The 72089-nt window shown below is 49.9% G+C and overlaps 2 protein-coding genes across 6 annotated transcripts; one reads left to right on the top strand and one right to left on the bottom strand.

Moving 5' to 3' along the window:
- The first annotated feature begins 28443 nt into the window (after positions 1 to 28443).
- Positions 28444 to 34550, top strand: DPM3 (dolichyl-phosphate mannosyltransferase subunit 3, regulatory). 2 transcript variants are annotated; one of them, XM_073552361.1, is made up of 2 exons: positions 28444 to 28658; positions 34021 to 34550. In XM_073552361.1, exon 2 carries the CDS (start codon positions 34029 to 34031, stop codon positions 34305 to 34307), a length of 279 nt encoding a protein of 92 aa, XP_073408462.1. In that variant the 5' UTR covers positions 28444 to 28658; positions 34021 to 34028; the 3' UTR covers positions 34308 to 34550. The 2 variants fall into 2 exon arrangements, with proteins under 2 accessions (XP_073408462.1, XP_073408461.1); XM_073552360.1 differs by having other exon boundaries at positions 28455 to 28625.
- A 10431-nt stretch (positions 34551 to 44981) lies between these two features.
- SLC50A1 (solute carrier family 50 member 1) lies at positions 44982 to 63865 on the bottom strand. 4 transcript variants are annotated; one of them, XM_073552356.1, is made up of 6 exons: positions 63683 to 63865; positions 63490 to 63567; positions 60921 to 61044; positions 60670 to 60831; positions 45596 to 45715; positions 44982 to 45525 (listed from the first exon to the last, which is right to left on the bottom strand). In XM_073552356.1, exons 1-6 carry the CDS (start codon positions 63748 to 63750, stop codon positions 45427 to 45429), a joined length of 651 nt encoding a protein of 216 aa, XP_073408457.1. In that variant the 5' UTR covers positions 63751 to 63865; the 3' UTR covers positions 44982 to 45426. The 4 variants fall into 4 exon arrangements, with proteins under 4 accessions (XP_073408457.1, XP_073408460.1, XP_073408458.1 ...); XM_073552359.1 differs by having other exon boundaries at positions 60921 to 61064; positions 63472 to 63567; positions 63683 to 63860; XM_073552357.1 differs by lacking the exon at positions 63490 to 63567 and having other exon boundaries at positions 63627 to 63858.
- Between the last annotated feature and the right edge of the window lie 8224 nt (positions 63866 to 72089).

Genomic DNA, 72089 nt, shown 5'->3' with positions numbered 1-72089 from the left:
TAAGGGACAGCAATATACATAATAAGGGAAACTATGTAATATATATACATGTATGTGTGTGTGTGGCTATATGTATATACACTCATTGGCCACTTTATTAGGTACACCTGTCCAACTGTGTGTTAAGACTTAATTTCTAATCAGCCAATCACATGGCGGCAACTCAGTGCATTTAGGCATGTAGACATGGTCAAGACAATCTCCTGCAGTTCAAACCGAGCATCAGTATGGGGAAGAAAGGTGATTTGAGTGCCTTTGAACGTGGCATGATTGTTGGTGCCAGAAGGGCTGGTCTGAGAATTTCAGAAACTGCTGATCTACTGGGATTTTCACGCACAACCATCTCTAGGGTTTACAGAGAATGGTCCGAAAAAGAAAAAAAATCCAGTGAGCGGCAGTTCTGTGGCCGGAAATGCCATGTTGATGCCAGAGGTCAGAGGAGAATGGGCAGACTGGTTCGAGCTGATAGAAAGGCAACAGTGACTCAAATTGCCACCCGTTACAACCAAGGTAGGCAGAAGAGCATCTCTGAACACACAGTGCGTCGAACTTTGAGGCAGATGGGCTACAGCAGCAGAAGACCACACTGGGTACCACTCCTCTCAGCTAAGAACAGGAAACTGAGGCTACAATTTGCACAAGCTCATCGAAATTGGACAGTAGAAGATTGGAAAAACGTTGCCTGGTCTGATGAGTCTCGATTTCTGCTGCGACATTCGGATGGTAGGGTCAGAATTTGGCGTAAACAACATGAAAGCATGGATCCATCCTGCCTTGTATCAACGGTTCAGGCTGGTGGTGGTGGTGTCATGGTGTGGGGAATTTTTTCTGGGCACTCTTTGGGCCCCTTGGTACCAATTGAGCATCGTTGCAACGCCACAGCCTACCTGAGTATTGTTGCTGACCATGTCCATCCCTTTATGACCACAATGTACCCAACATCTGATGGCTACTTTCAGCAGGATAATGCGCCATGTCATAAAGCTCGAATCATCTCAGATTGGTTTCTTGACCATGACAATGAGTTTACTGTACTCAAATGGCCTCCTCAGTCACCAGATCTCAATCCAATAGAGCATCTTTGGGATGTGGTGGAACGGGAGATTCGCATCAGGGATGTGCAGCCGACAAATCTGCGCCAACTGTGTGATGCCATCATGTCAATATGGTCCAAAATCTCTGAGGAATGCTTCCAGCACCCTGTTGAATCTCTGCCACGAAGAATTGAGGGAGTTCTGAAGGCAAAAGGGGGTCCAACCCCTTACTAGCATGGTGTACCTAATAAAGTGGCCAGTGAGTGTATATATGTAGCTTTGTCGCCATAAAAAGGAAGGGGGTCCAGACACATTTCTCGCACAGGGGCCCCAAGCTGTCAGTGTCCGCCCCTGCATTGCAAGTGGTGACTGGGTCAGCATGGATTCCCCGACTGGTCAGCCACATAATCACCAAGCTGCGATGCTCTGCAGGTGTGTTTTCAGGGCTGATCGGTGCACTATTGTTCATACCAGAGCATCTTATAAACAAACTCCTTTCTAAACACTCAGGGCGTATCAGTGATGACCCCTTTAGGGGTCCCCTGTTCGCGTCCTCTGGTTCAGTGGGCACAGCACTGATGCCAGCGAGATCACCGGCGTTTCACCCTCAGGCTACAGAGACTTCCCTAACATCCAGGACGTGGGAAATGTTGGCTCAGTGTTGTCCCACCTGCCATTTATGTAACTACTGAGGTTCACAGAGTTGCGCAGGGGGTCAGACCGCGTCTGGAGAAAGTGCTGTGTGTTGTTGTGGAGGAACACTAGGAAGAAAAATATAGTGGGAACCACTCAGTCCAGGAAAAGCATTGGTTTCCTGCCTCACACGCTGCACAAACACACAGATCCTGTTATTGTCGCCAGGGCTGGAGAACGAGTGCGGGGTCACAGGACATGGAGGGGGTACGCTGCTGGAATCCAAGCAGGGCAGACACTAGGCGGCACTGCTAGTGTATGGAGATGAGCGATCCAATGCGTTGAAACAAGGCGGCCGGAGACATCTAAGCTGAAAAGGAAGAAATTGACTCACCAGGACAAAGGCGGAGGAGAAACACTGGGGCTAGACGGTGGCTGTGGACTCATAAGGACCAAGGCCAAGGAGAAAGACGAGGGCCATATGGTGACTCTGGACTCATCGGGACAGAGGCCAAGGAGAAAGATGAGGCCAGGTGGTGACCGTGGACTCATCAGGACAAAGGCCAAGGAGAAACACTGGGGCTAGACGGAGACTGTGGACTAATCAGGACCGAGGCCAAGGAGAAAGACGAGGGCCATATGGTGACTCTGAACTCATCAGGACAGAGGCCGAGGAGAAAGATGAGACCAGGTGGTGACTGTGGACTCATCAGGACCGAGGCCAAGAAGAAAGACGAGGGCCATATGGTGACTCTGGACTCATCAGGACAGAGACTGAGGAGAAAGATGAGGCCAGGCGGTGACTGTGGACTCATTAAGGCAAAGGCCAAGGAGAAACACTGGGGCTAGACGGAGACTGTGGACTCATCAGGACCGAGGCGAAGGAGAAAGACGAGGGCCATATGGTAACTCTGGACTCATCAGGACAGAGACTGAGGAGAAAGATGAGGCCAGGCGGTGACTGTGGACTCATGAGGACAAAAGCAGAGGAGAAACACAAAGGCAAAAAGGGACTGGACTTAGGACACAGGCTGAGGAAAAAGACGAAAGGCATATGGTGAGAACTCTGGACTCATTGGGAAAGAGGCCGAGGAGGAAGATGAGGCCAGGCAATGACTGGGGAGAAATCAGGACAAAGGCAGAGGAGAAACACGAGGGCCAGAAGGTGACTGGACTTATCAGGACAGAGGCCGTGGAGAAATATGAAGGCCATATAGTGCCTGGACTCATCGGGACAGAGGCAGGAGACTGCGGATGCATCAGGACAGAGGCCAGGGAGAAAAACGAGAGCCAGTCTGTGACTGTGGACTCATCTGGACCGAGGCCGAGGAGAAAGACTAGGGCCAGATGATGACTGTAGACTCACCTGGACAGAGGCCGAGGAGAAAGACGAGACTAACAAATAAAGTAGCGATCTGTAGAGCTATAGCATGTAAACATGAAATATGTGACATTTGAATTGCATTACTGCTCTATACCTTATTTTTTTCCTATTTTACAGAGGAGTAATGCAATTCAAATGTCATATATTTCATATTTACATGCTATAGCACTACAGAGCGCTACTTTGATAGTTATGTATAGAGATGGCTGCTCTTAGTATGCTCTTAGTATGCACCTGTTCAGACCAGTACACTGTTTGGAACTGACGGTCAGTCTTTTGATATGATATTTGCGTACAAAAAAGAGAGCCAGAAGATGACTGTATACTCATCAAGATCCAGGATGAAGATGAAAAGGAGGGAAAGATGGTTACTGTGGACGCATCAGGTCAGAGGCCAAGGAGAAAGAGGAGCTCCAGACGGTGACTGTGGATGCATCAGAACAGAGGCCGAGGAGAGAGACAAGGATAAGATGGTGAATGCGGACGCATGAAGACAGAGGCTGAGGACAAAGACGAGGGCCAGAAGGTGACTGTGGACTCATCAGGACAGAGGCAGAGGGAGAAACAAGGACCAGACAGTGACTATGGACTCATCAGGATACATGCAGAAGTAGAGAGATGAGGGCCAGGTGTCTACTGTGGACACAACACGGCAGAGGCTGAGGAGATAGATGAGGGCCAGAAGGTGACAGTGAACTCATCAAGATAGAGGTCGAGGAGAGAGACGAGGGCCTACTGGTGACTGTGGACTCATCAGGGCAGAGGCTGAGAAGAAAGGAGAGGACCAGACGGTGACTATGCCTCATCAGGACAGAGGCAGAGTAGAAGGACACGGACCAGATGGTGACTGTGAACTCATGAGGAAAGAGGCTGTGGACAAAGACTAAGGCCAAACAGTGACTGTGGATTCATCAGGGCAGAGGGCGCCGAGAACAAAGAGGGTGAGACGGGGACTCTAGACTAATCACGACAGATACTGTATGTACACTAAACACCCATCTATGAACAAATAAATATGAACTGGGCATAAACTCAAGCAAAATGGTGAACCAAAAAAGGGGAAATAAACCCAAAGAGTGTATATGACTTTAAAATAACAACTTTATTTCACCAACAGACATAAAATGTTAAAACAGCGTGCAATAACAGAGTCTGTGAAGCAATGCTGCAAGGATCTATGTTGCAAGAAAATGCATGCGTACAAGGGTTAGGTACGGGAGTAAGAGAGAAATCGGAACTTTATGTGGTTCAACCCGTGATTGACTGGTTAGCCATATACAGTGGGGAAAAAAGATATCTAGTCAGCCACCACTTGTGTAAGTTCTCCCACTTAAAAAGAGGAGAGAGGCCTGTAATTGACATGATAGGTAGACCACAACTATGAGAGTCAAAATGAGAAAACAAATCCAGAAAATCACCTAGTCTGATTTGGCAACATTTATTTTGCAAATTATGGTGGAAAATAAGTATTTGGTCACCTAAAAACATGCAAAATTTCTGGCTCTCACAGACCTGTGACTTCTTCTTTAAGAGGCTCCTCTGTCCTCAACTCATTACCTGTAGTAATGGCACCTGTTTGAACTTATCAGTATAAAAGACACCTGTCCACAACCTCAAACAGTCACACTCCAAACTCCACTATGGTGAAGACCAAAGAGCTGTCGCAGGACACCAGAAACAAAATTGTAGCCCTGCAGCAGGCTGGGAAGACTTAATTTGCAATACGCAAGCAGCTTGGTGTGATGAAATCAACTGTGGGAGCAACAGTAAGAAAATGGAAGACATACAAGGCCACTGATAATCTCCCTCAATCTGGGGCTCCACGCAAGATCTCACCCCGTGGGGTCAAAAAGAAAAATTATCTTTCACAATTGGTGCAGAATCCAACCAGAGGAACAGCACTTTTAGACCTAATACTATCTAATAGACCTGACAGAATAACAAATCTGCAGGTCGTCGAGCATTGGAAATAGCGACCACAACATTGTACACTTTCACTTGTCTTTCGCTAGGGGGAACATGTCAAGGAGTCACAAAAACACTGAACTTTAGGAAGACAAAGTTTGACCAGTTTAGAGATGCCCTTAATCTGCTTGACTGGGACAATGTCCTCACAAATGAGAATACAGATAATAAATGGGAAATGTTTAAGAACATCCTAAAAAGACACTGTAAGCGGTTTATACCTTGTGGGAATAAAAGGATAAGAAATAGGAAAAACCCAATGTGGCTAAACAAGGAATTAAGAGGGGCAATTAACAGCAAAAAGAAAGCATTTAAACTACTACAGCAGGATGGCACCGTTGAAGCTCTAAAAAACTATAGGGAGAAAAATATTTTATTTAAAAAACTAATTAAAGCTGCCAAAAAGGAAACAGAGAAGGACATTGCTAAGGCTAGTTTCACACTAGCATTCGGCAGACCTGCGGAGGGCTGCGTAGTTCCTCCATGAAGCTCCGCCCACTGCAGCACCTCCTCCATTCAACTCCGTCTACGTCTGCATGCAGCCTGTGTACCTATCTTTAACATTGGGTATGCAGGCCGTGCGGATGTATGCGGATGCCTCCACATGCATCATTTTGACGCTGCAATGACCGCAACAAACTGCAACATGTTGTGTTTGACGCAGGTTGCCGCAGTGTGAAAACGATGCATGCGGAGGCATCCGCATACATCCGTATGGCCTGCATACCCAGTTTTAAAGATAGGTACGCAGGCCGCATGCAGAAGCAGGCGGAGCTGAATGGAGGAAGTGCAGCAGTGGGCGGAGCTTCACGGAGGAACTATGCAGCCCTCCGCAGCTCTGCCGAACGCAAATGTGAAGCCGGTCTAAGGAGAGTAAAACTAATCCCAAACTGTTCTTCAACTATATCAATAGTAAAACAATCACAACTGAAAGTGTAGGCCACTTAAAAAATTGTGAGGAAAGAATGGTTGTATATGACGAGGTAAAAGCTAATATATTAAACACCTTCTTCTCTACGGTATTCACGGTGGAAAATGAAATGCTAGGTGAAATATCCAAGAGACAAAGAAAACTCTATATTAAGGGTTACCAATAAGAAGAGGTGCGAAACCGGCTAAATAAGATTAAAATAGATAAATCTCCGGGTCCGGATGGCATACACCCACGAGTACTAAGAGAACTAAGTAATGTAATAGACAAACCATTATTTCTTATATTTAGGATACAAGACCTACACAAAAAGTGAATATACCAAGAAAAGTCCAAAATTTGGAAACTTTAAAATAATTTTATTCATCACAATATTAAAAACAAAGGAGAAACTGGCAAAATAGACATAAAAAATACCATAGTACAAGGAAATAACTAGATTATATAATTAGGAGCCATGACCAAAAGACATTATCATAAATAATCTCTAAATAATCTTCATAAAGTGCAAAAGTAAACAGACTAAATAAAAAGTCTGAAATAACGTGCATAGATGATATATACGAAAAGGATTCTAAATACCCATTAGCAGTGGTCAATGGCTCCCCAAAACTTCAGCTCCAACGTTTGTTTCGCCATTGTGGCTTTCTCAGGGAGTGAAGGGGAAGTTGAAAGGGGACATATTTATATGTAATAATAATAGCTTCAGTGAACCAATATGTAAGCTGATTGATTTTGTTCTCCATCCTTTGGTAGAAACTTTACCATCTTACCTTAAAGACATGAATGATGTTCTTCGTAAAATGAATGGATTACAGTTGGAGGATGACATGATATTGGTGACTTGTGACATCGAATCCTTATATACATCCATTCGACACAAAGATGCACTGTCTGCTGTTAAACAATTTCTGTTGATGTCCAATGAAGATGGTGAGTTTTGTACATTTATTATGGACCTCCACCAGTTTGCACTCACCCATAAATGTTTTCATTTTTACTGATCAATTCTTCCTACAGCTCCAGGGTACTGCTATGGGGGCGGCTTTTGCGCCCTCATATGCTAACTTGTTCCTGGGGCTGTAGGAAAGGAGAATTTTTACTACTGAATCAACACCATTGGTGGATAGGGTGCAATACTTGAGGAGGTACATTAATGACATTCTGTGTATCTGGCAGGGATCTCTGGAGGAATTACAGACATTCATGAATCATTTGAACCAAAATTATCTAAATTTACATCTGACCTATAAAGCAGGAAGATCTAATATCGAATTTTTGGATATTCTTTTACAAGTTGATGAGGCTGGATATGTCCATACTGATGTTTTTCGAAAGCCTACCTCTACGAACAGTCTGCTTAATTTTTCATCGTCTCACCAGCGGAGCCTTATCAGAGGAATACCGATGGGGCCGTTTCTTCATATGCGACGCATCTGCTCAAACGAGGATCTGTTTGAGAAACAAACTAAAGACCTAAGTGAAAGATTAGAGAAAGGGGATATTCTTCTCTATATATCAAACAGGGATATTGGTGTGCAAAAAGAACTGATCGTTCTCAGGCACTTCACAAACGGAAACTGGAAATGCAGCCCCCGGATAAAGTACGATATATCCAATCATTTAATTGTAGATGGTGTGAGGTCAGTGAAACTTTGTCCAAACATTGGAGAGTCTTACAATTAGAACCCATTATCTCACAATACTTACCTCCAAAACTGGCCGTTACTTATAGGAGATCTAAAAACTTTTGTGATATCTTAGTACATAGTCACTATAAGAAGAAAACTGAAAATGTGTTTGCCCCAAGTGGGGCTGTCGTCCATGTGGATCATGTGTGGCATGTCCAAATATAGAAAGGTGTACTATCTTTTCCAATGCTGATGAGAATAAAACATTTAACATTCTCTATTCTATATCATGTACCACTAAAGCAGTGATTTACTGCGCAAGCTGTCCATGTAACCTTAAGGCTAAGTTCACACGTACCGGAACTCTCGCGGAAATTACAGCGAGAATTCCGGAATTCCATTCCGCGGGAAAATCGCATTTTAAATTCCCGTGATTTTCCCGCGGAAAAACTAGCATTTTGCAAGCGTATTTAGCTTGCAGAATGCTAGCATTTTCCAAGCGATCTGTAGCATCGCTTAGAGAACTGATTGACAGGTTGCTCACACTCGTCAAACATAGTGTTTGACAAGTGTGACCCACTTTTTACTACTGAGGCCGCCTATGCGACATCAGTAGTAAAAGATAGAATGTAAAAAAAAAATAAAAAATGGTGTTATTCTTACCCTCCGACGTTCCGCTTCCGTTCCCAGTAATCCTTTGCGAAAATGCCCGCGATGTCGTCCGTTCTCGCGGGATCGCGATGTCTCGCGGTGATTCGCGATGACGTCACACGAATGACCGCGAGACTTCGCGATCCCGCGAGAACGGACGTCATCGCGGGCATTTTCGCAAAGGCTTACTGGGAACGGATGCGTGGAGAGAGGCAGGAATGCTGCGCGGGACGCCGGAAGGTGAGAACAACAATATTTTTTATTTTAAATTCTATTTTTACAGGGATATGGTACCCAAAGCCCGGAGGACATTCTCCTCTCCTCCGGACCGTGGGTACCATCCGCAATTGTTCTGCTTACTTTCCGCATGGTGTGCACAGCCACATGCGGGAAGTAAGCGGAACAATGCATTCCTATGGGTGCGGGATCGCCGCGATTCCGCAAATTAATGAGCATGCTGCGGTTTTTACCGCGAAGCGATTCCGCCGCGGTAAAAACCGCAGCATTAGCACAGCATTGCGGAATCCCATAGGAATGCATGGGATGCTTATTTTTCGCGTTTTCGCGGCAAAATCGCGCGGTTAAAACCGCCGCGGAAACGTGAAAAAAACGCCACGTGTGAACTCAGCCTAAGACTGCAGAGACCCGTGTGACGTAAACAGTGCCTTCCCACCTCCCACCAATCCCGTAATAACAAAAACACCGACAAGTCTGGATGGGTGGAACAGGTCGGTCACAGTTTATTAAATTTATAAGCAGAGAGAGGCAAGTACAATTCGCAACGGACTCATCGCTGAAAGCCCCGTCACTGACCGCTGGGCGAGCAAGCCGATGAGAGGTTACGAACCTTTGCCCCCCTCTACACTACCTACACAGGACTCCGACCCCCACACAACATCATTAGGGCCTGTTTAACACCATCCTGCAAATTAGTTAAAAATATATTGAGCCCGATATCCGTGACATGAATGCCGTCCGGTCTCAGTAAATCTGAGTTGTCTCCCTCTAGCTCGTGGTGACAAACCACGATACCGTAGTTTTCCCTGACAAATTTTGCCATTTTTGTGTTAACCTTTTTCCTTGATTTGTCAAGTGGCTTTTGCATCCTTAGCTCCATGCTAGACTGCTCGTGGTATTATCTCCAACCACAACACCACAATAACCGGTAATAGACAGACAAAACGCTCTATGTCTGTTGACATCACTGTGTAGAGCTCGGCACCTTTTTTCTTGCCCAAATCATTACCGCCGGCATGTAACACCAGTACCACCGGCCCTTTGGCTGTGTTAGTAATCGTGGACCATCTCTGTGAAGATCTGACGCCACCGGAGCCCTCTGATACCTCTCCAGTTGACCTCCAGATCCGGGAAGCCAACATTTTTTTTTTTCACCCAAGCGTAGTTTGGCCCTTTTGCAGGCATAATAAACAAAAGAATGTCCCACTACCCAATCTGTGGGTGTCATGATCCAGGCTGGATCTGACAAGTTTAAAATGGATAAGTGAACTTTTTTCCTTTGGCTAGGTGCCAAAGTGGGTTGATTGCCCCCGGTGGCCATTAGAATTATTACACGTGGTGTTTCATTCTAAGTTGCCCGGTGGTGGTGAGTGGTATCGCACCTTAGTTTTAGGGTTAATGTGCACGCAATTACAAAACAGGTGTTTGGCTCTATAAAAGGGAGCCAGGTGGTTTCAATCACTGTTGGTGATATTGTGTGTTCATTTGGCAAGGAAGCCAGGGTGAGGAAGGAGCTGAACATGAGTCCTGCGCAGCCCAGCCAGAGGGGATGAGTGGCAGCTAGGTGGTCTGCTGGAAGGGCTGGCATGACGTGGTGGAGTCACAGTTTATGGTGTCGGCAGGAAGTGCTTGCATGGCTTGGTGGAGTGACGACTATGGAGAGAGTTGCACTCAGCATGCGGGACTTGGTTGCTTACAGCTGGACTCAAGCATGCTTGACTTTTTGGGCAGGAGCTGAACTCATCTTTGGGACTCTGTTACTGGACTTCTGCAACTGGTGGTGGACTCTGCTCCAAGGCTGCACTATGGTGAAGAATCCAGTTATGGTGATGGATCCGGGTGGAGGAGAAGATGCACACAGGTGGTGGGCTCTGTTGCTAGGAGCGTACGCAACAGAGCAAAGCTAAGTGGTGTTTCCCCTGTTTTGTCATCTTTCCTCATGTGTGTTTTAGTGCAGTGGTGGGATTAGTTTCCGCACTGACCAATTCCCTAGTGAGGGTTTAGGTCAGGGCGAGCTAGGGTTTTTAGGTTCCTGTTGCGCGCCCGGTGCGGAACCGGCATAGGGAACGTTAGGAGTGCAGGGACACTGGCTCAGGGGAGCTCAGGAGGTCTCCACTTCCCTATTCCCTATCGCAGGGCCCACCATTCTCTTGTTCCCCAGGTCTTCACTGTGGAGATGAGTGGTGCCTCCAGAGCACATATTGCCAATACCAGCGGTGCGTTTGTCATTAACCTGAAGTGTCAGATAGTGGTGGGGTGAACTCAGGATCTGGGCATCCCCGCTGTTGGGTGTTTCCCTAATGGGGAGTGGTCTTGAGGGTCCAGAGGCCCCTCATTAAGGAGGGGGTACTGTCATGATCTAGGCTGGATCTGACAAGTTTAAAATGGATAAGTGAACTTTTTTTCCTTTGGCTAGGTGCCAAAGTGGGTTGATTGCCCCCGGTGGCCATTAGAATTATTACACGTGGTGTTTCATTCTAAGTTGCCCGGTGGTGGTGAGTGGTATCGCACCTTAGTTTTAGGGTTAATGTGCATGCAATTACAATTCAGGTGTTAGGCTCTATAAAAGGGAGCCAGGTGGGTTCAATCACTGTTGGTGATATTGTGTGCTCATTTGGCAAGTAAGCCGGGGTGAGGAAGGAGCTGAACATGAGTCCTGCGCAGCCCAGCCAGAGGGGACGAGTGGCAGCTAGGTGGTCTGCTAGAAGGGCTGGCATGACATGGTGGAGTCACAGTTTATGGTGTCGGCAGGAAGTGCTTGCATGGCTTGGTGGAGTGACGACTATGAAGAGAGTTGCACTCAGCATGCGGGACTTGGTTGCTGAGAGCTGGACTCAAGCATGCTTGACTTTTTGGGCAGGAGCTGAACTCATCTTTGGGACTCTGTTACTGGACTTCTGCAACTGGTGGTGGACTCTGCTCCAAGGCTGCACTATGGTGAAGGATCCAGTTATGGTTATGGATCCGGGTGGAGGAGAAGATGCACACAGGTGGTGGGCTCTGTTGCTAGGAGCGTACGCAACAGAGCAAAGCTAAGTGGTGTTTCCCCTGTTTTGTCATCTTTCCTCATGTGTGTTTTAGTTCAGTGGTGGGATTAGTTTCCGCACCGACCAATTCCCTAGTGAGGGTTTAGGTCAGGGCGAGCTAGGGTTTTTAGGTTCCTGTTGCGCGCCCGATGCGGAACCGGCATAGGGAACGTTAGGAGTGCAGGGACACTGGCTCAGGGGAGCTCAGGAGGTCTCCACTTCCCTATTCCCTATTGCAGGGCCCACAATTCTTAATGTTTCCCAGGTTTCCCTTATTGTTTAAATTCGCCTTACTGGAGGCGGGGTTTCCAAACTTGTATATACGTGTAATGTCTAAATTCGCCAGTTGGAGGCGGCGTATCCAGCTGTACGTGTTTATTATTTAAATTCGCCCCACTGGAGGCGGTGTATCCAGGGTCACGCGTGTCATGGGTTCGCCTTGCGGTACTCGCTGCGTCCAGACACACGTGACCGTGACATTGGGCTTACAGCCGCCTGTAAGAGACAAGATGTGTTAGCGCAGGTCTGGTCTTATATATCTTGCAAAACATGTGGATTTCCAACGGCCCAATCTCTGTACTTCGACTTCCAATACTCCGGCCCTAGCTGCTTCGGTGGCCGCCCCTATCCAGAAGGCCCATATTCCTTTGTATTAACGCTGACTGCCTCTAAACATTGTTTAAAGATTGCGTGAAACTGATATTTAATAAGCGTATAGCGTCTGACTATTTTCACTGGGCATATAGGGCCATCTAACGCCTTGACCAAGACCCACGTCCCTCTACCGATGGGATCGCATTTAGATTTCTGCACCCTAATGTGCAACGCATCGCTACATATGACGAAATCTTCGTTGATTAACCCCTTCACGACCCATGACGCCTACGTAGGCGTCATGAAAAGTCATGCCCAAATGACCTATGACGCCTACGTAGGCGTCATGCTATAAATAGCCCCGCTGTGGGTCGGGTGACCGGGGTCACTGAAAGGTCACCCGACCCGCACACAGAGGACACTCTCCAGTTAATCTCAGGGGGCATGGCTTAGCCCCCACGTGCCCACGATCGCTCTGATTGGCTGTTAAAAGTGAAACAGCCAATCAGAGCGATTTGTAATATTTCACCAATGAAATTTGGTGAAATATTACAATCCAGCCATGGCTGATGCTGCAATAGCATCAGACATGGCTGGACACCGACACCCGCCCCCCCCACCCCGACTGGCGGGGCCGATCGGCCCCCGCCACAGCTAGCCATCATCTGCTCCCCCTCCCCTTCCTATCACTCCCTCCCACCTTCCGATCCCCCCTGGGACCTCCGATGGTACTCCCGGTGTCCCGCTGTGGCTCCCGGCGTCCCACCGTCCGGATCATGGGCGCCGCCATTTTGGAAAATGGCGGGCGCATGCGCAGTGCGCCTGCCATTGTCCAACATGGCGGCGCCCATGATTTTGCCGGCTGCCCGTTCATTTTTCATTTTGATCACTGTGATACACTCTCACAGTGATCAAAATGAAAAAAAAAGTAAATACACCCCCCTTTTATCATCCCCATAGTCAGGCGCAAATAATAAAATAAAAAAAATGTTTTTTTTTCCATTTAGGGTTCGAACTAGGGTTAGGGTTGGAATTAGGGTTATAGATAGGGTTAGGGTTAGGGCTAGAATTAGGGTTAGGGTTGGAATTAGGGTTAGGGTTGGAATTAGGGTTAGGGCTGGAATTAGGGTTAGGGCTGGAATTAGGGTTAGGACTGGAATTAGGATTAGGGCTGGAATTAGGGTTAGGGTTAGGCTTGTAGTTAGGGTTACAGTTGGGATTAGGGTTAGGGGTGTGTTGGCGTTAGGGTTGTGGTTAGGGTTATTATTAGGGTTGGGTTAGGGTTAGGGGTGTGTTGGGGTTAGAGTTGGAGTTAGAATTGAGGGGTTTCCACTGTTTAGGCACATCACGGGGTCTCCGAACGCGACATGGCGCCACGATTTATTCCAGCCAATTTTGCGCTCAAAATGTCAAACAGCGCTCTCTCCATTCTGAGCCCCGACGTGTGCCCAAACAGTGGTTTACCCCCACATATGGGGTATCAGCGTACTCAGGGAAAATTGCACAACAACTTTGGGTGTCTAATTTCTCCTGTTACCCTTGGGAAAATAAAAAATTGGGGGCTAAAAAATGATTTTTGTGAAAAAAATTATTTTTTTATTTTCACAGCTCTGAGTTATAAACTTCGGTGAAGCACTTGGGGGTTCAATGTGCTCATCACACATCTAGATAAGTTCCTTGGGGGGTCTAGTTTCCAAAATGGGGTCACTTGTGGGGGGTTTCCACTGTTTAGGCACATCACGGGGTCTCCGAACGCGACATGGCGCCACGATTTATTCCAGCCAATTTTGCTTTCAAAATGTCAAACAGCACTCCCTCCATTCCGAGCCCCGACGTGTGCCCAAACAGTGGTTTACCCCCACATATGGGGTATCAGCGTACTCAGAAAAAATTGCACAACTTTGGGGGTCTAATTTCTCCTGTTACCCTTGGGAAAATAAAAAATTGGGGGCTAAAAAATGATTTTTGTGAAAAAAAATGATTTTTTTATTTTCACGGCTCTGCGTTATAAACTTTGGTGAAGCACTTGGGGGTTCAAAGTGCTCATCACACATCTAGATAAGTTCCTTGGGGGGTCTAGTTTCCAAAATGGGGTCACTTGTGGGGGGTTTCCACTGTTTAGGCACATCAGAGGCTCTGCAAACGTAACATGACGCCCGCAGACCATTCCAACAAGTCGGTATTTCAAAACGTCACTACTTCCCTTCCGAGCCCCGACGTGTGCCCAAACCGTGGTCCCTCCCCACATATTGGGCACCAGCGTACTCAGGACAAACTGGACAACTACTTTTGGGGTCCAATTTCTCCTGTTACCATTGTGAAAATAAAAAATTGCGGGCTAAATAATCATTTTTTGAGAAAAAAAAATATTTTTATTTTCACAGCTCTGCATTATACACTTCTGTAAAGCACCTGGGGGGTTCAAAGTGCTCACTATGCATCTAGATAACTTCCTTAGGGGGTCTAGTTTCCAAAATGGGGTGATTGTGGGGGAGCTCCAAAGTGTAGGCAGACAGGGCCTCTCCAAACACGACATGGTGTCCGCTAACGATTGGAGCTAATTTTCCATTCAAAAAGTCAAATGGCGCTCCTTCCCTTCTGAGCCCTGCCGTGCGCCCAAACAGTGGTTCCCCACCACATATGGGGTGCCAGCGTACTCAGGACAAACTGAACAGCAACTTTGGGGGTCCAATTTATCCTGTTACCCTTGTGAAAATAAAAAATAGCGGGCTAAAAAATCATTTTTGAGGAAAAAAAATGATTTTTTATTTTCATGGCTCTGCGTTTATAAACTTCTGTGAAGCACTTGGGGGTTCAAAGTGCTCACTACACATCTAGATAAGCTCCTTGGGGGTCTAGTTTCCAAAATGGGGTCACTTGTGGGGGGTTTCTACTGTTTAGGCACATCAGGGGCTCTGCAAACGCAACATGATGCCCCAGAACATCCCATCAGTCTGCATTCCAAAATCGCGCTCCTTCCCTTCTGAGCTCTCCCATGCGCCCAAACAGTGGTTTCCCCTGACATATGGAGTATCGGTGTACTCAGGACAAATTGCACAACAACTTTTGTGGTCCAATTTCTTCTGTTAGCCTTGTGAAAATAAAATATAGCGGGCTAAAAAATCATTTTTGAGGAAAAAAAATATTTGTTTTATTTTCACTGCTCTGCGTCATAAACTTCTGTGAAGCACTTGGGGGTTCAGTGTGCTCACCACACATCTAGATAAGTTCCTTGGGTGGTCTAGTTTCCAAAATGGTGTCACTTGTGGGGGAGCTCCAATGTTTAGGTACACAGGGGCTCTCCAAACACGACATGGAGTCCACTAACGATTGGAGCTAATTTTCCATTCAAAAAGTCAAATGGTGCTCCTTCCCTTCGGGACCCTGCCGTGTGCCCAAACAGTGGTTTATGACCACATATGAGGTATCGGTGCACTCAGGAGAAATTGCCCAACAAATTTTAGGATCCATTTTATCCCATTGCCCATGTAAAAATGAAAAAACTGAGGCTAAAAGAAAATTTTTGTGAAAAAAGTCCTTTTTTTTTACTGATCAATTTGCGAAGCACCTGGCTGTTCAATGTGCTCACTATGCATCTAGATAAGTTCCTTGGAGGGTCTAGTTTCCAAAATGGGGTCACTTGTGGGGGAGCTCCAATGTTTAGGCGCACAGGGACTCTCCAAACGCGACATGGCAACCGCTAAATATTCCAGCATATTTTCCATTCAAAAAGTCAAATGGCGCTCCTTCCCTTCTGAACTCTGCCGTGCACCCAAACAGTGGTTTATGACCACATATGAGGTATCGGTGTACTCAGGGGAAATTGCCCAACAAATTTTAGGATCCATTTTATCCTGTTTCCCATGTGAAAATGAAAAAATTGATGCTAAAAGAAAATTGTTCATTTTTTCCTTCCACATTGCTTTAGTTGGTGTGAAGCACCTGAAGGGTTAATAATCTTCTTGAATGTAGTTTTGAGTAGCTTGAGGGGTGCAGTTTTTAGAATGGTGTCACTTTTGGGTATTTTCTGCCATATAGACCCCTCAAAGTGACTTCAAATGTGAGGTGGTCCCTAAAAAAATGGTTTTGTAAATTTTGTTGTAAAAATGAGAAATCGCTGGTCAACTTTTAACCCGTATAACTTCCCAACAAAAAAAAAATTTGTTTCCAAAATTGTGCTGATGTAAAGTAGACATGTGGGAAATGTTATTTATTAACTATTTTGTGTCACATACCTCTCTGGTTTAACGGAATAAAAATTCAAAATGTGAAAATTGCGAAATTTTTAAAATTTTCGCCAAATTTCCATTTTTTTCACAAATAAATGCAAACATTATCGACCTAAGTTTACCACTAACATGAAGCCCAATATGTCACGAAAAAACAATCTCAGAATCGCTAGGATACGTTGAAGCGTTCCTGAGTTATTACCTCATAAAGGGACACTGGTCAATATTGCCAAAAATGGCCAGGTCATTAAGGTCAAAATAATAACAAATAGTAACTTGGAACTCAACTTGAATGATCCTTTTTGAAAGAAAATTTTATTATGTGCAGTCTCAGAAACGTTTCGGCCCACAACAGGCCTTCATCGGTCTGCCGACTGATGTCACAGTGTCAGTTTCATATGGTTTTAATTTATTGTTTCTATGTATATGTGACTCAGTTTGGGGCCATCAATCGATTCTCTACTGCTGATGGATGTTGCTCTTGCGCTCCTGCAGTGTGCTTCCCCACTTGTGCGCATGACCGGGAGGTGTCTCTTCCCATCAGCGTTCCAGCGGTGTGTTCCACCACTTGTGCACATGACTGGGATACGTCACTTCCAATCTGTGTCTAAAATGTATTTGGTCAGGGTTATATGCAATTATCGCAATTTGTATTGCTTCAATCCCCTGTTTCAAGACATGTATTATTCTGCAGTAGTGCAGGCATCAATCCATGGACATTATTATGATTGTTGTTGGTCTTCTGTGTTTTATACTTTTTTGCGTTCCAGGCTGGAGTGCATATGCCACGGCACGTCACTTCCAGTTCCCGGGGCTGGTGGCGGCGATGGCGTGCGTTCTACTGTGGAACGCATGTATTTTTTCCGTTTCTTTCACATATTTATAATTTTACTGACATTTATATACTACCAGGGTTGTATAATACTCCTTTAATGTCTAAATTAATATTGTTGGACTTGGTTAATTATTCCCTGGGAACTATTGTTTTTGGTTGGCTGGGGTTACATATAAATATGTCCCCTTTCTACTTCCCCTTCACTCCTTGAGAAAGCCACACTGGCGAAACATACGTTGGAGCTGGAGTTTTGGGGAGCCATTGACCAATGCAAATTGGTATTTATAATCCTTTTTGTATACCTTCTATGCACTTTATTCCAGACTTTTTATTTAGTCTGTTTACTCTTTGCACTTTATGAAGATTATTTAGGGATTATGATAATGTCTTTTGGTCATGGCTCCTAATTATATAATCTAGTTATTATCTCCTTGTATTATGTTTTTTTTTTATGTCTATTTTGTCAGTTTCTTTGTTTTTAATATTGTGATGATTAAAATTATTTTAAAGTTTCCAAATTTTGGACTTTTCTTGTTATATTCACTTTTTGAGTAGGTCTTGTATAATTTTCAGTGAATATTCTCAACATATTTTGTGATTTATGTGAGCTAGTCTCACTATGTTGTTGGTTTATTTAGGGACTCTATAGCGACAGGGTCTGTTCCACAGGACTGGCGCATAGCAAATGTGGTACCAATATTCAAAAAGGGCTCTAAAAGTGATCCTGAAAATTATAGGCCAGTTAGTCTAACCTCTATTGTTGGTAAAATATTTGAAGGGTTTGTGAGGGATGTTATTCTGGATTATCTCAATGAGAATAACTGTTTAACTCCATATCAGCATGGGTTTATGAGGAATCGCTCCTGTCAAACCAATCTAATCAGTTTTTATGAAGAGGTAAGCTATAGACTGGACCAGGGTGAGTCATTAGACGTGGTATGTCTTGATTTTTCCAAAGCATTAGATAGCGTGCCACACAAGAGGTTGGTACACAACATGAGAATGCTGGGTCTGGGGGAAATTGTGTGTAAATGGGTAAGTACAGTAACTGGCTTAGTGATAGAAAGCAGAGGGTGGTTATAAATGGTATATTCTCTAACTGGGTCGCTGTGATCAGTGGGGTACCGCAGGGGTCGGTATTTGGATCTACAGTGCCTTGCGAAAGTATTCGGCCCCCTGGAACTTTTCAACATTTTCCCACATATCATGCTTCAAACATAAAGATACCAATTGAGGAAGCTTGCAGTACTGCCTGTGACAGATCGCTGATCTGTCACAGCGATCTGTGATGTGACAGATCAGCAATCTGTCCCATGACAGCTATGTCCCCCCTGGGACATTGTAGTAAAGTTAAAAAAAAATAAAAAGTGTAAAAATAATTTATAAAAAAATCACTAAATTTAAAAAAAAAAATATATATTCCCTAATAAATTTATTTTTTGGAAATAAAAAAACAAAACCATAGAAGTACACATATTTGGTATCGCCGCGTCCGTAACAACCTGCCCTATAAAATTGTCCCATTAGTTAACCCCCTTAGTGAACCCCTTAAAAAATAAAAATAAAAAACAAACCAAAAAATAAGGCTTTATCATCATACCGCCGAACAAAAAGTGCAATAACACGCAATCAAAAAGACACATATAAATATCCATGGTACCACTGAATACGTCATCTTGTCCCACAAAAAATGAGCTGCCACACAGCGTCATCAGTGAAAAAATAAAAAAGTTCTAGCTCGCAGAATAAAGAGATGCAAAAATAATTATTTTTTTACATAAAATAGTTTTCATTGCATAAAACCACCAAAACATAAAAAAAAGGCATAAATGAGGTATCGCTGTAACCATACTGACCCAAAGAATAAAATCGCCTTATCAATTTTACCGCACGCGGAACGGTGTAAACGCACCCCCCCCAAAAGAAATTCATGAAACGCTGGTTTTTGTTCATTTTGCGTCCCAAAAATCGGAATAAAAAGCGATCAAAAAATGTCACGTGCCCGAAAGTGGTACCAATAAAAACATCAACTTGTCCCGCAAAAAACTCGGTGGGTCGAAATATGGAAAAATTATAGCTCTCAAAATGTGGTGGTGCAAAAACTATTTATACAATAAAAAGCGTCTTTTAGCGTATGACAGCTGCCAAATATAAAAACCCACCATAAATAGTAAATCAAACCCCCCGTTATCACCCCCATAGTAAGGAAAAAATAATAATATAAAAAAAAAATGTATTTATTTCCATTTTCCCATTAGGGTTAGGGTTAGGGCTAGTGTTAGGGATAGGGCTGAGATTAGGGTTAGGGGTGTGTTGGGGTTAGGGTTGGAGTTAGAATTGGGGGTTTCCACTGTTTGGGCACATCAGGGGCTCTCCAAATGCAACATGGCGTCTGATCTCAATTCCAGCCAATTCTGCGTTGAAAAAGTCAAATGGTGCTCCTTCCCTTCCAAGCTCTGCCATGCGCCCAAACAGTGTTTTACCCCCACATATGGGGTATCAGCCTACTCAGAACAAATTGCAAAACAACTTTTGGGGTCCAATTTCTCCTGTTACCCTTAGGAAAATATAAAATTGGGGGCAAAAATATCATTTTTGTGGAAAAAAATGATTTTTTTATTTTCACGCTCGGGGCGTTATAAACTTCTGCGAAGCACTTGGGGGTTCAAATTGCTCACCACACATCTAGATAAGTTCCGTGGGGGGTCTAGTTTCCAAAATGGGGTCTCTTGTGGGGAGTTTCAACAGTTTAGGCACATCAGGGGCTCTCCAAACGCACATGACACCCGCAGACCATTCCATCAAAGTCTGTATTCCAAAACGTCACTACTTCCCTTCCGAGCCCCGACGTGTCCCCATATAGTAATTTTCTCCCACATATAGGGTATCAGCGTACTCAAGACAAATTGGACAACTTTTGGGGTCCAATTTCTCCTGTTACCCTTGGGAAAATAAAAAAAATTGGGGACTAAAAGATCATGTTTGTGGAAAAAATATGATTGTTTTATTTTTACGCCCGGGCGTTATAAACTTCTGTGAAGCACTGGGGAGTTCAAAGTGCTCACCACACATCTAGATAAGTTCCTTGGGGGGGTCTAGTTTCCAAAATGGTGTCATTTGTGGGGAGTTTCCACTGTTTAGGTACATCAGGGGCTTTCCAAACGCGGCATGGCGTCCAATCCCAATTACAGCCAAAAAAGTCAAATGGTGCTGCTTCCCTTCCGAGCTCTGCCATGTGCCCAAATAGTGGTTTACCCCCACATATGGGGTATCAGCGTACTCAGGAAAAATTGCACAATAGCTTTTAGGGTCCTGTTACCCTTGGGAAAATAAAAATTGCGGGTGAAAAGATCACTTTTGTGGAAAAAATGATTTTTTAATTGTACGGCTGTACGTTATAAACTTCTTGTGGGTTCAAAGTTCTCACCACATATCTAGATAAGTTCCTTGGGGGTCTAGTTTCCAAAATGGGGTCACTTATGGGGGGTTTCCACTGTTTAGGTACATCAGGAGTTCTCCAAACGTGACATGGCGTCCGATCTGAATTCCAGCCAATTTTGCATTGAAAAAGTCAAACGGCGCTCCTTCCCTTCTGAGCTCTGCCATGCGCTGAAACAGTGGTTCCCCCCCACATATCAGGTATCAGCGTACTCAGGACAAATTACACAATAACTTTTGCAGTCCAATTTCTCCTGTTACCCTTGGTAAAATAAAAAAAAATTGGACCTGAAGTAATTTTTTTGTGAAAAAAAGTTAAATGTTCATTTTTTTTTTAAACATTCAAAAAATTCCTGTGAAGCACCTAAAGGGTTAATAAACTTCTTGAATATGGTTTTGAGCACCTTGAGGGGTGCAGTTTTTAGAATGGTGTCACTTTTGGGTATTTTCTATCATATAGACCCCTCAAAGTGACTTTAAATGTGATGTGGTCCCTAAAAATAAAATGGTGTTGCAAAATTGAGAAATCGCTGGTCAACTTTTAACCCTTATAACTTCCTAATAAAAAAAAATTTTGGTTCCAAAATTGTGCTGATGTAAACATGTGGGAAAAGTTACTTATTAAGTTTTTTGTGTGCCGAATCTCTGTGATTTAAGGGCATAAAAGTTCAAAGTTGGAAAATTGCGAAATTTTCGCCAAATTTCCGTTTTTTTCACAATAAACAAGTTATTTGAATGAAATTTTACCACTAACATGAAGTACAATATGTCACGACAAAACAATGTCAGAATCACCGGGATCCATGGAAGCGTTTGAGAGTTATTACCTCATAAAGGGACAGTGATCAGAATTGTAAAAATTGGCCTGGTCATGAACGTGCAAACCACCCTTGGGGGTTAAGGGGTTAAAAGAGGTCTGGATTCACATGATGAGAGCATTATACTGCCTCTGTACAAATCTCTGGTTAGACCGCACATGGAGTACTGTGTACAGTTTTGGGCACCGGTGCTCAGGAAGGATATAATGCAACTAGAGCGGGTACAAAGGAGGGCAACAAAATTAATAAAGGGGATGGGGGAACTACAATATCCAGAGAGACTAGAAAAACTAGGATTATTTAGTCTAGAAAAAAGACGACTGTGGGGCGATCTAAAAACCATGTATAAGTATATAAGGGGACAATACAAATATCTCTCCGAGGATCTGTTTATACCAAGGAAGGTGACAGTCACAAGGGGGCATTCTCTGCGTCTGGAGGAGAAAAGGTTTTTCCACCAACATAGAAGAGGATTCTTTACTGATAGGGCAGTGAGAATCTGGAATTCCCTGCCTGAGGAGGTGGTGATGTGAACTCAGTCGAAGGGTTCAAGAGAGGCCTGGATGTCTTCCTGGAGCGTAACAATATTGTATCTTACAGTTATTGTTAGGTTCTTTAGAAGGACGTAGATCAGCCTTACTATGTTACTATGTTACATGGAGCGCGCCGCCTGATCAGCGCCCCAGCTGCATGTGCCATGGTTGTGTCACAGTCGCAGCACATGCATGGAGAGCCTGTGTGTTGTGACTGTCACACAGCCGCGACACATGCAGCTGCAATGCCAACAGCTGATTATCGGGAGCGCTCCAGGTATCCCCGGGTTCCCTCTGCAGCGTCTTCAGTAAGCGCTATAGCTTGCAGAATAAGGAGGGAGCCGACGATGTTCGCTCATCTCTATATCTGACCACTATATATGTGTAATCTTTGTGTATATAGTGTATTATCTAGTGTTCCCTTAAGGTGATTATATAATTTAATCTTGGGCTGCTCTTTTATCTCCATCCACAAATCCACACGTCCGTTTCTCGAGTCACTGTCAGAGCAGTGATAGGATCCATATAGGATCAAAAAATGGTTTCGGCCAAAGTTAATGTCATGACTGTTGTCGGGTGTTCAAGATGTGCAGCTCCACCATGGGGGGGGGGTCACACAGTAGGTCCGCCACGTGCGGGGGGAGGAGGTTGTGTGTGTCACTCAGCATGTCCGCCACGTGCGGGGCTCACACAGCAGGTCCGCCACGTGCGGGGCTCACACAGCAGGTCTGCCACATGCGGGGCTCACACAGCAGGTCTGCCACGTGCGGGGCTCACACAGCAGGTCTGCCACGTGCGGGGCTCACACAGCAGGTCTGCCACATGCGGGGCTCACACAGCAGGTCTGCCACGTGTGGGGCTCACACAGCAGGTCTGCCACGTGCGGGGCTCACACAGCAGGTCTGCCACGTGCGGGGCTCACACAGCAGGTCTGCCACGTGCGGGGCTCACACAGCAGGTCTGCCACGTGCGGGGCTCACACAGCAGGTCTGCCACGTGCGGGGCTCACACAGCAGGTCCGCCACATGCGGGGAATCACACAGCAGGTCCGCCACGTGTGGGGGTCACACAGCAGGATCACCAAGTGTGTGTGTGGGGGGGTCACACAGCAGGTCCGCCACGTGCGGGGCTCACACAGCAGGTCCGCCACGTGCGGGGCTCACACAGCAGGTCTGCCACATGCGGGGCTCACACAGCAGGTCTGCCACATGCGGGGAATCACACAGCAGGTCCGCCACGTGTGGGGGTCACACAGCAGGATCACCAAGTGTGTGTGTGGGGGGTCACACAGCAGGTCCGCCATGTGTGGAGGTCACACAGCAGGTCCGCCACGTGTGGGGATCACACAGCAGCTCCGCCATGTGCGGTGAATCACACAGCAGGTCCGCCACATACAGGGTTGGGGGTCACACAGCAGGTCCGCAACATGCGGGGGGGTCACAAAGCAGATCCACCATGTGTGGGGGTCACACAGCAGGTCCGCCACGTGCGGGGGTCACACAGCAGGTCCGCCACATGTGGGGATCACACAGCAGGTCCGCCAGGTACAGGGATGGGGGTCACGCAGCAGGTCCGCCACATGCGGGGAATCACACAGCAGGTCCGCCACGTGCGGGGGTCACACAGCAGGTTCACCAAGTGTGTGTGTGGGGGGGTCACACAGCAGGTCCGCCACGTGTGGAGGTCACACAGCAGGTCCGCCACGTGTGGGGATCACACAGCAGCTCCGCCATGTACGGTGATTCACACAGCAGGTCCGCCACAAACAGGGTTGGGGGTCACACAGCAGGTCTGCAACATGCGGGGGGGTCACAAAGCAGATCCACCATGTGTGGGGCTCACACAGCAGGTCCGCCACGTGCGGGGGTCACACAGCAGGTCCGCCACATGTGGGGATCAAACAGCAGGTCCGCCAGGTACAGGGATGGAGGTCACGCAGCAGGTCCGCAACATGCGGGGGGTCACAAAGCAGATCCGCCACGTGTGGAGGTCACACAGCAGCTCCGCCATGTGCGGTGAATCACACAGCAGGTCCGCCACATACAGGGTTGGGGGTCACACAGCAGGTCCGCAACATGCGGGGGGGTCACAAAGCAGATCCACCATGTGTGGGGGTCACACAGCAGGTCCGCCACGTGCGGGGGTCACACAGCAGGTCCGCCACATGTGGGGATCACACAGCAGGTCCGCCACGTGTGGGGATCACACAGCAGCTCCGCCATGTGCGGTGAATCACACAGCAGGTCCGCCACATACAGGGTTGGGGGTCACACAGCAGGTCCGCAACATGCGGGGGGGTCACAAAGCAGATCCACCATGTGTGGGGGTCACACAGCAGGTCCGCCACGTGCGGGGGTCACACAGCAGGTCCGCCACATGTGGGGATCACACAGCAGGTCCGCCAGGTACAGGGATGGGGGTCACGCAGCAGGTCCGCCACATGCGGGGAATCACACAGCAGGTCCGCCACGTGCGGGGGTCACACAGCAGGTTCACCAAGTGTGTGTGTGGGGGGGTCACACAGCAGGTCCGCCACGTGTGGAGGTCACACAGCAGGTCCGCCACGTGTGGGGATCACACAGCAGCTCCGCCATGTACGGTGAATCACACAGCAGGTCCGCCACATACAGGGTTGGGGGTCACACAGCAGGTCTGCAACATGCGGGGGGGTCACAAAGCAGATCCACCATGTGTGGGGGTCACACAGCAGGTCCGCCACGTGCGGGGGTCACACAGCAGGTCCGCCACATGTGGGGATCAAACAGCAGGTCCGCCAGGTACAGGGATGGGGGTCACGCAGCAGGTCCGCAACATGCGGGGGGTCACAAAGCAGATCCGCCACGTGTGGAGGTCACACAGCAGGTCCGCCACGTGTGGGGATCACACAGCAGCTCCGCCATGTGCGGGGAATCACACAGCAGGTCCGCCACATACAGGGTTGGGGGTCACACAGCAGGTCCGCAACATGCGGGGGGGTCACAAAGCAGATCCGCCATGTGTGGGGGGGTCACAAAGCAGATCCGCCACGTGTGGAGGTCACACAGCAGGTCCGCCACGTGTGGGGATCACACAGCAGCTCCGCCATGTGCGGGGAATCACACAGGTCCGCCACATACAGGGTTGGGGGTCACACAGCAGGTCCGCAACATGCGGGGGGGGGGGTCACAAAGCAGATCCGCCATGTGTGGGGGGGTCACAAAGCAGATCCGCCACGTGGGGGGTCACAAAGAAGATCCGCCACGTGCAAGGGGTCACAAAGCAGATCTGCCACGTGCGGGGATCACACAGCAGGTCCGCCACATGTGGGGATCACAGCAGGTCCGCCACGTACAGGGATGGGGGTCACGCAGCAGGTCCGCAACATGCGGGGGGTCACAAAGCAGATCCGCCACATGTGAAGGGTCACAAAGCACATCCCCCACTTGCGGGGCCACAAAGCAGATCCGCCATGTGCAAGGGGTCACACAGCGGATCCGCCACGTGCTAGGGGTCACAAAGCGGATCCTCCACGTGCAAGGGGTACAAAGTGGATCCGCCACATGCGGGGGTCACACAGCAGGTTCACCAAGTGCCGGGGTCACACAGCAGGTCCGCCACGTACAGGGTTGGGGGTCACACAGCAGGTGCGCAACGTGTGGGGGGGGTCACAAAGCAGATCCGCAACGTGTGGGGGGGTTACAAAGCAGATCCGCCACGTGTGGGGGGATCACAAAGCAGATCCGCCACGTGTGGGGGGTCACACAGCAGGTCCGCCACATACAGGTTGGGGGTCACAAAGCAGATCTGCCACGTGCGGGGGTCACACAGCAGCTCGCCACGCGTGGGGGAGTTACACAGTAGCCCCAAAGCGCTTGGAGGGAATTCACATAGCATCTCCACCACCTGCGGGGTCAAACAGCAGGACCGATAAGTGCGGTGGGTCAACACAGCAGCTCCAGGGCGTGGGGGGAGGGGTCACACAGCAGCTCCAGGGCGTGGGGGGAGGGGTCACACAGCAGCTCCAGGGCGTGGGGGGAGGGGTCACACAGCAGCTTCGGGGCGAGGGGGAGGGGTCACACAGCAGCTTCGGGGGGAGGGGTCACACAGCAGCTTCGGGGGGAGGGGTCACACAGCAGCTCCGGGGAGCGGGGAGAGGGGTCACACAGCAGCTCCAGGGCGCGGGGGAGGGATCACAGCAGCTCCAGGGCGCGGGAGGAGGAGTCACACAGCAGCTCCAGGGCGCGGGGGGAGGGGTCACACAGCAGCTCCAGGGCGCGGGGGAGGGATCACACAGCAGCGCGAGAGGAGGGATCACACAGCAGCTCCAGAGCGCGGGGGAGGGATCACACAGCAGCGCGAGAGGAGGGATCACACAGCAGCGCGAGAGGAGGGATCACACAGCAGCTCCAGGGCGCAGGGGGGGGTCACACAGCAGCTCCGGGGCGCAGGGGGGTCACACAGCAGCTCCAGGGCGCGGGGGGAGGGGTCACACAGCAGCTCCAGGGCGCGGGGGGAGGGGTCACACAGCAGCTGCGAGGGGAGGGGTCACACAGCAGCTCCAGGGCGCGGGGGAGGGATCACACAGCAGCTCCAGGGGGGGTAGGGATCACACAGCAGCTCCAGGGGGAAGGAGGGGTCACACAGCAGCTCCAGGGGGGTAGGGATCACACAGCAGCTCCAGGGGGGGGGAGGGGTCACACAGCAGCTCCAGGGCGTGGGGGGAGGGATCACACAGCGGCTCCAGGGGGGGAGGGGTCACACAGCAGCGCGAGAGGAGGGATCACACAGCAGCTCCAGGGCGCGGGGGGAGGGGTCACACAGCACCTGCGAGGGGAGGGGTCACACAGCAGCTGCGAGGGGAGGGGTCACACAGCAGCTCCAGGGCGCGGGGGGAGGGGTCACACAGCAGCTGCGAGGGGAGGGGGTCACACAGCAGCTCCGGGGCGCGGGGGGAGGGGTCACACAGCAGCTCCAGGGCGCGGGGGGAGGGGTCACACAGCAGTGCGAGAGGAGGGATCACACAGCAGCTGCGAGGGGAGGGGTCACACAGCAGCTCCGGGGCGCGGGGGGAGGGGTCACACAGCAGCTCCGGGGCGCGGGGGGAGGGGTCACACAGAAGCTGCGAGGGGAGGGGGTCACACAGCAGCTCCGGGGCGCGGGGGGAGGGGTCACACAGCAGCTCCGGGGCGCGGGGGGAGGGGTCACACAGCAGCTCCAGGGCGCGGGGGGAGGGGTCACACAGCACCTGCGAGGGGAGGGGTCACACAGCAGCTCCAGGGCGCGGGGGGAGGGGTCACACAGCACCTGCGAGGGGAGGGGTCACACAGCAGCTGCGAGGGGAGGGGTCACACAGCAGCTCCGGGGCGCGGGGGGAGGGGTCACACAGAAGCTGCGAGGGGAGGGGGTCACACAGCAGCTCCAGGGCGCGGGGGGAGGGGTCACACAGCACCTGCGAGGGGAGGGGTCACACAGCAGCTGCGAGGGGAGGGGTCACACAGCAGCTCCAGGGCGCGGGGGGAGGGGTCACACAGCAGCTGCGAGGGGAGGGGTCACACAGCAGCTCCGGGGCGCGGGGGGAGGGGTCACACAGCAGCTGCGAGGGGAGGGGTCACACAGCAGCTCCGGGGCGCGGGGTCACACAGCAGCTGCGAGGGGAGGGGTCACACAGCTCCAGGGCGCGGGGGGAGGGGTCACACAGCAGCTGCGAGGGGAGGGGTCACACAGCAGCTGCGGGGGGAGGGGTCACACAGCAGCTGCGAGGGGAGGGGTCACACAGCAGCTCCGGGGCGCGGGGGGAGGGGTCACACAGCAGCTCCGGGGTGCGGGGGGAGGGGTCACACAGCAGCTCCGGGGTGCGGGGGGAGGGGTCACACAGCAGCTGCGAGGGGAGGGGGTCACACAGCAGCTCCGGGGCGCGGGGGGAGGGGTCACACAGCAGTGCGAGAGGAGGGATCACACAGCAGCTGCGAGGGGAGGGGGTCACACAGAAGCTGCGAGGGGAGGGGTCACACAGCAGCTGCGGGGGGAGGGGTCACACAGCAGCTCCGGGGCGCGGGGGGAGGGGTCACACAGCAGCTGCGGGGGGAGGGGTCACACAGCACCTGCGAGGGGAGGGGTCACACAGCAGCTCCAGGGCGCGGGGGGAGGGGTTACACAGCACCTGCGAGGGGAGGGGTCACACAGCAGCTCCAGGGCGCGGGGGGAGGGGTCACACAGCAGCTGCGAGGGGAGGGGTCACACAGCAGCTGCGGGGGGAGGGGTCACACAGCAGCTCCAGGGCGCGGGGGGAGGGGTCACACAGCAGCTCCAGGGCGCGGGGGGAGGGGTCACACAGCACCTGCGAGGGGAGGGGTCACACAGCAGCTGCGAGGGGAGGGGTCACACAGCAGCTGCGGGGGGAGGGGTCACACAGTAGCTCCGCCACGCGCAGTAGGTCCGCCATATGCATGCATAACAAAAAAAAAAACAGAAAAGCGCCAAATGTAAACATTCCGTCTTTATTTCTCACCAGCTACCCTGTGGCTTCGGCTTTGAGTAAGAACCGATGTCGGTGTGACACAATCGCACAAGTGTTCTGGGACTTGTCTAACCTACCAATATAAAGAAACAAGACTACATCTCCCACAATACACGACAGCCCCGCCCACAGCGAGTCACGTGACTGGCCCTACCCGGAAGTTGAGCGTAGACTAGACTGCATCTCCCCGGTAACCGACGTGTCTGGTGATGGGGCCAAAAATGTGTGATTATAGGGGGCTCCTCTAATTATACTGTACGGGGGGTGTAATGTGTGATTATAGGGGGCTCCGCTAATTATACTGTACGGGGGGGGTGTAATGTGTGATTATAGGGGGCTCCGCTAATTATACTGTACGGGGGGGGTGTAATGTGTGATTATAGGGGGCTCCGCTAATTATACTGTACGGGGGGGGTGTAATGTGTGATTATAGGGGGCTCCGCTAATTATACTGTACGGGGGGTGTAATGTGTGATTATAGGGGGCTCCGCTAATTATACTGTACGGGGGGGGGGGGGTGTAATGTGTGATTATAGGGGGCTCCGCTAATTATACTGTACGGGGGGGTGTAATGTGTGATTATAGGGGGCTCCGCTAATTATACTGTACCGGGGGGGTGTAATGTGTGATTATAGGGGGCTCCGCTAATTATACTGTACAGGGGGTGTAATGTGTGATTATAGGGGGCTCCGCTAATTATACTGTACGGGGGGGTGTAATGTGTGATTATAGGGGGCTCCGCTAATTATACTGTACGGGGGGGGTGTAATGTGTGATTATAGGGGGCTCCGCTAATTATACTGTACGGGGGGGGGGGTGTAATGTGTGATTATAGGGGGCTCCGCTAATTATACTGTACGGGGGGGTGTAATGTGTGATTATAGGGGGCTCCGCTAATTATACTGTCCGGGGGGGGGTGTCATGTGTGATTATAGGGGGGCTCCGCTAATTATACTGTACGGGGGGGTGTAATGTGTGATTATAGGGGGCTCCGCTAATTATACTGTACGGGGGGGTGTAATGTGTGATTATAGGGGGCTCCGCTAATTATACTGTACAGGGGCGGTGTAATGTGTGATTATAGGGGGCTCCGCTAATTATACTGTACGGGGGGGTGTAATGTGTGATTATAGGGGGCTCCGCTAATTATACTGTACGGGGGGGTGTAATGTGTGATTATAGGGGGTTCCGCTAATTATACTGTACAGGGGGGGTGTAATGTGCTTAGAGAGGGGCTCCGCTAATTATACTGTACGGGGGGGTGTAATGTGTGATTATAGGGGGCTCCGCTAATTATACTGTAGGGGGGTGTAATGTGTGATTATAGGGGGTTCTGCTAATTATACTGTACAGGGGGGGTGTAATGTGCTTAGAGAGGGGCTCCGCTAATTATACTGTACGGGGGGGTGTAATGTGTGATTATAGGGGGCTCCGCTAATTATACTGTACGGGGGGGTGTAATGTGCTTAGAGAGGGGCTCCGCTAATTATACTGTACGGGGGGGTGTAATGTGTGATTATAGGGGGCTCCGCTCATTATACTGTACAGGGGGTGTAATGTGTGATTATAGGGGGCTCCGCTAATTATACTGTACAGGGGGGGTGTAATGTGTGATTATAGGGGGCTCCGCTAATTATACTGTACGGGGGGGTGTAATATGTGATTATAGGGGGCTCCGCTAATTATACTGTACGGGGGGGTGTAATGTGTGATTATAGGGGGCTCCGCTAATTATACTGTACGGGGGGGGTGTAATGTGTGATTATAGGGGGCTCCGCTAATTATACTGTACGGGGGGGTGTAATGTGTGATTATAGGGGGCTCCGCTAATTATACTGTACGGGGGGGTGTAATGTGTGATTATAGGGGGCTCCGCTAATTATACTGTACGGGGGGGGGGTGTAATGTGTGATTATAGGGGGCTCCGCTAATTATACTGTACGGGGGGTGTAATGTGTGATTATAGGGGGCTCCGCTAATTATACTGTACGGGGGGGTGTAATGTGTGATTATAGGGGGCTCCGCTAATTATACTGTACGGGGGGGTGTAATGTGTGATTATAGGGGGCTCCGCTAATTATACTGTACGGGGGGGTGTAATGTGTGATTATAGCGGGCTCCGCTAATTATACTGTACGGGGGGGGGTGTAATGTGTGATTATAGGGGGCTCCGCTAATTATACTGTACGGGGGGGGGGTGTAATGTGTGATTATAGGGGGCTCCGCTAATTATACTGTACAGGGGGGGTGTAATGTGCTTAGAGAGGGGCTCCGCTAATTATACTGTACGGGGGGGTGTAATGTGTGATTATAGGGGGCTCCGCTAATTATACTGTACGGGGGGGTGTAATGTGTGATTATAGGGGGTTCCGCTAATTATACTGTACGGGGGGGTGTAATGTGCTTAGAGAGGGGCTCCGCTAATTATACTGTACGGGGGGGTGTAATGTGTGATTATAGGGGGCTCCGCTAATTATACTGTACGGGGGGGGTGTAATGTGTGATTATAGGGGGCTCCGCTAATTATACTGTACGGGGGGGTGTAATGTGCTTAGAGAGGGGCTCCGCTAATTATACTGTACGGGGGGGTGTAATGTGTGATTATAGGGGGCTCCGCTAATTATACTGTACAGGGGGGGTGTAATGTGTGATTATAGGGGGCTCCGCTAATTATACTGTACAGGGGGTGTAATGTGTGATTATAGGGGGCTCCGCTAATTATACTGTACAGGGGGGGTGTAATGTGTGATTATAGGGGGCTCCGCTAATTATACTGTACAGGGGGGTGTAATGTGTGATTATAGGGGGCTCCGCTAATTATACTGTACGGGGGGGTGTAATGTGATTATAGGGGGCTCCGCTAATTATACTGTACAGGGGGGGTGTAATGTGTGATTATAGGGGGCTCCGCTAATTATACTGTACGGGGGGGTGTAATGTGTGATTATAGGGGGCTCCGCTAATTATACTGTACAGGGGGGGTGTAATGTGTGATTATAGGGGGCTCCGCTACTTATACTGTACGGGGGGGTGTAATGTGTGATTATAGGGGGCTCCGCTAATTATACTGTACAGGGGGGGTGTAATGTGTGATTATAGGGGCTCCGCTAATTATACTGTCCGGGGGGGTGTCATGTGTGATTATAGGGGGCTCCGCTAATTATACTGTACAGGGGTGTGTAATGTGTGATTATAGGGGGCTCCGCTAATTATACTGTACGGGGGGGTGTAATGTGTGATTATAGGGGGCTCCGCTAATTATACTGTACGGGGGGGTGTAATGTGTGATTATAGGGGGCTCTGCTAATTATACTGTACGGGGGGGGTGTAATGTGTGATTGTAGGGGGCTCTGCTAATTATTCTGTACGGGGGGTGTAATGTGCTTAGAGAGGGGCTCCGCTAATTATACTGTACGGGGGGGATGTAATGTGTTATAGGGGGCTCTGCTAATTATACTGTACGGGGGGGTGTAATGTGTGATTATAGGGGGTGCCGCTAATTATACTGTACGGGGGGGTGTAATGTGCTTAGAGAGGGGCTCCGCTAATTATACTGTACGGGGGGGTGTAATGTGTGATTATAGGGGGCTCCGCTAATTATACTGTACGGGGGGGGTGTAATGTGTGATTATAGGGGGCTCCGCTAATTATACTGTACGGGGGGGTGTAATGTGCTTAGAGAGGGGCTCCGCTAATTATACTGTACGGGGGGGTGTAATGTGTGATTATAGGGGGCTCCGCTAATTATACTGTACAGGGGGGGTGTAATGTGTGATTATAGGGGGCTCCGCTAATTATACTGTACAGGGGGTGTAATGTGTGATTATAGGGGGCTCCGCTAATTATACTGTACAGGGGGGGTGTAATGTGTGATTATAGGGGGCTCCGCTAATTATACTGTACAGGGGGGGTGTAATGTGTGATTATAGGGGGCTCCGCTAATTATACTGTACGGGGGGGGGGTGTAATGTGATTATAGGGGGCTCCGCTAATTATACTGTACAGGGGGGGTGTAATGTGTGATTATAGGGGGCTCCGCTAATTATACTGTACGGGGGGGTGTAATGTGTGATTATAGGGGGTCCGCTAATTATACTGTACAGGGGGGGTGTAATGTGTGATTATAGGGGGCTCCGCTACTTATACTGTACGGGGGGGTGTAATGTGTGATTATAGGGGGCTCCGCTAATTATACTGTACAGGGGGGGTGTAATGTGTGATTATAGGGGGCTCCGCTAATTATACTGTCCGGGGGGGTGTCATGTGTGATTATAGGGGGCTCCGCTAATTATACTGTACAGGGGTGTGTAATGTGTGATTATAGGGGGCTCCGCTAATTATACTGTACGGGGGGGTGTAATGTGTGATTATAGGGGGCTCCGCTAATTATACTGTACGGGGGGGTGTAATGTGTGATTATAGGGGGCTCTGCTAATTATACTGTACGGGGGGGTGTAATGTGTGATTGTAGGGGGCTCTGCTAATTATTCTGTACGGGGGGTGTAATGTGCTTAGAGAGGGGCTCCGCTAATTATACTGTACGGGGGGGATGTAATGTGTTATAGGGGGCTCTGCTAATTATACTGTACGGGGGGGTGTAATGTGTGATTATAGGGGGTGCCGCTAATTATACTGTACGGGGGGGTGTATTGTGTGATTATAGGGGGCTCCGCTAATTACACTGTACGGGGGGGGGGGTTATAATAGGTGGCTCTATGTTTTGGGGGTTGAACTTTGAACTTGGGATTGTCTTATGGTGGGGAAAGAAGCTAGGATGTCTAACACTTGGCGGGGGGGTAGCGTTTGTGTTTGGGAGAGGGAGGATCAATGATGTCTTACACTTGTGGGTTGTATGTTTGCTGGGGATGGACGATCACTGGTGTTACATTTGAGTGGCTGTAGGTGTACTGGGGGAGGATCGGTAGTGTCCTTCACTTGGGGGGGGGGGGGGCTGTGTGTTTACTAGGGGGAGGATCCGTGGTGTCCTGTTTGTGTACAGAGGGGGGGCGCTGTGGTGTCTTCCTTTTGGGAGGTTGTATGTGTACTAGGGGAGGATCGGTGGTGTTTTACACTTTGTATTTGTATGTGTAGTGGGGGGAGGATAGATGGTGTCTCACCCTTGGGGGTTGTATGTGTAGTAGGGGGAGGATCGTTGGTGTCTTAACCTTGTGGGTTATATGAGTACTGGTGGGAGGATCGGTGGTCTCTTACACTTGGGCTGTTGTATTTGTACTGGGGGGAGGATCGGTGGTCTCTTACACTTGGGGGGCTGTATTTATATTGGGGGAGGATCGTTGGTCTCTTACACTTGGGGGGGCTGTATTTGTACTGGGGGAGGATTGGTGGTGTGTTACCATTTATGGTTATATGTGTACTGGGGGAGAATTGGTGGTCTTACCCTTGGGGATTGTATGTGTACAGGGGGAGGATCGGTGGTTTGTTAAACTTTCAGGGCTGTATGTGTACTTTTGGGGGGGGGGGGGGGGGTCTTTGGTGTCTTAAGTTGTGGAGGAGAGGGGACATGTATGTTTACAGTTTGGGGGCTGTATTCGGGGTGCACTCATCATGTTCCTCTTCTTTTGTAGGACTGGAGATGACAAAGCTGGTGGAGTGGCTGCTGGGCCTGAGCCTTCTCTGTGGAGTTTGGGTGACCCTGACTTTTGATCTTCTGGGCATAGCTATGCCCAGGGCATGCTGGGAAGTTGTCTGGCCAATGCCCATCTACCTGCTGGTTGTGTTTGGGTGCTACTCTTTGGGGACTGTTGGGTACCGCGTGGCCACCTTCAACGACTGTGAGGAAGCTGCCCACGAGCTGCAGGCTCAGATCTGTGAGGCAAAGGCTGACTTGAAGCGGCGAGGCTTGCTCTTCTAGAGGAGACATTGGGTCAATCTCCGAACTACAGGTCAATAACCTGAGGCCACCTCCTGATTGTCAGAACCATGAGGTCCCCGTAGCTGACATGCTGTAGAGGAGCAGTATCACCACCTGAGGATGTTTCCAGCTGTGAATCATAACAGCAAAGTGCCACCAACTGACCATACCGGTGCCCTCCGCATTCCAGTTCTGGGCCGGGTTGTAGTGTGTATGAAAATACAGGATGATGATGTCACCTTGTGCTCTCTGGTGGTCTCCATTATTCCCTCATCAGTTATATGGTAGGGAGGGTGTCTCTGCGCTGGGGTATGTGTGAGTGGTGAGGGCATCATGACTGTCTAGATGTGTAGCCACACGTTTCCCAGGATCCTCTTCTTGGCGTGAGATGCTTCCAAAGCTATCATCACAGTGTTACGCTGTAATAAGACATTATCTGACCCATGCCAGTCGGGCACAGTCATAATCTGCTTGCTGCAGGCGACTGATCAGCATCAACTTGCCCCTGGCATAAGTCAGCAAGTACCATGCTCACATCCACAGTTGTAGTCCCTCTGAGCACACGCTTCTCATTCCTAGCACCCCCTTCCATCCCCTTTTCTCCCTTCCATTCCTGGGTGCCTTCCCACTCCATCTCCTCACCTTCTGTGCCAGGCGCCCTCCCCTCCGTCTCTTTTCCTCCCATCCTCAACGCTCCTGTCCCCTTTTGCCCTCCCCTCCGTCCTCCGCCCTCCCTTCCTTGCCGGGCGCCCTCTCTTACATCCCCCTTCCTCTCCAGGCACCCTCCCCTCAGTCCTAATTCCCTCCACTTCTCTTGCCAAGCTCCCTGCCCTCTGTCCTCCTTCCCCCGCCGCCGGGTGCCCTCCCCTCTGTCTCTCGATGGGCACCCTCCAGAGGCGTAGCTAGGGGTTTAGCTCGGGGGGGGGGGGGGGACATCTGAGAGGGCCTCTAACCGGGTAACCCTGATTACAACTATAGCGGCACACCCTGATTGTCGGCAGGAAACCTCTGCTGATGACCATGGTATTACTGAAAATAAATTTCTATTAAAAAAACACTTATTACTGCCATATGGTGCTAGATACCGCTACTGCAGAACATATAGATTACTGTACAGTTATAGTGACTTACAGCCAATGTTATTTCTGATAGAGTTGTTCACCTTTCCCGCCTTTTACTTCTGTCCCAGACCGACATGTCAACTTCTCCAGCCAAGACAGCTGTAGACAGTATAACAAAGAGAGTCAATAGTTCACCGCTCACTCTTTCTGCAGCCCGTTACACCACAACCTCACTTGATTGACTGAGTGCACACTATTATACCTTTACGGTAACACAACAAAGACACGTATGACTTCTCATTTTTCCAGTACCGTTCCCATCTATTCCCTGCCTGCACAAACTCCTCATCCTACTGGTACTGCCACCTTTGACAGTCACAAAACTCTTGAGTGCCCCTATAACAATTGTGCTTCTTAAGTGCCCACTTAACATTTAATATTGTCCCGAGTCCCTAAAATGTACAACTCCCCTATGCACAGAATGAGGGACCCACAGCTCTACTATACACAGTATATTTCCCCTACACACAGTATTATGGGCCCAGACCTTCCCTATGCACAGTATGATGGGGTGCACAGCTCCTCTATGCACAGTATGAAGGGCCCACAGCTGCCCTATACATAGCAGGGTGGGTCAACAGCTCTCCTATGCACAGTATTAGGGGCCCACAGCGGTCCTATACAGTTGTGGCCAAAAGTATTGACACCCCTGCAATTTTGTCAGATAATACTGTTTCTTCCTGAAAATTATTGCAAACACAAATTCTTTGGTATTATTATCTTCATTTAATTTGTCTTAACTGAAAAAAACACAAAAAGAATTGTCCTAAAGCCAAATTGGATATAATTCCACACCAAACATAACAAAGAGGGTGGACAAAAGTATTGGCACTGTTCGAAAAATCATGTGATGCTTCTCTAATTTGTGTAATTAACAGCACCTGTAACTTACCTGTGGCACCTAACAGGTGTTGGCAATAACTAAATTACACTTGCAGCCAGTTGACATGGATTAAAGTTGACTCAACCTCTGTCCTGTGTCCTTGTGTGTACCACATTGAGCATGGAGAAAAGAAAGAAGACCAAAGAACTGTCTGAGGACTTGAGAAACCAAATTGTGAGGAAGCATGAGCAATCTCAAGGCTACAAGTCCATCTCCAAAGACCTGAATGTTCCTGTGTCTACCGTGCGCAGTGTCATCCTATGGGATGGAGGATATGTATGATGGGTATATGGGTACAGGACTATGGGATGGAGGATATGTATGATGGGTATATGGGCATTGGACTATGAGATGAAGGATGTGTGATGGGTATATGGGCACTCGACTGGGATGGCGAATATGTATGATGGGTATATGGGCATGGGACTATGGGATGGAGAATATGTATGATGGGTATATGGGCATGGGACTATGGGATGGAGGATGTGTGATGGGTATATGTGCACTCGACTATGGGATGGAGGATATGTATGATGGGTATATGGGCACGGGCCTATGGGATCGTGGATATGTATGATAGGTATATGGGCACGGGACTATGGGATGGAGGATAATTATAATTTGTTCTAACTAACCACAGTTAGTTACTATGCCCGGGCAGCGCCGGGCTGTTCAGCTAGTACTATATATTGGCCCTCACACTTTATATTAGCCTCTACAGTAGACTCCACATTGTATGATGGCCCCTAAACTGTAGAATGTCGCTCATATTAACTCTGACACTGTATAATGGCCCCATAGTAATCCCCACACTAGGGGATTCAGAACAGCATGTCTCGCTTCATCCACCAACGTCACATCCTGGACAGTCTGTGGTGCAATGTGACGTTGCACCACAGACTGTCCAGGAGTTGACGCTTTAGTCCAGGTCTGGGAGGAGATCCCTCAGAACATCTGCAGGCATTTTGGGGGTCTCTCCAAATCCAGGCCTCCATCGGTTCAAAAATTTGATTTCCATTGATTTGTGTGATTATGTTGACAGCACATTCAACTTTGTACAGAACAAAGTATTCAATAGAATATTTCATTCATTTAGATCTAGGATGTGTTACTTGAGTGTTCCCTTTATTTTTTTGAGCAGTGCATATGGGAGGGGGGAAACTTTTCAAGATGGGTGGTGACCACGGCGGCCATTTTGAAGTCAACCATTTTGGATCCAACTTTATTTTTTTCAAATGGGAAGAGTTTTATGTGACACATCAAACTTATTGAGAATTTCACAAGAAGAACAATGGTGTGCTTGGTTTTAATGTAACTTTATTCTCATGAGTTATTTACAAGTTTGACAACTTATAAAATATGTTCAAAGTGCTGCCCATTGTGTTAGATTGCCAATGCAACCCTCTCCTCCCACTCTTGACACACTGATAGCAACACCGTAGAAGAAATGCTAGCACAGGCTTCCAGTATCCGTTGTTTCAGATGCTGCACATCTCGCATCTTCACAGCATAGACAATTGCCTTCAGATGACCCCAAAGATAAAAGTCTAACGGGGCCAGATCGGGAGACCCTGGTGGCCATTCAACTGGCCCACAACGACCAATCCACTTTCCAGGAAACTTCATGTAGGAATGCTCGGACCTGACACCCATAATTGATGGTATGGTGTGGTATATAGGGTACAAAGATAGTGGGGCCATTCTTCATGAATGGAAACCTCAATGCCACTGGATATCTGAAATTGCTACATGATGATGTGTTGCCCTCTTTATGCACTGAAGATGGCACGTTCCCTGAGACTTTCCAGCAAGATAGTGCACCACCACATTATGGGTGTCAGGTCCGAGTATTCCTACAAGGAATCTGTTCCCCTTAGACTAGCATTTCTTCTACGGTGTTGCTATCAGTGTGTCAAGAGTGGGAGGAGAGGGTGGCATTGACAACACAATGGGCAGCACTTTGAACACATTTTATAAGTGGTCATAAACTTGTAAATAACTTGTGAAAGAATAAAGTTACGTTAAAACCAAGCACACCATTGATTTTCGTGTGAAATTCTCAATATGTTTGATGTGTCACATGACCCTCTTTCCATTGGCAAAAATAAAGTTGGATCCAAAATGGCCGACATGAAAATGGCCGCCACGGTCACAACCCATCTTGAAAAGTTCCCCCCCTCTGCCATATACTAATGTGCCACAAACTGGAAGTTGATATCACCAACCATTCCCATTTTATTTAGGTGTATCCATATAAATGGCCCACCCTGCATAATGGCCCCCACACTATACAAGGGCCCCCTGAGATTGTATTCACATTGGACGAATTGGATTGTGAACATAATGCAATTCTTGTTGTATACCTCTCTTGAGTGCGGAGTTCTACTTATATGAACATTTAATAATGTCCCCCAGAGTCCCTCCATGTACAGTAATAATGGCCCCAGTATCGGTGATGTGAATAGGCAGTCATGTGATCATGGGTATACAACTTGCAGTCGTGTCTACTACACTCTTTTGGCTTTTCTCAATTCTTTTTTATTGAAAGACGCTAAATCTAGTTGGCATGTGCAAACCGCATACATGAGCTTGCATGACCGCCTGATCGCACCTGATGGGAGTCATGGCAGCAGGCGCACTGCACCTTGTCATGATTTGGCCCTCTGCAGTCTCATAGATTGCAGAATTTTATTCCAAGCCTGGACTACCCCTTTAAAGGGAGCCTGACAGGTGATGCAGGCTGCTCAATCTATGTACAGCGTGTATCAGGCCCCGGCTGTAGTCCCTCACCAGGTATGAATGTCTCTGTAAAGCTGCAGGGTTTGAGAGAAAATCATACTAACAGCTGCTGGGGAGCGAGTGGCTGACAGTGACTGACAAGTGTCTTCCTAGGTGCGCGTACAGCAGAGTTGTCAGTCACTGTCAGCGTGTGGGTAGAAGCTGTCAGCCGCCGGGGACCTGTCTGTAGGACTAATGCACAGCACCGCACTGTCAGCGTGTGGGGAGAAGCTGCCGGGGACCTGTCTGTAGGACTAGTGCACAGCACCGCACTGTCAGCGTGTGGGGAGAAGCTGCCGGGGACCTGTCTGTAGGACTAGTGCACAGCACCGCACTGTCTGTGTGGGGAGAAGCTGCCAGGGACCTGTCTGTAGGACTAGTGCACAGCACCGCACTGTCAGCGTGTGGGGAGAAGCTGCCAGGGACCTGTCTGTAGGACTAATGCACAGCACCGCACTGTCAGCATGTGGGGAGAAGCTGCCAGGGACCTGTCTGTAGGACTAATGCACAGCACCGCACTGTCAGCGTGTGGGGAGAAGCTGCCAGGGACCTGTCTGTAGGACTAGTGCACAGCACCGCACTGTTAGCGTGTGGGGAGAAGCTGCCAGGGACCTGTCTGTAGGACTAGTGCACAGCACCGCACTGTCAGCGTGTGGGGAGAAGCTGCCAGGGACCTGTCTTTAGGACTAGTGCACAGCACCGCACTGTCAGCGTGTGGGGAGAAGCTGCCAGGGACCTGTCTGTAGGACTAGTGCTCAACACCGCACTGTCAGCGTGTGGGGAGAAGCTGCCAGGGACCCGTCTGTAGGACTAGTGCATAGCACCGCACTGTCAGCGTGTGAAGAGAAGCTGCCAGGGACCTGTCTGTAGGACTAGTGCACAGCACCGCACTGTCAGCGTGTGGGGAGAAGCTGCCAGGGACCTGTCTGTAGGACTAGTGCACAGCACCGCACTGTCAGCGTGTGGGGAGAAGCTGCCAGGGACCTGTCTGTAGGACTAGTGCACAGCACCGCACTGTCAGCATGTGGGGAGAAGCTGCCAGGGACCTGTCTGTAGGACTAGTGCACAGCACCACACTGTCAGCGTGTGAGGAGAAGCTGCCAGGGACCTGTCTGTAGGACTAGTGCACAGCACCGCACTGTCAGCGTGTGGGGAGAAGCTGCCAGGGACCTGTCTGTAGGACTAGTGCACAGCACCGCACTGTCAGCATGTGGGGAGAAGCTGCCAGGGACCTGTCTGTAGGACTAGTGCACAGCACCGCACTGTCAGCGTGTGGGGAGAAGCTGCCAGGGACCTGTCTGTAGGACTAGTGCACAGCACCGCACTGTCAGCGTGTGGGGAGAAGCTGCCAGGGACCTGTCTGTAGGACTAGTGCACAGCACCGCACTGTCAGCGTGTGGGGAGAAGCTGCCAGGGACCTGTCTGTAGGACTAGTGCACAGCACCGCACTGTCAGCGTGTGGGGAGAAGCTGCCAGGGACCTGTCTGTAGGACTAGTGCACAGCACCGCACTGTCAGCGTGTGGGGAGAAGCTGCCAGGGACCTGTCTGTAGGACTAGTGCACAGCACCGCACTGTCAGCGTGTGGGGAGAAGCTGCCAGGGACCTGTCTGTAGGACTAGTGCACAGCACCGCACTGTCAGCGTGTGGGGAGAAGCTGCCAGGGACCTGTCTGTAGGACTAGTGCACAGCACCGCACTGTCAGCATGTGGGGAGAAGCTGCCAGGGACCTGTCTGTAGGACTAGTGCACAGCACCGCACTGTCAGCGTGTGGGGAGAAGCTGCCAGGGACCTGTCTGTAGGACTAGTGCACAGCACCGCACTGTCAGCGTGTGGGGAGAAGCTGCCAGGGACCTGTCTGTAGGACTAGTGCACAGCACCGCACTGTCAGCGTGTGGGGAGAAGCTGCCAGGGACCTGTCTGTAGGACTAGTGCACAGCACCGCACTGTCAGCGTGTGGGGAGAAGCTGCCAGGGACCTGTCTGTAGGACTAGTGCACAGCACCGCACTGTCAGCGTGTGAGAAGCTGCCAGGGACCTGTCTGTAGGACTAGTGCATAGCACCGCACTGTCAGCGTGTGGGGAGAAGCTGCCAGGGACCTGTCTGTAGGACTAATGCACAGCACCGCACTGTTAGCGTGTGGGGAGAAGCTGCCGGGGACCTGTCTGTAGGACTAGTGCACAGCACCGCACTGTCAGCGTGTGGGGAGAAGCTGCCAGGGACCTGTCTGTAGGACTAGTGCACAGCACCGCACTGTCAGCGTGTGGGGAGAAGCTGCCAGGGACCTGTCTGTAGGACTAGTGCACAGCACCGCACTGTCAGCGTGTGAGAAGCTGCCAGGGACCTGTCTGTAGGACTAGTGCATAGCACCGCACTGTCAGCGTGTGGGGAGAAGCTGCCAGGGACCTGTCTGTAGGACTAATGCACAGCACCGCACTGTTAGCGTGTGGGGAGAAGCTGCCGGGGACCTGTCTGTAGGACTAGTGCACAGCACCGCACTGTCAGCGTGTGGGGAGAAGCTGCCAGGGACCTGTCTGTAGGACTAGTGCACAGCACCGCACTGTCAGCGTGTGGGGAGAAGCTGCCAGGGACCTGTCTGTAGGACTAATGCACAGCACCGCACTGTTAGCGTGTGGGGAGAAGCTGCCGGGGACCTGTCTGTAGGACTAGTGCACAGCACCGCACTGTCAGCGTGTGGGGAGAAGCTGCCGGGGACCTGTCTGTAGGACTAGTGCACAGCACCGCACTGTCAGCGTGTGGGGAGAAGCTGCCAGGGACCTGTCTGTAGGACTAGTGCATAGCACCGCACTGTCAGCGTGTGGGGAGAAGCTGCCGGGGACCTGTCTGTAGGACTAGTGCACAGCACCGCACTGTCAGCGTGTGGGGAGAAGCTGCCGGGGACCTGTCTGTAGGACTAGTGCACAGCACCGCACTGTCAGCGTGTGGGGAGAAGCTGCCAGGGACCTGTCTGTAGGACTAGTGCATAGCACCGCACTGTCAGCGTGTGGGGAGAAGCTGCCAGGGACCTGTCTGTAGGACTAATGCACAGCACCGCACTGTTAGCGTGTGGGGAGAAGCTGCCAGGGACCTGTCTGTAGGACTAATGCACAGCACCGCACTGTTAGCGTGTGGGGAGAAGCTGCCGGGGACCTGTCTGTAGGACTAGTGCACAGCACCGCACTGTCAGCGTGTGGGGAGAAGCTTCCGGGGACCTGTCTGTAGGACTAGTGCACAGCACCGCACTGTCAGCGTGTGGGGAGAAGCTGCCAGGGACCTGTCTGTAGGACTAGTGCACAGCACCGCACTGTCAGCGTGTGGGGAGAAGCTGCCAGGGACCTGTCTGTAGGACTAGTGCACAGCACCAGCAGCTATAAGGCTATGGGCCCACGTAGCGTTTTATTCCGGACACTAAAAACTGGACTCCTTCCCAGAAATCGCGTGTTTTTTTCAGCACGATTTCACAGCGATTTTACCGCGATTATGATCGCGATTTTGCCGCAATTTTCGCGTGTGATATTAAAGGACTTTCCAAGCGATTTGAAGCATCGCTTGGAATGTGATTGACTGGTTGGTCACACTCATCAAACATAGTGTTTGACAAGTGTGAGCAGCTTTTTACTATTGAGACCGCCTATGCGGCTTCAATAGTAAAAGATAGAATGTTAAAATGCTAAAAAAAAAAAATCGGGGTATATTTACCTTCCGACGTCCCACGCTGCCATCCCGGGCCGCAGCGTTCCCAGTAATGCCTTGCGGCAAGGCCCTGTGATGACGTTGGTCTCGCGTTGCTATAGCGATCTCGCGAGACCACGTCATCACAGGACCGTGCTGCAAGGCATTACTGGGAACGCTTAGGCTGGGAATGCAGTGCGGGACGTCGGAAGGTAAATATACCCCGATTTTTTATTTTTTTTACAGGGGTATGGTACCCAGGGCCTGGAAGACAGTCTCCTCTCCTCCACACCGTGGGTACCAACCGCACATGAGACGCTTAACTTCCTGCATGGTGGGCATAGCCACATGCGGGAAGTAAGCGATTCTCATGCATTCCTATGGGTGCGGAATCGCGGCAATTCTTTGCGATTCCGCACAAAAGAATGATCATGCTGCGCTTTTTTCCGTGATGCGATTCCGCCGCGGAAAAAAGCGCAGCATTAGTACAGCATGTGCGGAATGCCATAGGAATGCATGGGGGGCGTTCTGTACAAGATTTTTAAACGTTTTCGTGCCGAAAATCGCGGCAAAAACGCTTAAAAATCGCTACGTGGGCACACAGCCTTAGTATGTTTTTCTATGAAACACTGCGACTTTTGGGTATTGAACGCCGGTGAATCCACGTGTGTTCACGGAACAGTGTGGAATCACTGCGTCCAGTAGCTTGTACTAGTGTCTCCGCAAGATAAATAGACATGCTGCAGTCTGGAGAGACATACTACATGTCCTTCTCCGCAGGTGTCTGTGGACATAGTGGAAATGGGATTTCTTGAAATCCATCCACTATGCTGTAACATCTGGACGCTGCGGATGTATGCAGTGCCCAACCTGTAGCATTTACTGACTGTGTGCAGCTACCCTTACAGAGACAAACATACCCGGCTGGGACACTACAGCCGCTGCTGACAGACGCTGTACTAACCAGCCTGTTTCACCGGTCAGGAGAGCTTTAATAACTTTATTATAATAAGAAGTTACTTGCTATGACAGTATTACATATAACGCAGCTCATGCCGTGGTTACTGTATGGGGGCTTGAGACCCCGGCTGTAAGACTAATAAGCCCCCTACCTCCCCATCAGCCCCCCAAATAGCACATGTGATGTAGTGCAGAACAGTAAGCACTATAATAATAATAAGCCCCCAGCCCTGTCCTCCCTGCACCATCCATTCAGTGCCCACCCTGCCCCCATCCTATCACATTCACCCCACAGTGACCATTACAGACCTGCATTTAATTAGCCCAATACATTCCGGCCGCCCTCTGATGAAGTTTGCAGTCAGGTAGTGTATAGATGGCATCGGCAATTGTTGAACCAAGTGCTGCAGGCGAAGAGCATGAGGTGAGGTCAGACAGGCACAGGCAGTGTCTGAAGTAAATCAGCGGTGAGCACTAGAACCCAGGGGAGGTCCAGCCTGCATGAACCTGAGCAGGAAGGGAGCAGAGCTGACTGCAGCACTGACAGCCGAGCCTGTCAGAAACTTATCAGGTGAGCTCCTGCCGCACACTACACTGCACCGTGGACACTGCCACTGTTCTAGCCAGCGTGCAGAGTCTCAGGAAGATAGGGAAGCAGGCAATTTCCCATGCTCTCCCTCAGTGCTGCCTGATGACAGAAGCAGCCATGGATTCGAGTGGGCCCCTTCATGGGCCGGGGCCCTGGGTGACGGCCCCATCTACCCCCCCAATAGCTACACTACTGGTGCCTTCCTCTCTGTCTCTTGATGGGCACCCTCCCCAGTGCTGTGGAGTCGGAGCCCATTTTGGTGAGGAGTTCGAGGATTGGCTTACCGACTCCACAGCCCTGGCACTCCCCTCTGTCTCTCGATGGGCACTCTCCCTCTTCCCTCTCTCCCCCCCCTTCCCTCTCCCCCCCTTCCCTCTCTCCCCCCCTCCCTCTTCCCTCTCTCCCCCCCTCCCTCTTCCCTCTCTCCCCCCCTCCCTCTTCCCTCTCTCCCCCCCTCCCTCTACTCTCCCCTCCCTCTCTCCCCCCCTCTTCCCTCTCCCCCCCCTCTCCCCCCCCTCTCCCCTCTTCCCTCTCTCCCCTCCCCTCTTCCCTCTCTCCCTCTCTCCCCCCCTCCTCTCTTCCCTCTCTCCCCCCTCCCTCTCCCCTCTTTTCTCCTCCCCTCCCTCTCCCCTCTTTTTTTCCGCCGGGTGCTGACATCTGATGACTCTGGCGATAATGTAAAATAGAATTTATTATAAATGTTAATCAGGCACCGTGGAATCATCGATAGGCCCCGCCCCAGAGTAACATGGGTCAAGTGACCCAATATGTAAACGTTTAGCGTGCTGCGCACTGCTACCCCTAGTCATATTGCTGATTTGAGTTTCGCTACAGTGAGGACTATCACCTTTTAGAAAGATGGCCCTTGATTGCTGCAGTGAAAAGTTGACCCCTCCAATCATAAGGACAGGTCACTGGCCACATGGTGCGGTGTGTAATTGAGGCACCCACATGTGTTCGCCCTCATCGTGTGCTCGCACCGCCGCCTCCAGACCCAGAGTCTTCCATAGATCTCGACCGTCCCATAGACAAAAAAAAAGTACATGAGTTATTGCAGCCCCCATCGTGGATGTGCAGAGGGCTCCTCTCCCCAGAAGGCACAGATGAGGCAGCACAGCTCAGGCCTGCATTGGGCGGTACAAGGCTTGTTCCTGCGGATATTTCCTAAACAGCCAGAGGCGCAGGATACTCGTCACAATCCCGGGAAAGTTGGGGACCTGTGAACAGACAGGTGGGGTGAGCGGTGACCCACGGAGTGCTGGGCGAGGACAAGCAGGCCACACTCACCATAATGTAGGGGTCCCTGCGCTGCAGACCGTACAGCACCCAGGACGTGGAGGTCAGCAGCGTGGTTACTGTCAGAGGGAACGACAGGCACTTGGTGGATTTACTCCTAATGATCTGAGCCTGCGGAAGAGACCGAGCAATACCACCAAAAGCGACTCACGTACAACACTATACTGCATAACAATACATAATACTATAGTGCTGTTATACTACATAATACTGTATAACTATATATATATATAAAAGTGAATGTATGTATGTGTGTGTGTATCACCAACCAATCATGAAGCATCTTTCATTTCACCAGAGCTGTTTAAAAGAAGCTGAGCTGTGATTAGTTGTTATGAGCAACAGTTTTCCTTGCAACCAATCACTAAGCAAAGAAGCTGAGCTGTGATTGGTTGCTATGAGCAATAGTTTTCTCACTCCATGACAACACCTCAGCAGACACTGCCATGGTGGAAGAGATCTAATATCCCCGGTAACATAAGCTCCGAGCCATTGTCTGCTCCTAGAAAGGAGCAGAGAGCACATGACAGAAATGAATCCCCCCCCCCGCCCATATCCCCATCACACATCCTCCATCCCGTAGGCACATCTTCCCTCTTAAATGGATACCCGGTATGGAAGTTAGGATATGGGATTAGGTGTAGTAGTCCAATGGCTCTGGCTGACGGGATGATGTGGGATATTAGGGGTAGTAGTCTGGCGGCTGTGACGGGATGATGTGGGATATTAGTGGTAGTTGTCCGGTGGCTCTGACTAATGGAATGATGTGGGATATTAGGGTATTAGGGGTAGTAATCTGGCGGCTGTGACGGGATGATGTGGGATATTATTGGTAGTTGTCCGGTGGCTCTGCCTGACGGGATGATGTGGGATATTAGGGGTAGTAGTCCGGTGGCTCTGGCTGACGGGATGATATGGGATATTAGGGTAGTAGTCCAGTGGCTCTGGCTGACGGGATGATGTGGGATATTAGGGGTAGTAGTCCGGAGGCTGTGATGGGATGATGTGGGATATTAGTGGTAGTAGTCTGGCGGCTGTGACGGGATAATGTGGGATATTAGTGGTAGTCCGGTGGCTCTGGCTGACGGGATGATGTGGGATATTAAGGGTAGTAGTTCGGTGGTTCTGGCTGATGGGATGATGTGGTATATTATAGTTAATGTGGCTATGCGGAGTGGGCGAGGCTATACACTCAGCTATATATATATATATATATATGTGTGTGTGTGTGTGAATGTATGTGTGTGTGTATCACCAACCAATCACGAAGCATCTTTCATTTCACCAGAGCTGTTTAAAAGAAGCTGAGTTGTGACTGGTTGCTATGAGCAATAGTTTTCTCACTCCACGACAACATCTCAGCAGACACTGCCATCGTGGGAGAAATCTAGCATCCCTGGGAACATAAGCTCCCAGCCATTGTCTGCCCCCAGGAAGCAGCAGAGCACATGACAGAAATGAATCCTCCCTGCCCATATACCCATCACACATCCTCAATCCCATAGGCACATCTTCCCTCATTGCTATGGAAGTCAGGGTAAATCCATCCAGCGCTTTGGTTTTGACCCCAGGCCTCTCTTAAAGGGATCCCCGGTATGGAAGTTAGGATGTGGGATATTAGGTGTAGTAGTCCGGTGGCTCTGGCTGACAGGATGATGTGAGATATTAGTGGTAGTCCGGTGGCTCTGGCTGACGGGATGATGTGAGACATTAGGGGTAGTCCGGCGGCTGTGACAGGATGATCTGGGATATTAGGGGTAGTAGTCTGGTGGTTCTGACGGGATGATGTGGGATATTAGGAGTAGTAGTCCAGTTACTCTGGCTGACGGGATGATGTGGAATATTAGGGGTATTAGTCCGGTGGCTCTGGCTGACGGGATGATGTGGGATATTAGGGGTAGTAGTCCGGTGGCTCTGGCTGACGGGATGATGTGGTATGTTAGTGATAGTAGTCCGGTGGCTCTGACGGGATGATGTGGGATATTAGGGGTAGTAGTCCAGCAGCTGTGACAGGATGATGTGGGATATTAGGGGTAGTAGTCCGGTGGCTCTGATGGGATGATGTGGGATATTAGGGGTAGTAGTCCGGTGGCTCTGGCTGACGGGATGATGTGGGATATTAGGGGTAGTATTCCGGTGGCTCTGACGGCATGATGTGGGATATTAGGGGTAGTCCGGTGGTTCTGGCTGACGGGATGATGTGAGATATTAGTGGTAGTAGTCCGGTGGTTCTGGCTGACGGGATGATGTGGGATATTAGGGGTAGTAGTCCGGTGGCTCTGGCTGACGGGATGATGTGGGATATTAGGGGTAGTAGTCCGGTGGTTCTGGCTGACGGGATGATGTGGGATATTAGGGGTAGTAGTCCGGTGGCTCTGGCTGACGGGATGATGTGGGATATTAGGGGAAGTAGTCCGGTGGCTCTGGCTGACGGGATGATGTGGGATATTAGGGGTAGTAGTCCGGTGGCTCTGGCTGACGGGATGATGTGGGATATTAGGGGTAGTAGTCCGGTGGCTCTGGCATATACTTTATAATACTATAGTGCTGCTGTACTACATATACTGTATAACAATACATAATACTATGGTGCTGCTATACTACATATATTGTATAATGCTACAGTGCTGCTATACTACATATACTGTGTAATACTATAGTGCTGCTATACTACATATACTGTATAACAATACATAATACTATAGTGCTGCTATACTACATATACTGTATAACAATACATAATACTATAGTGCTGCTATACTACATATATTGTGTAACACTATAGTGCTGCTATACTACATACTGTATACTGTATAATACATACAGTTGTGCTCAAAAGTTTACATACCCCGGCAGAATTTTTGCTTTCTTGGCCTTTTTGCAGAGAATTTGAATGATAACACCAAAACTTTTTCTCTACTCATGGTTAGTGGTTGGGTGAAGCCATTTATTGTCAATCTACTGTGTTTTCTCTTGTTAAATCATAATGACAACCCAAAACATCCAAATAACCCTGATCAAAAGTTCACACAAACCATTTTTTATTACCGTGTCCTGCCTCCTCTAACATCAATGACAGCTTAAGTCTTTTGTGGTAGTTGTGGATGAGGTTCTTTATATTCTCAAATGGTAAAGCTGCCCACTTCTTGGCAAAAAGCTTCCAATTCCTGTAAATTCCTGGGCTGTCTAGCATAAACTGCGTGCTTGAGATCTCCCCAGAGTGGATCAATAATACTGAGGTCAGGGGACTGAGATGGCCACTCCAGAACCTTCACTTTGTTCTGCTGTAGCCAATGACAGATCTACTTGACCTTGTGTTTTGGATCGTTGTCATGTTGGAACATCCAAGTACGTCCCATGCGCAGCTTCTGTTCTGATGAGTGCAAATAATTTGCCTCCAGTATTTGTTGATGACGTGCTGCATTCATCTTTCCTTCAACTTTGACCAAGTTTCCTGTGTCTTTGTAGCTCACACATCCCCAAAACATCAGCGATCCACCTCCATGCTTTACAGTAGGAATGGTATTCCTTTCATCATAAGCCTTGTTGACCTCTCCCAAATGTAACGTTTATGGTTGTGGCCAAAAAGTTCAATTTTGGTCCCATCACTCCAAATTACCTTGTTCCAGAAGTTTTGAGGCTTGCATATTGTAGGTGAGATACTTTGTGGCATTTGCGCAGATATGACTTTCTTCTGGCAACTTGACCATGCAGCCCATGTGACTCCTTAGTGTGCATCTTGAAACAGCCACACCGCTAGTTTTCTGTTACGTGGACCCGTCCTGTGTGACGCGACCAGCAGGCCGGTAACTAAAACAACAGGACGCGGCACGTGATACTGTCCTGTGTGACACGGCTCGCAGGCCGGTAACTAAAACAACAAGACAAGGGGTAGGGAAACAGTTACAACGGTCAACCCTGCGATAGGGAAAGGGGACGTGGAGACCTCCTGCACTCCCCTGAGTCAGTGTCCCTAACGCTCCTAACGTTCCCTATGCCGGTTCCGCACCGGGCGCCGATCACGAACCTGTCGCCCTAGCACACCCTACACCTATCCCTTGCTAGGGAGCTGGGTGGCGTAGGCACTGGCCCCACCGCTGTACTAATACACACTAAGGAAAAACACAAACGAGGAAACACAACTTAGCTTTACTCTGTTGCACTTGCTCCTGGCAACAGAGTCCACCACCAGCATGCAGCTCTCCTCCTGAATCGCTGCCACCAAGCTCTGTCAGAGCTACAAGGAAATCCCCTATGATTCCTTCCACACCAGGGCTAAGACAGTGCTGCAAGGAACGCTCTCCAGCTCCTTCCTCCACCAAGGATGGTTGAAATGAACACTATCACCAACACTGATTGCAACACCTGTGACTCTTTTATAGCAGAGCCAGCAATCACACCTGCATTAATATCATGTGCACTTAACTAAAGGAACAAGAGTGCAATGACACTCACCACCACCGGGGGCAAACTTAGAACAAACGACACCACAGTGCAATAATCCTAATGGCCACCGGGGGCAAAAACCCACCTTAAGCACAGCTTAGGAAAAAAAAAAGGTTACCTGTGCTTTATATCTGTCATGATCCAGCATGGATCATGACATTTTCAGAGGGTCTAGTATTTCAGCTGATGTTATTTGTAGGCTTTTGTTTGCATCCAGAACAATATTCCTGACAGTTGTTGACGACATTTTTGTTGGTCTACCTGTCCGTGGTTTTGTTTTCACAGATCCCCTGAGTTTCCATTTTTAATCACACTTTGAACGCTGCTGACTGGCATTATAAATTCCTTGGATATCTTTTTGTATCCCTTTCCTGTTTTATACAGTTCAACTACCTTTTCCCATAGATCCGTTGACAATTCTTTTGCTTTCCTCATGTCTCACAATCCAGAAACGTCAGTGGCTGGATGAAAGATGCAAGAGTCTGTCTGGATCCCAGAAACATTCAGCTTTTAAGCACTCACACTGATTACAAGCAAACAGGTCACAGGTGAGGATGATGCCTTTAGTAGCTATTTAAACCCATTTGTGTCAACTTCTGTGCATGTTGTCAGGCCAAAATCACCAAGATATGTAAACTTTTGATCAGAGTCATTTGGATGTTTTGGGTTGTTATTATGATTTAAAAAGAGAAAACACAGTAGTTTTGACAATAAATGGCTTCCCCCAACCACTAACCATGAGTGGAGAAAAAGTTTTGGTGTTATCATTCATATTCTCTGAAAAAAGGCCAAGAAAGCAAAATTGCTGCAGGGGTATGTAAACTTTTCAGCACTACTGCAATACTATAGTGCTGCTATACTACATATACTGTATAATACATAATACTATAGTGCTGCTATACTACATATACTGTATACTATAGTGCTGCTATACTACATATACTGTATAATACATAATACTATAGTGCTGCTATACTACATATACTGTATAACAATACATAATACTGTAGTGCTGCTATACTACATATATTGTATAATACTATAGTGCTGCTGTACTACATATCTAATATATAAAGCTCAAGTGTGTGTATGTATGTATGTGTTAGGTGTGGCGGAAGGCACTAAATAAAAAATATAAATAAAGTGAATTCGCCACTCGGGGTCCACCGTGCAGTAGATGTTAAAACCGCTGCTAGGTGAAGGCACAGCAATCAGGCGGTAGTGTGCACAGGGTTGGATATCACCCAGGTGCACTTATGCAATCTCTGTTGAATTCACAGAGCTGCTATTACAAATGATAAATGTAAGAACGCTGAGCCTGTTAGAGACACAGGGACTCAGCGGCACACAAGCGGTAAGTGGTCACCGGAGTAGTTATAAATGATGGCACTACATCCGTCTAGACCTACCGTAAATACTTGTGTGAACAGCGTTGCAACCGCGAACGCACACTAAAGCTGCGCGGCGTGGAGAATGCCGCAGGGTAACACCGCAGTAAACGCAGGCGCGATGTAGACGCTAGCAGGTGTGCCTGTGGAGCAATGGCACGCTGGCACTAATACTGGCTCTGACTCACTCCCTCACACAATCGTAATATCATACGAATGGGGTTTCAAATGAGTCATTCACCAGATCATACATCCATCAACATACACACAGCAGCAAGTATGACTATACTAGTGCATGGCGGAACAGCCATGCGCACTTTTTATAGCAAACGGGACCTTCCGGAAGTCTCCAGAACTCTGAGCTGGACCAATGGGATTAGGAGCAGGACCTGAGCACCTGACTCCCGAACACCAATGAGAGCTCGTTTCACGAGCATGCTCAGAAGACGGAAAGAAGGACTTAGCCTCCGGAGAGAGTTGCTGCAAGGCAATCTGCTCTGCAATATCTTCTGCAGTAGACAATGAGCAGGAGACTGCAGAATGTGAGGGTCTAGATTCCTGCATAGTCAGGGCAGAAATCTGACTCCTAACTTGCATGTGTGTGTATGTCCGGGATTGGCATCCGCACCGTCGCAGCTACAGCCACAAAATTTGGCACAGTGACACGTCTGGACCCTGAGAGTGTCCTAAGCTATGTTGTGAGGCGAAATTTTAACCCCCCGCGCTTTTCAATTCACCAAACAATTTTGCCCCTATCTACATAATGGGGAAGCAGTGTGTGTGTATCAAGCCCCGCCCCTCATTATGATGTCATAATGGTTGCCATGGCGACGCTGATGTCATCATAGGTTGCAAGCCCCGCCGCTCATTATGATGTCAAAATGGTTGACTATGGGATGGAGGATGTGTGATGGGTATATGGGCACTGGACTATGGGATGGAGGATATGTATTATGGGTACATGGGCACGGGACTATGGGATGGAGGATGTGTGATGGGTATATGGGCACGGGACTATGGGATGGAGGATGTGTGATGGGTATATGGGCACTCGACTATGTGATGGAGGATGTGTGATGGGTATATGGGCATGGGACTATGGGGTGGCGGATATGTATGATGTGTATATGGGCACTCGACTATGGGATGACGAATATGTATGATGGATATATGGGCTTGGGACTATGGGATGGAGGATGTGTGATGGGTATATGGGCACTCGACTATGGGATGGAGGATATGTATGACGGGTATATGGGCACAGGACTATGAGATGGATGATGTGTGATGGGTATATGGGCACTGGACTATGGGATGGCGAATATGTATCACGGGTATATGGGCACGGGACTACGGGATGGCGGATATGTATGATAGGTATATGGGCACGGGACTATGGGATGGAGGATGTGTGATGGATATATGGGCACTCTACTATGGGATGGAGGATGTGTGATGGGTATATGGGCACTCGCCTATGGGATGGCGGATATGTATGATGTGTATATGGGCACTCGACTATGGGATGACGAATATGTATGATGGATATATGGACTTGGGACTATGGGATGGAGGATGTGTGATGGGTATATGGGCATGGGACTATGGGATGGAGGATGTGTGATGGGTATATGGGCACTCGACTATGGGATGGAGGATATGTATGATGGGTATATGGGCACGGGCCTATGGGATGGAGGATATGTATGATGGGTATATGGGCATGGGACTATGAGATGAAGGATGTGTGATGGGTATATGGGCACTCGACTATGGGATGGCGAATATGTATGATGGGTATATGGGCATGGGACTATGGGATGGAGGATATGTGTGATGGGTATATGGGCATGGGACTATGGGATGGAGGATATGTATGATGGGTATATGGGCAAGGGACTATGGGATCTTGGCTATGTATGATGGGTATATGGGCACGGGACTATGGGGTTGGAGGATATGTATGATGGGTATATGGGCACGGGACTATGGGATGGAGGATGTGTGATGGGTATATGGGCATGGGACTATGGGATGGAGGATGTGTGATGGGTATATGGGCACTCGACTATGGGATGAAGGATATGTATGATGGGTATATGGGCACAGGCCTATGGGATGGAGGATATGTATGATGGGTATATAGGCATGGGACTATGAGATGAAGGATGTGTGATGGGTATATGGGCACTCGACAATGGGATGGCGAATATGTATGATGGGTATATGGGCATGGGACTATGGGATGGAGGATGTGTGATGAGTTTATGGGCATGGGACTATGGGATGGAGGCTGTGTGATGGGTATATGGGCACTCGACTATGGGATGGAGGATATGTATGATGGGTATATGGGCACGGGCCTATGGGATGGAGGATATGTATGATGGGTATATGGGCATGGGACTATGAGATGAAGGATGTGTGATGGGTATATGGGCACTCGACTATGGGATGGCGAATATGTATGATGGGTATATGGGCATGGGACTATGGGATGGAGGATGTGTGATGGGTATATGGGCATGGGACTATGGGATGGAGGATGTGTGATGGGTATATGGGCACTGGACTATGGGATGGAGGATAAGTATGACGGGTATATGGGCACGGGACTATGGGATGGCGGATATGTATGATGGGTATATGGGCATGGGACTATGGGATGGAGGATATGTATGATGGGTATATGGGCATGGGACTATGGGATGGAGGATGCGTATGATGGGTATATGGGCATGGGACTATGAGATGAAGGATGTGTGATGGGTACATGGGCACTCGACTATGGGATGGAGGATATGTATGATGGGTATATGGGCACTCTACTATGGGATGGAGGATATGTATGATGGTATATGGGCACGGGCCTATGGGATCGTGGATATGTATGATGGGTATATGGGCATGGGACTATGAGATGAAGGATGTGTGATGGGTACATGGGCACTCGACTATGGGATGGCGAATATGTATGATGGGTATATGGGCATGGGACTATGGGATGGAGGATGTGTGATGGGTATATGGGCACTCGACTATGGGATGGAGGATATGTATGATGGGTATATGGGCACGGGCCTATGGGATGGAGGATATGTATGATGGGTATATGGGCATGGGACTATGAGATGAAGGATGTGTGATGGGTATATGGGCACTCGACTATGGGATGGCGAATATGTATGATGGGTATATGGGCATGGGACTATGGGATGGAGGATGTGTGATGGGTATATGGGCATGGGACTATGGGATGGAGGATGTGTGATGGGTATATGGGCATGGGACTATGGGATGGAGGATGTGTGATGGGTATATGGGCACTGGACTATGGGATGGCGGATATGTATGATGGGTATATGGGCATGGGACTATGGGATGGAGGATATGTATGATGGGTATATGGGCATGGGACTATGGGATGGAGGATATGTATGATGGGTATATGGGCATGGGACTATGAGATCAAGGATGTGTGATGGGTACATGGGCACGGTACATGGGCACTTGACTATGGGATGGCGAATATGTATAATGGGTATATGGGCATGGGACTATGGGATGGAGGATGTGTGATGAGTATATGGGCATGGGACTATGGGATGGAGGCTGTGTGATGGGTATATGGGCACTCGACTATGGGATGGAGGATATGTATGATGGGTATATGGGCACTCTACTATGGGATGGAGGATATGTATGATGGTATATGGGCACGGGCCTATGGGATCGTGGATATGTATGATGGGTATATGGGCACGGGACTATGGGATGGAGGATAATTATAATTTGCTATAACTAACCACAGTTAATTACTATGCCCGGGCAGCGCCGGGCTCTTCAGCTAGTCTAATATATAAAGCTCAAGTGTGTGTATGTATGTGTGTATGTATGTGTGTGTATGTCCGGGATTGGCATCCGCACTGTCGCAGCTACAGCCACAAAATTTGGCACAGTCACACGTCTGGACCCCGAGAGTGTCCTAGGCTATGTTGTGAGGCAAAATTTTAACCCCGCGCATTCCAATTCACCAAACAATTTTGCCCCTATCTACATAATGGGGGAAAAAGTGTGTGTGTATCAAGCCCCGCCCCTCATTATGATGTCATAATGGTTGCCATGGCGACGCTGATGTCATCATAGGTTGCAAGCCCCGCCGCTCATTATGATGTCATAATGGTTGACTCTGGGATGGAGGATGTGTGATGGGTATATGGGCACTGGACTATGAGATGGAGGATATGTATGACGGGTATATGGGCACGGGACTATCGGATGGCGGATATGTATGATGAGTATATGGGCACGGGGCTATGGGATGGAGGATATGTATGATGGGTATATGGGCATGGGACTATGAGATGAAGGATGTGTGATGGGTATATGGGCACTCGACTATGGGATGGCGAATATGTATGATGGGTATATAGGCATGGGACTATGGGATGGAGGATGTGTGATGGGTATATGGGCATGGGACTATGGGATGGAGGATGTGTGATGGGTATATGGGCACTCGACTATGGTATGGAGGATATGTATGATGGGTAAATGGGCACGGGCCTATGGGATGGAGGATGTGTGATGGGTATATGGGCACGGGCCTATGGGATGGAGGATATGTATGATGGGTATATGGGCACGGGCCTATGGGATGGAGGATATGTATGATGGGTATATGGGCATGGGACTATGGGATGGAGGATAATTATAATTTGTTATAACTAACCACAGTTAGTTACTATGCCCGGGCAGCGCCAGGCTCTTCAGCTAGTACTGTATAATACTATAGTGCTGCTATACTACATATACTGTATAATACATAACACTATAGTGCTGCTATACTACATATATTGTATAATACTATAGTGCAGCTATACTACATATACTGTATAATACATAATACTACAGTGCTGCTATACTACATATACTGTATAATACATAATACTACAGTGCTGCTATAATACATATACTGTGTAATACATAACCCATAGTGCTGCTATACTACATATACTGTATACTATAGTGCTGCTATACTACATATACTGTATAATACTACAGTGCTGATATACTACATATATTGTAAAATACTATAGTGCTGCTATACTACATATACTGTATAATACTATAATGCTGCTATACTACATATACTGTATAATACTATACAGTGCTCCATCGCCACAGCCTACTTTACTATTGCTCCACTAAAATATTCTCCTACATTACTAATACTGCTCCAATGCCACATCCCCCTACATTACTACTACTGCTCCACAGCCACATTCTCCTACATTACGACTATTGCTCCACATCCTCCTACAATACTAGTACTCCTCCACCGCCACATCCTCCTACATTACTATTACTGCTCCACCGCCACATTCTCCTACATTACTACTACTGTTCCACCGCCACATTCTCCTACATTACTACTGCTACTCTGCCACATCCTTCTACATTACTACTATTGCTCCAACCCACATTCTCCTACATTACTACTACTGCTCCACCACATTTTCCTACATTACTAACACTGCTCCACTGCCAAATCCTCCTACATTGCTTATATTGCTCCACCGCCACATCCTTCTATATTACTACTACTACTGCCCAACTGCCACATCCTTCTACATTACTACTGCTCTAACGTCACATCCTCCTATATTGCTAAGGCTAGTTTCACATTAGCGTTTACGGACGCCGCTAAGCCCCGCCCCTGCCACGCCTCTGCCGGTAGCTCCGCCTACGGGCGCATGACGCTGCATGCGTCCTGAGTCCCCTATCTTTATCACTGGGGACCCAGGCCGTGCGCAGTATGCGTTTGGCGGCGCATGCGTCCGTTTGACGGTGCGCCGAGCGCAACCAAATTGCAGCAGGTTGCGTTTGGCGCTGGTCGGCGCACCGTCAAAAGGACGCATGCGCCGCCAAACGCATACTGCGCACGGCCTGCGTCCCCAGTGATAAAGATAGGGGACGCAGGACGCATGCAGCGTCATGCGCCCGTAGGCGGAGCTACCGGCGGAGGCGCGACAGGGGGCGGGGGCTTAGTGGCGGCCGTGCGCAGCCCGACACTGCGGCCGTAAACGCTAATGTGAAACTAGCCTAATACTGCTCCAACACATCTCCCTACATTAATACTATTGCTCCACTACCTCATCCTCGTACATTACTATTACTGCTCCACCACCACATTTCCTTACATTGCTATTGCTCCATCGCCGCATCCTTCTAAATTACTACTACTGCTCCACTGCCACATCCTCCTACGTTACTACTATTGCGCCACATACTCTTAAATTACTATTACTCCTCCACTGCCACATCCTCCTACATTACTACTACTGCTCCACCGCCACATTCTCCTACATTACTAATGTTCCACCGCCGCATTCTCCTACATTAGTACTGCTCCACCGTCAAATCCCTCTACATTACTACTATTGCTCCACTGCCATAACCTCCTACATTACTACTGTTACACTGCCACATCCTTCTACATTACTACCATTGCTCCAACACCACATTCTCCTACATTACTACTACTGTTCCACCGCCTTTCTCCTACATTACTATTACTGTTCCACCGCCACATCATCCTATACTATTAGTGCTCCACCGCCACATCATCCTATACTATTAGTGCTCCACCGCCACATTCTCCTACATTACTACTGCCACATTCTCCTACATTACTACTGCTACACTGCCACATCCATCTACATTACTACTATTGCTCCAACACCACATTCTACTACATTACTACTACTGCTCCACCACATTTTCCTACATTACTACTACTGTTCCACCGCCATTCTCCTACATTACTTTTACTGTTCCACCGCCACATCATCCTACATTACTACTACTCCTCCACTGCAACATCCTCCTACAATCCTACTACTCCTCCACCGCCCCATCCTACTACATTCCTACTACTCCTCCATCGCTACATCATCCTACATTAAGTAGACCAAGAGAAACGGAGTGATTGAATCCAAATTTTTATGAAAATATTAAATTTTATTATAACAAATGTACACAAGAACATACAGTAATCATAGCACAATTGCACATAAAATATGACACCAAAGGCCAGGAAAGGAGATAAATAGGAATAATCAACAAAGCACCATCAAGCTAAAACCACCTTGAGAAAGCGTTATTTGTAAGCGCGAAACGCGCGTCTGAGATTTTTCCACCTGGGGTATCTGAGCACTATTAGGTAAGCGTTCCTACCGTTCGACTACTCTGCCATTAAGGCATGATTATGTATTGTGGAACTGTTACCGCTAATTTTCCCCTGCTATGTTTAGCCTGTTCTGGGAGTCCTCTGCCAGTATATACCTATTATGGTTGTGACAGGATTTCATATAGGCAGTGGCATTTTACCTGGATCCCATTAGGGCTTTCTTACTGCAGGTGGTTTTAGCTTGATGGTGCTTTGTAGATTATTCCTATTTATCTCCTTTCCTGGCCTTTGGTGTCATATTTTATGTGCAATTGTGCTATGATTACTGTATGTTCTTGTGTACATTTGTTATAATAAAATTTAATATTTTCATAAAAATTTGGATTCAATCACTCCGTTTCTCTTGGTTTACTTATAATTCTATGGAGTGGAACCATTTATTACTATGGCAGGCCCTAATTCCAGGCCATTGCCATTTGTTGTTTTTTGTAAAGTATTGGGCTATTTTGTTTTACTAATATCATCCTACATTACTACTACTCCTCCACCGCCACATTTTCCTACATTACTACTACTGTTGCACCGCCACATTCTCCTACATTACTATTGCTCCACCGACATAGCCTTTTACATTCCTACTACTCCACCACCACCACATCCTTCTACATTACTACTACTGCTCCTCCACCACATGCTCCTATATTACTATTGCTCCACTGCCACATCCTCCTACACTGCTAATACTACTCCACCGCCACATCCCCTACATCACTATTGCTCCACTGCCACTTCCTCCTACACTGCTACTACTCAATCGCCACATCCCCGTACATCACTAGTACTCCTCCACCACATTCTCCTACATTACTACTAATACTGCTCCTCATCCCCCTATACTACAATTACACTGTCACATCCTCCTACACTGCTAATACTACTCCACCGCCACATCCCCTACTTTACTATTGCTCCACTGCCACTTCCTCCTACACTGCTACTACTCAATCGCCACATCCCCGTACATCACTAGTACTCCTCCACCACATTCTCCTACATTACTACTAATACTGCTCCTCATCCCCCTATACTACAATTACACTGTCACATCCTCCCACATTACTACTACTTAGCCAAATCCTCATACATTGCTTATATTGCTCCACAGCCCTTCTACATTACTACTACTGTTCCAATGCCATATCCTCCTTCATTACTACTACTGCTCCTCCGCCACATTCTCCTACATTAATACTGCTGCACCGCCAAATCCTCCATTGCTTATATTGCTCCACCGCTACATCCTTATACATTACTAATTCTCCACCGTCACATCCTCCTACATTACTACTCCTACTTCTCCAACGCCACATCCTCTTACATTGCTAATACAGCTCCACTGTCACATTTCCCTACATTACTACTATTGCTCCACTACCTCATCCTCGTACATTACTACTGCTCCACCACATCTTCCTACATTAATACTACAGCTTCACTACCCCATCCTCGTACATTACTACTACTCCTCCACCACATCTCCCTACTTTACTACTACTGCTGCACCGCCACATCCTCCTACATTGCTACTACTGCTCCACTATCCCATCCTAGTACATTACTACTACTGCTCCTCCACATCTCCTTGCTCCACGACCCCATCCTCTTTACTACTACTCCACATCTCCCTGCATTAATACTACTGCTCCAATACCCCATCCTCCTACCTTACTACTACTGCTCCACCGCCAAAGCTCTGTACATTACTACTACTGCTCCACAACCCCAGCCTCGTACATTTGTAGTAATGCAGGAAGATCTGGCGGTGGTGCAGTAGTAGTAATGTATGAGGCTGGGGTAGTGGACCAGTAGTAGTAATGTACGAGACTGGGGTAGTGGAGCAGTAGTATTAATGCAGGGAGATGTGGAGGTGGAGCAGTAGTAGTACAGCTCCACTACCCAATCCTCGTACATTACTACTACACTACCAGTTGGACTTGCAGTGCTAGTGATGAATTGTCAGCTTTTGTGAGCAGGATTACCAGGTCCGCCATCGGGGAGAGGTACATGCTGATGGTGAAGACACTGCAGAACAGACCCAGCTGGTTAAGGCGTGCGTCCACATCTGGAATCCATAGGTAAAAGTATGTGTATGCCAAAATCAGGACACCCAGCGACAAGAGCACTTGAGACAAGGGGTGACGCTGCAACACAAGGACAGGACATGTTAGGCACAGCCAGGAGCAGCAAAGCCCTCATCACAGTCGCCTGCCGCTCAAACACGACCATGTACCTTGTCAGAGGTGTAGACAATGAAGGCCACGATGTAGAGCGACTGCAGCGAAGCCCCGATGGAGTTCACCGTGATCAGGGTCCAGTCCTTCTTCAGGATGCCATAATACAACCAGCCTAGATTACTGCAAGAGACAAGCACTTTCTCAGCACTCCCACTACTCCACCCATCATCACTCCAACCCCTCCATCCATAACAAAGAGGGAATGCTGTTCTATCTTCTTTATAGCCTATCCTTGGCCCGACCCGGGCTCCACTCTGAACTAGCCTTGGTCCGACCTGGGTTCCACCCCATCCCTGGACTATCTTTGGCCCGACCTGGGCTCCACCCCGTCCCCAGTCTAGCCTCAGCCCGACCCGGGCTCCACCCCATTCCCAGACTAGCTTCTGCCTGACCCGGGCTCCACTCCTTCCCCGGACTAGCCTGAGTCCGACCAGGGCTCCACCCCATCCCTGGACTATCCTCGGCCCGACCTGGGCTGCACGCTGTCCCCGGTCTAGCTTCGGCCCGACCCGGGCTCCATCCCATGCCCGGACTATCTTCGGCCCGACCGGGGTTCCACCACGTCCCCGGTCTAGCCTCGGCCCAACCTGGGCTCTTCAAGCCGTCCCCGGACTAGCCTCGGCCAAACCCTGGACTAGCCTCAGCCCAACCATGGCTCCATCCTGCTGTCCGTGGACTAGCCTCAGCTCCACCCCATCCCCAGATTAGCCTCGGCCCAACCCATTCTCCACCCCTTCCCCGGACTAGCCTGAGCCCGATCAGGGCTCCACCCCATCCCTGGACTATGTTTAGCCCGACCTGGGCTCCACCCTGTCCCTGGTCTAGCCTCGGCTCGACCTGGGCTCCACCACATTCCTGGACTATTGTTGGTCCAACCCAGGATCCACCCTGTCCTCAGACTATCCTTGGCCCGACCCGAGCTCTTCTCGCTATCCCTGGACTAGTCTCGGCCCGACCCTGGACTAGCCTCAGCCCATCCATAGCTCCATCCTGCCGTCCGTGGCTAGCCTCGGCCCAACCCGGGCTCCACCCCATCTCCAGACTAGCCTCTGCCTGACCCGGGCTCCACCCAATCCCCGATTTAGCGTCGGCCTGACCCGGGCTCCACCCCGTTCTCGGATTATTCTTGGCCCGACGCGGGCTCTACCCCATCCCAAGTCCATCCTCAGCCAGACCTGGGCTCTTCTCATCATCCCTGGACTATCCTCAGCCCAATCATGGCTTCATCCTGCAGTTTGTGGACTAGCCATGGCGTGACCCGTGCTCCACCCCATCCCAGACTAGCCTCGGCCCGACCCTTGGCTCCACCCCTTACCCGGTTTAGCCTGAGCCCGACCAGGGCTCCACCCCATCCCTGGACTATCCTCGGACGGACCTGGGCTCCACCCAATCCCCGGTCTGGCCTTGGCCCGACCCGGGCTCCACCCCATTCTCGGACTATCCTCGGCCCGACTTGGACTCCACTCCGTCCCCGGTCTAGCCTAGGCCCGACCCGGGCTCTTCCCGCCGTTCCCAAACTAGCCTCGGCCCGACCCTGGACTAGCCTCAGCCCAACCAGGGCTCCATCTTGCCGTCCGTGGACTAGCATCGGCCTTACCCGGGCTCCACCCCATCCCCAGACTAGCCTTGGCCCGACCTGGGCTCCACCCTGTTCCCGTGCTAGCCTCAGCCCAACCAGGGCTCCATCCTGCCGTCTGTGGACTAGCCTCGGCCCAACCAGGGCTCCATCCTGCCATCTGTGGACTAGCCTCGGCCCAACCCGGGCTCCACCCCATCCCCAGACTAGCCTTGGCCCGACCCGGGCTCCACCCCGTCCCTGGACTGGCCTCGGCCCGACCCAGGCTCCACCCCATTTACGGATTAGCTTGGGCCCGACCCGGGCTCCACCCCATTTACAGGTTAGCCTGGGCCCGACCCGGGCTCTACCCCATTTACAGGTTAGCCTGGGCCCGACCCGGGCTCTACCCCATTTACAGGTTAGCCTGGGCCCGACCCGGGCTCTATCTCGTCCCGGGAGTAGCCTCAGCCCGACCCTGGCTCCACCCTGTCCCCGGACTAGCCTCGGCCCGATCTGGGCTCCACCCCATCCTCAATCTAGCCTAGGCCCGACCCAGGCTCCACCCCATCCCCGGACTCGCCTCGGTCCGGGCTCTACCCCATCCCCGGACTTGCCTCGGCCCGACCCGGGCTCCATTCCTCCGTCTCTGGACTAGCCTCGGCCCAATTCTGGCTCCATGCCATCCCCGGACTTGCCTCGGCCCGACCCGGGCTCCATTCCTCCGTCTCTGGACTAGCCTCGGCCCAATTCTGGCTCCATGCCATCCCCGGACTAGCCTCGGCCCAACCCAGGCTGCACTCCGTCCCCGGACTCGCCTCGGCCCGACCCGGGCTCCATCCCGCTGTCCACAGACTAGCATTGGCCCCTCGGGCTCCATCCCGTTCCCGTCCACAGCTTAACCCCTGCTCTTCCATTCTACGTAGACACAAATGGAGGCACTAATAGGCACAAACTCAGCAAATACCCGGACATATCGGCGGAACCAGCACCACTCGACCCCGACCTACTTCACAGCTGTAGTCAGGAACGGCAGGAACTGGATGTTGTCCACAGTCCGCCGGCCGATCATCACCCGCAGGTCCGACCTGAGAGAGAGGAGAGAGACTACAGCGAGAGACCGGGAGCCCCCACCCGGCACACTCACGTCACTACACAGGGCAGCCGCCCCACGTCACAGAAGACCCCACCCGAGACACTCACAGGCCGCTGGAGAACATGGCGAGAGTGAAAACGATGCAGGCGCCGGAGAGCAGCCATATCCCGTCCATAGCAGAGCCTGAGAGTGGAGGCGGGCGGCAGAACAGGCCAGACCCACAGCGCCTCCTACACCCGCCACATCACCCGCCGGTCACCGCGACCGCACAGGCGACAGCTGCACCTCACCCGCGGGTGACCCGCCACTAGTGCTACACCACAGCGGACGAAATGTGACCAGAGCGCCCCCAAATGTGAACCGAACGCCCGAATATGTGACCAGAGCGCCCCCAAATGTGACCAGAGAGCCCGGAAAATGTGAACAGAACGCCCAAATAAGTGACCAGATCGCCCCCAAATGTGATCAGATTCCCCAAAATATGTTCAGAGCACCCCAAAATGAATGTGAACAGACTCCTCAATGTGACCAAATGCCCAAAATTTAACCAGAGCATCCCAAAATGTGACAATGCCCCGAAATGTGACCACACGCCAAAATGTGACCAGATGCCCCGAAATATGATCAGAACGCCCCAAAATTTGACCAGAGCGCCCAAAGTATGACCAAAGCACCCTGAAATGTGACCAGATGCCCCGAAGTGACCAGAGCATCTCAAAATGTGACCAGATGCCCCCAAAAAATGACCAGAGTGCCCAGAAATGTGATCAGACTCCCCGAAATGGTACTAGAGCACCCCAAAATGTGACCACAGCGCCCGTAAACGTGACCAGATGCCCCAGAATGTGACCAGAGCTCCCCGAAATGTGACAACAGCACCCTGAAATTGTCACTGTCGTGGTTTGTGGAACCACTGTGCCATGGACCACAGAGAGCCTAGAGGGGTGTGACTACTCATTAGAGCCTCTGATGGTGAGGTTAGACTTGGCATCCGATGAACGCCATAGCGTCAGGTGCCACACCAGGGCAGACCAACGGTCGCGCAGCAGCTGTACCCGAAGGGCAGAATGGATGGAGCAGCAGGCAGGGCTTGTATCAGAGAGCAGCTGACCAAGTTCGTATCAGAGTGCAGCAGAATTTGTGTCAGAGTGCATCAAGCAGGATTTGCTTTAGAGTGCAGCAGACAGGATTTGCTTCAGAGTGCAGCAGGCAGGATTTGCACTTAGAGTACAGCAGGCTGGATTGGTACTTGGAGTACAATAGGCAGGATTTGTACTTGTATACGACCTTATACAACATAGACTGAAACAGGAAGGTTGCTCAGGCACCTCCCCAGTGGAGAGAAAGCAATAAATACATAATGCCTCCAAACAATTGGCTGCGGAGGAAATGGCTAGTGCACGCACTGGCCACTTAAGAGGACGGGAGCGCGCGCACGCGTGCCCTTAGAACATGACCAGAGGCCTGGCTGGAGGTGCTGCTGGGAGCAAGAGGAGCATGAGGTAGAGAGGAACTAACTGCAGCATGGGTGAGTCAACTGACACACCGGGAACCCGGCGTGATGCTAACAGTACCCCCCCTTTATACCCCCTCCTCTTCAGGCCATCAATGTAGTTCCAAAGCAGGATCGGAGCGTGATTATTCTCCTTGGGCTTCCAGGATCTCTCTTCAGGACCAAATCCCTTCCAGTCAACGAGGAGGAAGGTCTTGCCTCTCTCCTTCTTCATGGCCAAGATGTTCTCCACTTCAAAAACATTATCCGAGGCTGTTGGCATGGGTGTGGTGCTGGGATCCTTGAAGAAGGGACTCAGGATGACTGGCTTCAGTAGGGATAAATGAAAGGAATTTGGAATCCTTAGAGAAGGAGGCAGCTTCAATTTATAAGAGACCTCGCTGATTCGCTTTAACTCCTCGAAAGGCCCAATAAAATGAGGACCCAACTTGTAAGAGGGGATCTTCAGCCAGACGTAACTGGACGAAAGCCATACCTTTGTCTTCAGGATGGAAGCATGAAGGATCCAGGTGCCTCTTGTCTGCATGTCTCTTCGTACGAACCAAGGATGCTTCTAACGTGACTGGTGTCCTCTTACAACTTCACAAAATCCTTAGAAAGAACATCTGCCGCAGGGACATCAGAAGGAACAGTCACCGGAAGGGAAACCTCAGGTTGCAGACCGAACACGATGTAGAATGGCAACTCTCCCGAAGCTTCCCCAACGCGATTGTTGTACGAGAACTCAGCCCAGGGAAGTAATTTCACGCAATCATTATAGTGGGCATTGACGTGTCGAAGGTAGTTGCCCAGGACCTAGTTGACACACTCCACTTGCCCATTGGACTCAGGGTGATAGGCCGAGGAGAAATCCAAGACTATATTCAGATGTTTACAGAGCACTCGCCAGAATCTGGAAGTAAACTGCGAACCTCAGTCGGATATGATGTGGCCAGGAAATCCATGCAGGCTGAAAATATGCTTGATGAAGCTGTCAGTGAATTCAGGAGTGGACAGGAGAGCAGGCAGCGGGGCAAAATGCACCATTTTAGAGAAGCAATCCGCAACTGCCTAGATGACTGTGCAACCCTCGGAAACTGGCAAATCCGTAATGAAGTCCATTGCTATGTGCTGCCAAGGAATGGATGGTACGGGTAACGGCAGGAGAACCGGTAGGAAGTCGTCTAGGAACTTTACTGCGGGCACGAGTCGGACAGGCAGCCACATAGGCATAGATCTCCCTCCTCATGGATGGCCACCAGTAATGACGAGAGATCAATTCTAATTCTTGGACGAATGACCCCAAGACAAAACCCGCTCTTTCGCAGATTCACCCACAAGTGTCTTTCCTAGAAGAATTTGCAACAGGCAGACAGGGACGACCGTAACCATCTTAGAGGGTTCAATGGTAAATTGGAGATCCTCCTCTTGGTCCCCAGACAGAAATGAGCGAGAGAGGGCATCAGCTCTGACATTCTTGTCACCGGCTCCGAAAAGCAAAAGAAGGTTAAAGCGGGCAAAAAACAGTGACCACCTGGTTTGACAAGGATTAAGTCTCTGAGCGGACTGGAGATATGCCAGGTTCTTATGGTGCGTTTAGATCACTACTGAATAAACCGCCCTCCAGCAGGTATCTTCACTCCTCCAAAGCCATCTTATCTCCCGGTCCCCGATGGAGTAGTTACGTTCTGGAGTAGAGAAGACCTTGGAGAAGAAGCCGCAGGACATGTGGTGACTCGATGAGGACCTCTGAGTAAGCACAGCTAAGGTCCCTAATGAGGATGCGTCCACCTCAAGGAAGAACTTCTTATGCAGATCTGGATGATGTAGAACAGGTGCAGTGGAGAAGCACCATTTGAGAGTGGAAGGCCTCTTCAGCCTCAGGGGACCAGTTTTTTGGATCGGCACCCTTTCGCGTCATGGCAGAGATGGGAGCTGTCAGAGTGGAGAAGTGCAGAATAAATTGCCAATAATTTTAGCCAAGGAATCTTTGTATTGCTTTGACTCCCACGGGCAGCGGCCATTTAAGGATAGAAGAGACCTCAGGATCCATCCTGAGTCCGGTGTCTGAGACAATGTATCCCAAGAAAGGAAGAGAGGACTGCTTGAAAACGCACTTCTCATACTTGGCATAGAGTTGATTCTCCCTAAGACGCTGAAGAACTTGCCGAACTGCTCGTCTGTGAGAGACCAGATCCGGGGAAAATACCAGAATATCGTCCAGGTACATCACAGCACAGGTATAATCCAGGTCCCGGAAGATATCATTGAGGAACTCTTGGAAACTGCCGGTGCATTACTGAGACTGAAGGGCATCACTCGGTATTGATAATGTCCGTCCCTGGTGTTGAAAGCCGTGTTCCATTCGTCTTCCCAGCAAATGCAGTTTAGATTGTAGGCGCCTCTTAAATCTAATTAGATGAAGATCCTGGCACCTCTTTATTGGTCAAACAACTCAGGAGTCAGTGGGATAGGATATTTATTTTTCACCGTGATTTGGTTGAGACTTCGAAAGTCTATACAGTATCGTAGAGATCCGTCCTTCTTCTTGACGAAGAAAATCCTGACCCCAGCAGGAGAGGAAGATTTCTGAATGAACCCCCTAGCCAAATTTTCCTGGAATGTAGTCCGACATAGCTTGAATCTCAGCTGGGGACAGAGGTCGATAGGGCAATCATACAGCCTGTGGGGAGGCAAAGTCTCTGCCTCCTTCTTATCATATACATCGGCAAAGGACCAATAGGCAGCCGGCAAACCGGGCAGCGATGCTGGACTAGACGGCGCCTTAGCCGGGCATACGGGAGCCAGACACCTCCCATGACCGAAATGTCCCCAGCGGAGCACCTCTTCTGTACTCCAGTCCAACACTGGTTCGTGCTGACGCAGCCATGGTAGGCCCAAGAGAAAGGAGTGAGACATGTTGGAAAGGACATAGAAGAACATTTTCTCCGTATGAAGCATCCCAATACGGACCTCAAGCGGCTCAGTAGCCAAAAGAACCATCTCCCAAAGAGTTCTACCATCGACAGATGTTATTGCCAGGGGGTTCTGGAATAGATAAACTGGAATTTGAAACCGATCCACTATAGCCTGAAGGATGAAATTTCCGGCTGCCCCGGAATACAAATATGCTGACTCAACAAACTGGCATTCACTGGTTGTCACAACCACAGTAAGAATCAAGGGTTGAGAGACGTCCTTTCCGTTTAGAGAGACCTCTTCTACTGCCCCAAGATGCCGGAACTTCTCCGATCCTTGAAAAAACGGAGCCAGACGCTGCGGTTTTCTTTCATGTGCCACCTCACTAGCACGCTCACGGAAGCGGAGGTCTATACGGATGGCGAGAGAGATCAGGTCGTCGACGGTGGTTGATACGTCTCGACCGGCTAGCTTATCATCCTTAATATCTCCGGAAAGCCCCTCCCAGAATGTCACCAGCAAAGCTTCATTGTTCCATCCAAGTTCGGATGCCAAAGTGCGAAAGCGTACCGCATATTGCCTCACATAAGAATTGGTCTGACGTAAACGGAGCAAAGCGGAAGCTGCAGAGGTGGTTTGCCCGGGTTCATTGAACTCTTTGCAAAAAGCTTCCAAGAATGCAGGCAAATCGGATCAGATCCTCTCTCTCCCACAATGGGTTCAACCATGCCAGGGCCTTGCCTCCAAGGTGCGACATTAGAAACGCCACCTTTGCTTGGTTCAGCAGGATGTGGTGCGGAAGAATTTCAAAATGTAGCCGGCACTGGTAAATGAACCCGCGGCTTGCCGTCAAAAGTTGGTGGGGCTGCAAGTCGAAGGCCAGGATTTTGAACTAAGCAAATTGTCTGGGAAGTCTTTGGAGGAGACACAGCTATTTCAAGATGCTGGAACTCTGGAGGGATGTTTAAGGCCTCCACCTTAGTGGTTAAGGACTGCAACTGTGTGGACAGCTCTTCCTGTTCTTCTGTCGGCAAAGCTCCATGTACAGTACGGGAAAGGTCCGGTTTGTGGAACCACTGTGCCACCGACCGCGGAGAGCCTGGAGGGGCGTGACTAAGCGATCACCTGATATTCACTGGAGCCTCTGATGGTGAGGTTAAACTTGGCTCACAATGAACGCCAGGTGCCACTCCAGGGCAGACCAATGGTCGCGCATCAGCTGGGCCCGAAGGACAGGCTGGATGGAGCAGCAGGCAGGGCTTGTATCAGAGTGCAGCTGACAAAGTTCGTATCAGAGTGCAGCGGACAGAGTTTGTGTCAGAGACAGAGTTTGTGTCAGTTCAGCAAGCAAGTTTTGCTTCAGCGTGCAGCTAACGGGATTTGCTTCAGAGTGCAGCAGGCAGGATTAGTTTCAGAGTGCAGCAGGCAGGAAATGTACTTTGAGTTCAACAGGCAGGATTTGTACATGGAGTATAATAGGCAGGATTTGTACTTAGTGTATAACAGGCAGGATTTGCACTGGTATGCAACCTTACACAACATAGACTTAAACAGGAAGGTTGCTCAGGCACCTCCCCAGAGGAGAGGAAGCAATATATACATAATTCCTCCAAACCATTGGCTGGGGAGGAAATAGCAAGTGCACGTGCTGGCCCTTTAAGAGGGCGGGAGTGCGAGCGTGCCCTCAGAATATGGCCAGAGGCCCGGTTGGAAGTGCTGCTGGGAGTATGCGGAGCATGAGGTAGAGAGGAACCAACTTCAGTGAGTTGAGTGAGCTGACAGCCGGGATGCTAACAGAAATGTTACCAAAGCCCCCAAACTGTGACACAAGTGCCCCGAAATGTGACCACAGCGCCTTGAAATGTGGCCACAGCTCCCAAAATGTGACCCAAGCACCACAAAATTTGACCAGACTCCCTGAAATGTGACCACAGCGCCTCAAAATGTAACTACAGCACCTTGAAATGTGACCACCATAGTGCTCGAAATGTGACCTGAGCGCCCAAAATGTGACCATAGTGACTCGAAATGTAACCACAGTGCCCCGAAATCTGACCACAGCACTGAAAATATGATTAGAGCGCCCCAAAATGTGACCACAGCGCCCAAAACCACAGCTCCCAAAATGTGATCAGAAAGTACCGAAATGTGACCAGAGTGCCCCAAAAAGTGACTATAGCTCCCCGAAATGTGACCAGAGCGCTGTCAAATTTGACCAGAGCGCCCCAAAATGTGAGTAGACACACCGAAATGTGACCAGAGCATCCAAATGTCACCAGAGCGACCGGAAATGTGACCAGATGCCCCGAAAAGTTCCCAGATTGCCCCAAAATGTGACCAGACTCTCCAAAATGTGACCAGAGCGCCCCGAAATGTGATCAGACTCCCCAAAATGTGACAAGAGCACCTTGAAATGTTATCACAGCGCCCCGAAATGTGACCAGAGCAGCACAAAATGTGACCAAAGTGCCCGAATTTGTAACCAGAGCGCCCCGAAATGTGAATAGACACACCGAACTGTGACCAGAGTATTCAAAATGTGACCAGAGCACCCCGAATTTGTGAACAGAGCACCCCGAAATGTGACTAGACACCCCAAAATGTGACCCCATCACTTCAAAATGTGACCAGAACACCCCAAATTGTGACCAGATGCCATGAAAAATTACCAGATTTCCCCAAAATGTGACCAGAGAGCCCCGCAATGTGACCAGAGCACCTCGAAATGTGACCAGAGCATCCAAAATGTGACCAGAGTGTCCCAAAATGTGACCAGAGCTCCCTGAAATGTGACCAGAGCTCCCTAAAATGTGACCAGAGTGCCTTGAAATGTAACTACATGCCCCGAAATGTGACCATAGCGCTCAGAAATTTGACTAGAGTGCCCAAAAATGTGACCAGACACCCCAAAATGTGATCCCATCACTTCAAAATGTGACCAGATTGCCCGAAATGTGACCAGAGTGCCCGAAATTGTAACCAGAGTGCCCCTAAATGTGACTAGACAAACTGAGATGTGACCAGAGCGTCCAAAATGTGACCAGAGCAACCCAAATTGTGGCCAGAGCTCCCCGAAATGTGACCCCACCACCCCGAAATGCAGTGGCGTATCTAGGGGGGGGCAGCCGGGGCAGTTGCCCCGGGCGCAGCCAGCAGGGGGGCGCAGTTGGGCCGCCTAATGCAGCGGTCCGCAGTGTCCTCCCTGGCGGCTGCGTTCTGCCGCCCCCCGCCTGAGAGTCGGCGGTTCTCTGTGTCAGCTGTCAAGCTGACAGCCGGCGCAGAGAAGGAGGCCGCGCCGGCTCCCAGGGAGCAATTGTACTGGCGCCTGTACAATTGAAGCTCTGACCGCCGGGCCAGAGCGACGTCAGCAGCGTGATCATGTCATGTGATCACGCTGCTGACGTCACTCCCCGGCGCCCAAAGCAAACGCTGGTGGTAAGTGTGCTCCACTGTGGAGCTGAAGAACCACCGAAGATGGGAGATGAGGGGGAGTTAATGAGTGGAGATGGGGGGGATTTGTAGAGGGGATGGCGGTTAATGTGTGGGGGTATTTAGAGTGGGGATGGGGGTTAATGAGTGGGGATGCCATGGGGTTAATGTGTGGGGGTATTTAGAGTGGGGATGGGGGTTAATGAGTGGGGATGCCATGGGGTTAATGTGTGGGGGTATTTAGAGTGGGGATGGGGGTTAATGAGTGGGGATGCCATGGGGTTAATGTGTGGGGGGATTTGGAGTGGAGATGGGGGTTATTTAATGTGATGGGGGTTAATGAGTGGGGATTGGGTTAATGTGTGCGGGGGTTAATGAGTGGGGATTGGGTTAATGTGTGCGGGGGTTAATGAATGGGGATGGGGATTAATGTGTGGGGGCGTTAATGAGTGGGGATGGGGGTTAATGTGTGTGGGGGTTAATGAATGGGGATGGGGGTTAATGTGTGGGGGTATTTGGAGTGCAGATGGTTATTTAATGTGTGGGGGATTTGGAGTGGTGATGGGGTTAATGAGTGGGGATTGGGTTAATGTGTGCGGGGGTTAATGAATGGGGATGGGGTTAATGTATGGGGAGTTAATGAGTGGGGTTGGGGTTAATGTGTGGGGGTATTT

The sequence above is a fragment of the Dendrobates tinctorius genome, unplaced genomic scaffold (genome assembly GCF_039654945.1).
Source record: "Dendrobates tinctorius isolate UK_male_01 unplaced genomic scaffold, ASM3965494v1 ptg000189l, whole genome shotgun sequence".
Lineage (NCBI taxonomy): Eukaryota > Metazoa > Chordata > Amphibia > Anura > Dendrobatidae > Dendrobates > Dendrobates tinctorius.
Note: the sequence above shows the minus strand (reverse complement) of the source record. Positions and strands in the feature narration are given on the sequence as shown.

What these genes read in the sequence shown, in the direction of transcription:
- SLC50A1 (XM_073552359.1), bottom strand. Translation starts at nt 63,739, where the DNA reads ATGGCTGCTCTCCGGCGCCTGCATCGTTTTCACTCTCGCCATGTTCTC. An exon ending in AAGTAGGTCGGGGTCGAGTG is followed by an intron (nt 61,065 to 63,471) that starts GTGCTGGTTCCG and finishes GGGAGTGCTGAG; the next exon opens with AAAGTGCTTGTCTCTTGCAG. An exon ending in TCTCCCCGATGGCGGACCTG is followed by an intron (nt 45,716 to 60,669) that starts GTAATCCTGCTC and finishes TCTCTTCCGCAG; the next exon opens with GCTCAGATCATTAGGAGTAA.
- DPM3 (XM_073552361.1), top strand. Translation starts at nt 34,029, where the DNA reads ATGACAAAGCTGGTGGAGTGGCTGCTGGGCCTGAGCCTTCTCTGTGGA.